Genomic DNA, 72089 nt, shown 5'->3' on the forward strand with positions numbered 1-72089 from the left:
TTCTCAGAAGACTGGAGTAAATTTATGGACTATTTGAAAAGTAATTGTGATGAACAGATTACGCTAGTAGGTTTGCAAGATGTTTTGTAAGGTGAATTATTTGAAATATTGCAAAAAAGACAATGAGGAGAATTATTAGCTAAAGATAATTAAAGGCAATATGAAATTAAGAAATGCATAATAAGTGATAAGAATGGAAAATCATCATAGGTGTTGACGGAAGTCCAAAATTTATTGTATAAGATGAGAAGTTTTGTTGTATGAATGATAAATAATGTGTTTAAAACTAATAAAAACGTATATATATATAAAACAACAAGAAATCCCCACTGGGTCATGAAACTCACTGGGTGACCTTGGGCCAGTCACTCACCTTCAGCCTCACCTAATGCACATGGTTGTTGTGGGGATTGCATTGTTATTGTTATTTGGCAAGGGGGAGATCTTGCAAGAGAAATCAGGATCAGAAGGGGCCAGTGATCAGAATAAAGAAAGGATAGGATACAGAAAGGAGAGAAAGTTGCCAGCCTTGTTTCCCAGACCCTGCTCCCATGCACTGAGTCTGGATCTGAAAGCATGAGCACTTCCACATCTTGATGGATTTCCCAATCTGTAAGAGCGGGGATGTAGTCAATTTGTTCCTCCTTTCCCATTACATTTCCAACAGCCTGGGGCTCAGGGTCACCATGGCTCAGTGGATGAGCACATGCTCTGAGTGCAGAAGGCACCAGATTCAATCCTGGACATTTCCAGGTAGTTTTGGAAGTCAGCTCCATCTGAAACCTTGGCAAGCTGTTGTGAGCCATTGTAGGGAATCTTGCATTAGATGGCTTGACTCCATATAAGGCCACCTTCCTGCTTAAGGCCCGCCTGGGATTTGTATCTGTCGTTTATTCAGAACTATGAGGATTGGAATATTAAACTACAGTGGTACCTTGGTTTAAGAACAGCTTAGTTTATGAACAACTTGGATTAAGAACGCTGCAAACCTGGAAGTAGGTGTTTTGGTTTGTGAACTTTGGCTTGGAATAAGAACATGTTTTGCTTCCTGTTGAGTGTGTTCCATTTGTAAATTGAGTTCCCCGCTGCTATGGGAAAGCACGCCTTGGTTTAAGAATGCTTTGGTTTAAGAACGGACTTCTGGAATGGATTAAGTTCGCAAACCAAGGTACCACTGTATTATTTTTAAGAGAAGTGCCATTGGTCTGAGATAGAGCATGTGTTCTGCATGCCGATGGTTCAGTCCCAAGGTAGTGCTGGGAGGGATCCCTATATGAAATCTGGAGACAGTTCATATAACTTTCTTACATAGCTCTTAGAATATATATACAGTCATACCTCATGTTATCTCCGCTTCATGTTACATTCTTTCAGGTTATGTTCTGTGGCGACCCAGAAGTACTGGAAACGGTTGCTTCCGGGTTTCGCCGCTTGCACATGCGCAGAAGCGCAAAATGATGTCACGCGCATGCACAGAAGCAGCGAATTGCAACCTGCACTTGTACAGACGTGCCGCTGCGGGTTCTGCTCTTTTCATGTTGTGAACGGGCCTCTGGAACGGATCCCGTTCGCAACCAGAGGTACCACTGTATATATATGAGGATACAGAAATAACTCAGCTCAACACCATCTGTTTACGTCAGTTAGTGAAAACGTCGTTTGTCTCATTGTCCTGTTTTTCTGTCCTTAAATTGTTTTGAAAGCCTCTTTTTCACTGTTCTGATAAATTTTAATGGTTGGCTCCAGTACATCACCTTTCACCAACCTGGGGCACTTAGATCTTTTGGACGCTGACTTCCAGTGTCTGGTGCTGGTGGGGGTTCAGATTGTCTGGAGAGCACTGGCTTGGGTGAAGGCAGAAATAGTGAATCAACCTATAGCAAAAAATCAGCAAAAAGGGGAAAAGGGAAGGGCTTGAACACAACAGCTCTTTCCCCACTTGTGATTTCATGCCTCCAAACATGGAGGAAGAAGGCTAGTAGTCATCAATAGCCTTGTCCTGCATGAATTTGTCCAGTCCTCTTTAAAGCCATCCAAGTTGGTGGCCATCACTACCTCTTGAATCTTCCAACATTCAGCTTCATTGTCCAAGTTCCTGTATTGTGTGAGAGGCAGAAATTTATCCAAGCCAACCACACTCTTGCTGTGATCCCCAACAACGTATTGGTGACCATTTCCTTCAGTTTAGTCCTAATCGCTCAGCACATCCAGTTTGTCTCGTAACAGCACCGTGGGCCATATTAAAAACTTATATCCTGCAATTTCTTCCATGACAGGAAACATATTTGATCCAATTCTATTACATTCCTGTCTAATATGTTTACAATCTGCTCAATCTTGCTTGCATCTCCAGCAGTAAGGTAGTTGGTCCCCCACCCTTCTTTTTGCTAACCCGAATATGGCGAGTTTAACGGAGAAGAAAGTATCATCATGATTAATTTTAACCTCTACTCAGGGGAGGAGAGAGAGGGGGGGAAAAACCCTCTGTGTGGCATCAAAAGACATCGACAAGGACATCAAAACCTCATTATAAGGTTGTAAGAATAGACACAGCAGCAAAATCTCATTTCTTTCAATCCTTGCTCAACGCTTTTCATATATTAATCTTTTAATCTTATTAGCATTGTTGGGAAGGACTGGAGTGACTTCAAATGTACAGAAATCATGTACAGAAACAACCCAATCCTAGATGAGCAATAGAAAAGAAAATGGAAGACACATTGGCCCCATTCCAGACATCGCAGCCAAACCATAGTTAGTTTAGTGAATGCCATCCCCACAACCTAGACTATCCCAACCTAGACTATCCCAACCTAGACTATCCCAACCTAAACTATTCTCTTTGCCTCTGCGTCTAACTTGGAGATGGTCAATCCATTGCCCACAGGCTGTCTAATTTTATGCAATGGCTAGAACCCCTCTCTTGTCAATGAGCTGAGAATTGGGGGAGGGGGAAAGTGTGTCTTCTTCACCCCAGTTCTTGGCAATCAGCTGAGCACCACTAGGAAAGGGATTGTGGGGAAGAGATTTAATGCTTTCCTCCCCATGCAATCCTGATGAAGATTGGTCCCTGACCTCAGGGCACTGCTGTTCAACCTAGGGAAAGGATTCAATAGCAATACAGCGGGATTGCCCTACATTGCAACTATGGAGGAGGGAGGGCTTATATTGTGCTGCTGCCCCCAAAATTGGCAGAGGGCAGCCAAGTCGCAAAAAAGGAAAATGAAAAAAGAAAAAAGACTGTTAGGCTGCAGATGGAATTAATCATTCTTTTGTAGCCATGCCCCCTTTCTCTCGCTTTCTGCTGTCCACCAAACAGTAGGACTCTGCAGCCACACCCCATTTTCTGCCAATGTGTAGCTAATTCAGAACCTGTTCATCTTTGTTGATGGATGCATAGCGTTGAGGGGTTGCATGTATATCCTTATGGGTGGGTTGAGAGAGAGAGAGACTGAAAAAAACCACCCACATTCTCTCTCTGTCTTCCTCATCCTGTCACCCCTCCATCCATTCATATACAGACACATTGTGTGTATGTGTGCGTGTATGCATGGAATATGTGAGCTTGAAAGAGAAGAGATAAACAAAATGTGTGTGTGTGGGTTATACCTCTTTCTCACCTCATCACACATCCATCCATCCGTGTGTGTGTGTGCGCGCACACATGCACAGAGAAAGTTTATGCATGGGTGGGTGGAGTGTGTGCATTTGCGATCCAATAAAAAATATCGAATTAAAGAGCAGCAAAATCCTATCTGCTGTTCATTTTGGAAAGTTGCTCACTTGCTGTGTATTTGGACACACTGCTTATAGTATCATAAACAAAATATGCTTGCTGGTTCTTGACATCAAGGAGCAGTTTTTTGTCTACGTTCAGATACAATTGGATGCCGCTTTGAATCAAGATGGCGGGTGGCACTCTCTGAACTGTGTTGATTTTAGCCACTATTTCAAAACCGTATTTTTTTCTTGTTTGCTTCTCAGAAATCCTGAGCAGTGCGAAGTACGAGGCTGCTAATAACCCATCAAGAGACCCAATAAAACAGCAGCCAACACATATAATCACTAAACAGCAAAATTATTTCATTTCACCAGATATCAGGGAGAAGATACAAGTTTGTACCAGGTGCTGAAAGGATGTTAATGATGATGCCAGGTGGACCTAACTGGAGAGAGTATTCCATGAGTGAGGAGCCACAACTGAGAAGGCCCCTCTCCCTTGTCCCCAGGCTCCACACCTGCCTTAGAGAGGGCACCTGGAGCAGGGCCTCAAATGAAGACTGAATGGTCCAGGTAGGTTCATGTTGGGAGAGGCATTCTGAAATACAGTGCCCAAAGAGAGCTTGCTTAAGCTATCTGTTGAAGACTTTCCCACAAAGTACACACTTTTTAGCAAGCTGCAAAGGCAGTGATGAGAGTGCTGGGGCGAAATCAGTCTTCTTCAGGGGGAATGTGAACGCTCTGAGAAATTGTTGGGTCTGATGTTGTGCAATTAGGGACGGCGGGGATTTTGCTGGATGGGCACAAGGCTCCTGATTAGCTTTGCCGAGGTAAGGCTGTGCCGTGCTTAATTATTTAAGGGAAGCTGCGTAATGGGCCTTTGGAAGTGCGTGACCTACAAAATCAATCCATCCCCTTCTGCATAATGTATGTGGCATCAATCTCATTTCATTTCAAGATCACTTAGGGGAAACAAAAAAGAAAAAAGTTTGACACGCTCACTCCAGCTCCTCTGTGGCGCAAACACAAGCACGCAGCTTGCTGCATCATTTGCTATCTGTCCTTAATGGCAGCTCAGCTGCAAAGATTCCCCACCGTTTACACTGCTGCCGCCACCGCCGCCTCTCTTTTCTCTCCCTCGCCCATTTCCCTACTTCTTCGCTTGACTTCAGGCACAAAGCATAAACTTTAGTTGCAGATGAAAATGGCCAGGCCTTCACTTTGCAGAGCTCTACAGCTGAAATGTGTGCTTGAACTGCGATATTGCCTCTTGAATGGCTGGGTGGAGGGTGGAGGTGTGTATATACACTGGCGGAGGAACAGGGGTGCGGGGCGAGGGCACCGAGCCCGGTGGGGTGCCATCATAGTTGCCCCCCTGTGCGGGGTGTTACGCCCCCGCAGGTGGCTCGCCACACCCCTGCGAGCAGTGCGCCATGCCCCCAGGATGCGTGCCATGCCCCTGGGCAGTGCGTCACGCCCCTGGGCAGTGTGCCATGCCCCCCGGGACGTGCACCAGCCATGCCCCCGCCTGCTCTCCGCCCTCCCCCGTCGGAGCTTGAAGCTCCACCACTGTGTATATAGAATAGAACAAAATTTATTATTTATACCCCGCCCATCTGGCTGGGTTTCCCCAGCCACTCTGGGCGGCTTCCAACAGAGTATTAAAATACAGTGGTCTGTTAAACATTAAAAGCTTCCCTAAACAGGGCTGCCTTCAGATGTCTTCTAAAAGTCTGGTAGTTGTTCTTCTCTTTGACATCTGGTGGGAGGGCGTTCCACAGGGCGGGTGCCACTACCAAGAAGGCCCTCTGCCTGGTTCCCTGTAACTTGGCTTCTTGCAGTGAGGGAACCACCAGAAGGCCCTCGGTGCTGGACCTCAGTGTCTGGGCAGAACGATGGGGGTGGAGACGCTCCTTCAGGTATACTGGACTGAGGCCATTTAGGGCTTTAAAGGTCAGCACCAACACTTTGAATTGTGCTCAGAAACGTACTGGAAGCCAATCTAGGTCTTTCAGGACTGGTGTTATATGGTCTCGGCGGCCACTCCCAGTCACCAGTCTAGCTGCCACATTCTGGATTAGTTGTAGTTTCCGGGTCACCTTCAAAGGTAGCCCCACGTAGAGCGCATTGCAGTATAGCAACCCCAGACATGGAATCATAGAATTGTAGAGTTGGAAAGGAACCCTGAGGATTATTTAGTCCAACCCCCTGCAATGCAGGAATATATGCAGCTGCCCCATACCGGGATCGAACCCTCAACCTTGGGGTTATCAGCACCGTGCTCGAACCAACTGAGCTATCTTTGTGACTGTTATGTAGCAAGTCACATCCTTTGCTCTGCCCACTTTCCCCTGTGTCCCTCTCCCAACTTGATGCATACAAACAGATGCATCTAAGTCATGATTTGTTGACGCCAAGGCATAAACTTGTGCTGTTTGCAAGTAGGAGAGTCTGGCTTCCTCCACTAGGTATTCACAGCTGCCTGAAGTTTCCAAAATCACACCCTAGCAAGAGCAGGTTTCTAAGTGGATGGCTTCTGTTCCTGCAATTAAAACATAGCTGGGGGTAATAGAAGCACTATTTCCTAGTGGGAAGCAAAACAGCAAGAAGGCTTTAGGTTGTTTTAGCCGCAGATTTGGTGGCTACCCCTCTGCAAATTTCCTAGAAGGCATCTGTAAATGTAACCTTGAAAAATGAGAATCTTTAGACGTACAAGGCAGATCATAGTGTGTGTGTGTGTGTGTGTGTGTGTGTGTGTGTGTATGAGAGAGAGAGACAGAGAGAGAGAGAGAGAGAGAGAGAGACTTTTTTGTTGTCTCTCAGGCATTAGAGTTTTGCATTAAAGATATTTCTGCTTGCTTTGAACTGATCGATGGAAAGAAAACTCCAAATCTGTGTCTTCAAGCAGATCTCACACCCTCTTGAGGAACAAGAACAGAAGGTTGTTTCTCCACCCACCCTGGCTCTGCCTTCCTCTCAGATATATGCAGAATCCCCATGCCAAATGCTAAAGAGAAGTCAAACTTTTGGGTCTTGACACGGGTTTGGGGGCACATTTCTAACTTCACGATCTTGGCACTATTATGCTATGTATATTTTGCCCCCCACATGTCATCATTTTACCTGCAATAGGGCAAGTTTGGCAAGAGAGGTACAGGTTGTAAGTTTTCAAAAGGGGCCCTGTAAGTATGTTTGTCCTTCTTAAGGGCTTTTATTTATTTATTTTAAAAAAGGAAGACCAATGACACAGCGAATCAAAACCTTCGCCTGCCAAGCTGCTGCCGCCGCCGCCTCCAGCAGCGGCTGAAGAAGGGGAACAGCCCACACTCCCGCCTCTTTTGCCAACCACACAGATTTTCTTAATGCCAAGGGGAAATGGTGGCAACTTTCTGACCCCTGCAATGATCCATTTGTATCTGGGAGCACTGCAGATTGATTTTCCTCTTTGAGCTTGCATAGCCGCAAATCATATTATTGTCTATTTGTTTGTTTTGCAAAAATAAAATCAAAAAAATAAAAATAAAAATACAGGGGGATGTGCAAAATGTGCATGCAGGGCTAGAGGCGGGAAAATAATTGGAACACAGCAGAAAATTAATATTTTTTCCAGAAACGTTGTCTACATCTAACAAAACAGGATCAGCACTTTATCCAGGGTAGGGTTTTATGTCATCAGCATTTGCTTGCGCCATCATGAAGCTGATCTTTAGTGTGGAATTACTGCTCAAATTATTATTTGCAGTGTTGTTACTGGCAGCAGAAGGAAGGGCTCAATCCTGTTCATTGCTGTGTCTGCAAGCTTCCCTTTACCCTCAGCAAATGCTGAAACCAAAGACCTTTCCACACTATCGCCCCATATTGAACTTCTTTAAGTATGCCATAAATCAGGACTGGGGAGACTTTTTCAGTCACATACTGTACCCTTACGAATAATGGACAAGATCCCGGAGATGAGAACATAAGAATGTTGGCTATTTGCAGTTTAGTAGCGCTGCAGATAGCTTGCTGGGGAGACCATGCATTAAAAAGGGATTCAAAAATAACTTAAACAAGGTTTTAATAAGAAAAACGAAAACAAAAACTCCTTATACACTAAATACATCAACAAACAAACATGCCCCAACCACCAACCCATCCCCCAGGGTAATGGGAGAGCTAGGTGCTGCTCCTTATATACTACACCCAATTGCCAACACAGCTTAATCAATACAACTCAGCAGCACCTGCTATGTTTCACAGCTGTAAAGCTGGGTCTCGTTATCTTGCTCTGGCCCTTGCTCTGGCCCCTTAAAGACATACACATCGGGTGCAACAATGATGAACCTTTACATTTAAAGAAACCATTCAGCAAAGAAGAGCCTGCTGGATCAGGCCAATGGCCCATTTAGTTCAGCAGCCTGCTCTCACAATGGCCACCCAGATGCCTGTGGGAAACCTGAAAGGATCTGAGCATGCTCCTATCCTGTGGTTTGCAGCAAATGCTATCTAGAAGCATTATGTTTCCTGATGGTGGAGGTAGAGACTATCCACCATAGCTAGTTGCCACGGATAGTCTTCTCCTCCATGAATTTGTCACATCCTCTTTTAGAGACATCTAAACTGGTGGCTGTCCCTACTACTGTGGTAAAGGTAAAGGTAAAGGGACCCCTGACCATAAGCTCCGGTTGCAGACAACTCTGGGGTTGCGCGCTCATCTCTCTCTATAGGCCGAGCAACAGCTTCCAGGTCATGTGGCCAGCATGACTAAGCTGCTTCTGGTGAACCAGAGCAGTGCACGGAAACGCCGTTTACCTTTTTGTTGGAGTGGTACCTATTTATCTACTTCCACTTTGACATGCTTTCAAACTGCTAGGTGGGCAGGAGCAGGGACAGAGCAACGGGAGCTCACCCCGCCACAGGGATTCGAACCGCCAACCTTCTGATTGGCAAGCACTAAGCTCTGTGGTTTAGACCACAGCACCACCCATCCCCACCTCCTGTGGTAGCAAGTTCTATAGTTTAACTATGCACTGTATGAAGAAGTACTTTCTTTTATCCCGAATCTTCCAACCATCAGTTTCATTGGATGTGCACAAGTTCTGGTGTTATGAATGAAGAATGTTTCTTTCTATCCACTTTCTCCATGCCTTGCATAATTTTATAAACTTCTATCATGTCACCTCTTGCTTGCCTTTTCTCTAAATTAAAAAGTCCCAAATGCAACAACCTTTCCTTACAAGGTGCCATCCAAACCTCTTGGGGACTCCACTCCAGATTTGTGTAGGGTTTACTCCTCGGCCTTTTCTTCTCCCAAAGGTGGTGGAGGTTTAGGATCAGAGTTTTCCTTCTCTTAGATGGGCTACCTCCTCAGGTTGACAAGCCCCATCTGCCTCTCACTTTCCTCTAAAGCCTGTGCAGAAACAGCCTTCTTGACCACTGGACCCAGAATTGGTCTCATCCACTCAATCCACCAGAGCCTGCCTTCGCATGCAGGGGAAGCCCATAACTCACTGAGGTTTGAGACCCATCAGCTACCCTCACCTGGTTTAGCCAGCCAGTTGAAGCCGTTCCTGGGGTGTGGCCACTGCTGCATGCTGGATGTCAGGGACTGGACTGAGGAGGAATGGTGGGGACTGCCCCACCTCTTCCTGAACCTTCCCGAGAAGAGGAGGACAGTATAGATTTAGAACAGTGGTTTGCAAAAGGTCATAGCTCAGAGGCTGAAGAGGGGAGAAGTTCGGAAATATTGGGAGAGCAGCAGGAAAAAGCAGCACCAGGGGAGAGACAGCTGGCAGACTCAGTGTCTTTAGAAAGCATTCCTGACCTCCCTTCTCCCAGGACCTGGCGTGCATTGAGAGTAGCAGAACAGAAAGCTCAGAGGCAGAAAGCACAGATCATCCGACGCAGGGATGTCGTATAATAGGAGAGGCAGAGGGGGTGGGACTTTACTCAGAGCAATGCCATTATCTAAGAGAGACTGCATTTCTACACACTCTCTTTCTCTCTGTGAATATTGAATAAAAGACTTGGTAAGAGCTCCTCTTGTTTATACGCTTCTTAGCTGCCACAGGCTTCAGGGATCGGATTCCCTGAAGCCTGATACTGACAGCTCATCGGAGCCACAGATGAGAGCTGAGTGCAGGGTGGGGGACCAAAGGTGGACAAGCTACCCCAGAAGGAGCACAGTGTGTGTGTCCCCCCCCTGAGGTACTATCCCTCCCCTAATACTCCATACTGCATCAGATACTGGAGGTGGTCCACAGCTGTCATAAATAGACAAGACGGTTATGTGATAGCAAATAATAATAATAATAATAATAATAATAATAATAATAATAATATATTTATACCCCGCCCATCTGGCTGAGTTTCCCCAGCCACTCTGGGCGGCTCCCAATCGAGTGTTAAAAACAATACAGCATTAAATATTAAAAACTTGCCTAAACAGGGCTGCCTTCAGGTGTCTTCTAAAACTTCTAAAAGTTGTTTATTTCCTTGATAGCTGATGTGAGGGCATTCTACAGGGCGGGTGCCACTACCGAGAAGGCCCTCTGTCTGGTTCCCTGTAACCTCACTTCTCGCAATGAGGGAACCGCCAGAAGGCCCTTGGAGCTGAATCTCAGTGTCTCGGCTGAACGATGGGGGTGGAGATGTCCCTTCAGGTATACAGGACCGAGGCCGTTTAGGACTTTAAAGGTCAGCACCAACACTTTGAATTGTGCTCAGAAACGTACTGGGAGCCAATCTCTCAGGACCGGTGTTATGTGGTCCCGGCAGCCAGTCCTAGTCACCAGTCTAGCTGCCGCATTCTGGATTAATTGCAGTTTCCGGGTCACCTTCAAAGGTAGCCCCACGGAGAGCGCATTGTAGTAGTCCACATTCCATAAACACCTGAGAAGAGTCCTACTGGATCCGGCCAAAGACCCATCTAGTCCAGCATCCTGTTCTCACATTAGTCAACCAGATGACCTCTGGGAAGCTCACAAGCAAAACCTGAATGCAACAAGGCTTTTCTCATTTGTAGTCCCCAGGAACCAGCATTCACAGGCACTCTGCCTCTGGCAGTAACTCTCTGGATCTGAAACGTCTTCCCCCCCCCCCCCACGACACCCCCGCTCTGTTTATTCTTTTAAACTTTCTAATTGTGAGCTATGTAAGTAGCATTAAAGACGAGGAGGAATGTAAAAATAGCTTAATAGGCAGTTTATCCGGAGCTTCATAAACGACTGACACTCATCTTCGTCAAAAGAAGAAAGCTACGTCCTATATCTCACTGCAAAGTATCAATTAAAAGTCCCACTTCCCAATAGCTATCGGCTTGGAATTATTTATAAATAGAGATTTGCTTTGAAAAGCAATGTGCAATTTTGCCGGTGCAACCCTGTAATCTTCCTTGATTGAAAGCCAGGATGAATACAGGTTTGGGAATGGATCTGCAACCAGAAGCAAAAGGAAGGAGGGTTACGAATGGATATAGCATTAACTCTAATAAACACTGACAGGCAATATGAATTAAGGTCCTGTCCCAGCCTTGTCATTAAGTTGCCAAAACCCCAACAAGGCATGAAAGAGGAAGAAAGAGGGTGGCTGAGTGGTAGAGCATCTGCTTTGCATACAGAAGGACCAAGTTTCAATATCTAATGGCATCTCCAGGTCAATAGCCTCCTGCCTGAAATCCTGAGTGGTCATTGCCAGTCCCTGTAGACCAGGGTTTCCCAAACTTAGGTCTCCAGCTGCTCTTGGACTTCAGGTCCCATCATCCCTGACTGCTGGTCCTGCTAGCTAGGGATGATGCGAGTTGTAGTCCAACAACAAGTTTGGGAAATCCTGGTGGAGACAGTACTAAACTAGATGGACTGATGATCTGATTCAGATAAGAGAGCTTCCTGTATTCCTTATAAACCATTGATGTTGGTCAAATGGTTCTGGAACCGTCAAGCAAAATCAGAGCTGTGGCAAGCACTTGCCATATTCCCCATGGCTTCAATGAGAGCTATCTAAAGTAGTGGCTTCCAGTCATTGCTGGATTCTAACTCCTAGCAGGCTCGGCAGGGTGAAAGGTCAGGGATGGTGGCAAGGGCAGACCATGATAATATAGCGCCCTGTGTGGGCCCACAATTCGACACTCCCTCCCCACCCCATCCTTATGGTGCCTTCCCAAATCCTGGTAAGGGAGGCACAGGGCTTGGGGAAGGAGATCCAAGTCTCTGGCAGGGTCGTAGAGCCCTCTTGCTGGGAAAGCTTTGGGAAGGATGCAGGAGGACTCTAGGACTCTGTCAGAGCCCAAAAGAAACACTTACAGTGGTATCTTGGGTTACAGATGCTTCAGGTTACAGATGCTTCAGGTTACAGACTCCGCTAACCCAGAAATAGTACCTCGGGTTAAGAACTTTGCTTCACGATGAAAACAGAAATCGCGCAGCGGCAGCGGGAGGCCTCATTAGCTAAAGCAGTACCTCAGGTTAAGAACAGTTTCAGGTTGAGAACGGACCTCCAGAACGAATTAAGTTCTTAACCCGAGGTACCACTGTACTAGGCTTTGGGAAGGAGGCTAACACAGCAGTTTGAGTTCATTCCCAGAGGCGTACACCATTGTCTCTCAAGACAGACAGATGCCAACAACAATTCCTTTGTGCTTGTATGGCAGGTCTGGAGAACCTGCAGCCCTGCAGACGTTGTTGAACACCAGCTCCCATCATCCCTGGCCAATGGTCAGGATGGCTGGGGCTGATGGGTGTTGGAGTCCAACAATACATGAAAGGTCACATTGCCCTGTGTATTGAGCATCCTGGATTCTAGTTTCACTGGGCAAAGGTCTAAGATTAGGAGCACAGGAAGATGCCATATAATGAGTCAGACCTTTAGTCCTTTGAGCCCTGTCTTGTCTTGTCTACATTGACTGTTTGTCCAATATTTGAGGCAGCGAACATTCCCAGTCTCATCAGGGCATCCTTCTTCATGCAAGACTCAGCTATGGCCCTTCTCCATACATTCAAAAACTGGACCATGCACAATGGGGATCACAATCGGGGAGATGTGCTGTTGTGCTCTAATTCTCCCTTTAGGTCCACAAGTGTCTGGTTGGACACTGTAAGATTTTGGACTAGATGGGCCATGGGCCTGATATGGCAGGCTCTTCTTCTTCTTCTTTTTTTTTATAAGATATTTATTAAGATTTTCAGATAATTACAATATAAAAATGAAAAAGAAAAAAAAGATACAAAGTTACAATATAAAAATGAAAAAGAAAATACAAAATAAAAATGATTAAAAACCACTCAATTTTTCCATTACTTATTTTTCCTTGGCTTGTTTCCTGGACCTCCTCATACCTCTCTTCTTATGGTTTTTATATTCTCAATTGTTTTCTCCCCCTTCCGGCTCAGAATAATCCAATGGGGAGTCGGGGTGGGAGGAGTCAGTCCAGGAAGTTGCCGCATGCAGAAGGCTGCCAAACTGCAGTTCAGTGGTTGTCCACACGGGGCAGCCACAGACAGATCCTAGCAGCTCCCAACGAAGCCATAGAGGGGGAGTGACAAATCTACATCTGAGTTACTACAGATCAGGGATTTTAACAGCCTACCACCTTGCAAATAAATCAGCAGTTGTTACAGATAGCTAATGGACATTAAGTGCCCGGGATTTAAATTAAGCAGGTTTCAAGCGCAAGGTTGGCTTTGCTTCTGACATATCGCATTTGCCTGGGAAGCGAGACCCTTTTGCTAGTTCTCAAAATTGGCAGACACGCCCTTGTGGTTTAATGGCAGACATGATGGCATCACCTCCTTCCGAAGAACAAAGGTTGTTTTTGCCTTCTCGTGTTTCTTTATATTGACAATGGTTCTTGTTAATTAGCCTTCGGAGGATATTTCCCAACTCAAATGATGCTTGACCCTTCCCAGCTCTCTTCTGCCGGAGGCCGTCAAGAGGACCGACACCGCAGCCCTGCGTTAAAGCATATTCATAGCTAGAGAGCTTTGCTTCATCACTTGAGAGCCAGTTCTGGGTTTTAAGGGGCCTGAACAGAGCAGCTGCCCTCTTTGGATGGGCCCTGGGAGGCTTAATTGGCAATCAGCTGTATTGGGTTTCTGAGAGCTGCTTTGTTAATTTCCCATAATGCTTCAGAGCGATGTTACATGAGGGGATTGTGGAATTATTACTATTATTATTATTTTAAAAAGGACAGCTAACACCTCCTGTTGTTGTCCTGAGCACTAGCAGACCCTCCAAGTGTCCCTATTTTCCAGGGACAGCCCCGGATTTACAGAAGCTGTCCCAGTTTCTGATTTGATCCTGGAATGTCCCGCTTTTCCTTAGGGACATCCCTATTTCCATTGGTGAAATGTATGTGACCCCCGAGCCAAGGAGATAAGTAACAATACAACCTTTAGAAGACATCTGAAGGCGGCCCTGTATAGGTAAGCTTTTAAAAAAAATGTTTAATGTTTTATTATGCTTTAATATATGTTGGAAGCCGTCCAGAGTGGCTGAGGCAACCCAGTCAGATGGACAAGGTATAATAATAATAATAATAATAATAATAATACAACAGGATGTCCCTATTTTCATCGGAGAAATGTTGGAAGGTATGCACCAGGTATGGGCAGGGGGGCTACAACTGTACCATAACTATACGATGATGGTTTAAATTAGGATATTACCTGTCAGGCTTGAGGAATTCTCTCCCTCCCCTGACGGCACCAAGAAGCAGGGAGGAAACAAGAAAGTTCTTACTAGGATTTATTCAGACATCACGGTGAAAGACAAATAATTCCGGCCATTCCTCCATAATGGAGCTGCTCACACTGAGCTCCCGCCCCCCCAGCAACAACACCTGCTTCCACGGCGTCTGTCTGTGGACAATTGTCTCTGTGCTCTTTGTCCTTGCACCCTTAATGAATGCCACATTTTGGGAGAAGGGGGGTTGGGTATGTTGTCCAGTGACATGTCAGCTATCTGCTCTGCCTCCCCTCCTCCTTCTCCTGACACTGTATAGCTCTGCTGTTTGCCTGTCTCTGAGCTGCAATCTTCCTCAAAGCCCTGCTGTAACTCGAGATTGCCTTCCTTCTCTCTGGAAGCTACAGGAGAAGATGGGGAAGACCTCCACCATTCTTCCTCCTCTTCAGTCCAGTCCCTGACATTACCTATTCCCTCCACTTTTTGGAGATAGTGTGATTCTGAATGTCTGTTGTTTAAGGATGACAAGTGGGGAGACTGCTGTTGTACTCAGGTCCTGCTCACACACTCCCCAGAGGCATCTGGTTGGCCACCATGAGAACAGGATCCTGCACTCGATGGCCACTGGCCTGATCCTGCAGGCTCATCTTATTTTCTTACACTGGGTTTCCCTATCCTATAAGCACTTATTGGAAATGCAGGCTTGTCTTGGAGATGGACAGATCAGACTCTTTCTGGTTTGTGCCACTTTTGGAAGTGTTCATTCTGGAGTCCATTCTGACCCATCTCTGCATTAATGTGTATTTTTAAGAAAATTATTGTTTTTATTTTAATCCTCAAAAAATGTATCCCGCCCTCCCTCCAATAATGCATTCCTCTCAAAACACATCCAGTGCATTTTGGCATGTCCTGCATCACTACTTTCGGGAGATCTGGAAGCTCCCACCTTTGCTCTGTCTAGCTCAGTAGGGTCTACACTGCCTGGTAGCAGCTCTTCAGGGTTTCAGGCCAGGAGTCTTTCCCCAGCGCTGCCTGGAGATGCTGGGGATTGAACCTGGGACCTTCTACATGCAAAGCAGAAGCTTTACTTGGAAGTGCAAAATGGATAGCTATGTTCAGAGCCTCCCATTAGTGTAGGAGTAGCGTATCAAGTCAGCTTATGAAGTGATGGCATGAGACAGGAGTTGGTAAGGCAGGTGAGCTGTGCAGGAGCAAGCTGGCAAGCATGTTCCAAGCAAGCTGCCGGCTAGCTCTGCAGAGGCTCCTTTTATTAGCAGAAGTCAACAATTGGAAACAGTAGTGAAACCATCCTGAACTTAACATATTTCCATCTATGCACATTTCCGGCGTTAGCAAATACACCTATCAGGAGGTGCTTCCCTCGAATGTTTTCCCCGATACTTGATTACATCTGTGTTCCCCGCCATGCTCCAGCCAAGCGATATGTCTAGCAAACAGATTGTGAAAGGACAAAAAGTCAGGGGGAAAACCCTGTTTTCTAGCCAAGAAGGCAAAAGGTCAGGGAAAGCAAGTATAACGCTCCTTGACATACTGTTGCACGTCTGGTGCGAAGTTTGCCTTCTACAAGTTTGCGTTACCTCTATAAGCTTAGGTCAAAATTCACAAAGATCCAGTTTCTAGGTTGTGCAGCCCCTCAGATGCTGGCATTTGCCCACCCACTCCAGCAGGGCTGTTTCATACAGGTAGTCCTCTGCACCACCTATGGGATTCTGAACAGTGACTGCCTCTTGCTTAAGCACTGGGGAAGACGCCATGCAGACAAACGCCGTCATATGCTCAGAATGCCCACATCCACTGTATACATTTAACACACAGGGATTCTCCCAAAGAATCTGCAGAACTGTAGTTTACACCTTAAAAGGTAAAGGGACCCCTGACCATTAGGTCCAGTCGTGACCGACTCTGGGGTTGTGGTGCTCAACTCGCTTTACTGGCCGAGGGAGCCGGCGTACAGCTTCCGGGTCATGTGGCCAGCATGACTAAGCCACTTCTGGCGAACCAGAGCAGTGCACGGAAACACCGTTTACCTTCCCGCCAGAGCAGTACCTATTTATCTACTTGCACTTTGACATGCTTTCGAACTGCTAGGTTGGCAGGAGCTGGGACCGAGCAATGGGAGCTCACCCCATCGTGGGGATTTGAACTGCTGACCTTCTGATCGGCGAGTCCTAGGCTCTGTGGTTTAACCCACAGCGCCACCCACATCCCTAGTTTACACCTTACAGAACTACAATTCGCAGCACCCTTAACAAACTGCAGTTCCCAGGATTCTTTGAGTGGGGTGTCATTATGTATGTTGCAGGTGTGACCACTCTTTCTCAATACTGAAATGAAGCGGGCAGTGCTTGGTTCTGTGCATTTTGGGTGTGTGCACCTGGCATTGGATCACATCCTTTGGGCTGAGAAGACTGCTTGTTTTTGTGTGCGTCAAAAACATGGTACTGAATGGAGTCATTTGATGCCAAAAGTCTTGCATCTCGATGTGGAGCTGATGTATCGCTCTGCCTGCTGGATTCCAAAGCTCTGGCATATTTTCTTTGTTGAACAGTGCAGAAACCCTCATGCAAAACAAAGACAGACTTCGTCCAAACATCAGATTGTGCGAGGATCCCCTAAGGACTGGATAACTCTTCCCCCACCTCCTTCCTTTTTTCAAAAGATCAGTGAGTGCTTTGTTGAACTTCTGCCAAACAATCCCCTGGTGGCTTATATAAAAATGTTTGCTAACACCACCATTTATCTACTAGACCCATAACCAAATTACAGCTCAGACAGTACAATTCCTCGTGCACAGGTAGGGTGGGATGAATCTGTTTTGGTTTCTCTCAGTTTCTCATCTCTCTAATCTTACATCCCTGCAGCAATTCTCATTTTAAAAAAATCCAAAAGATTCACCAGCATTTTAATGCAAATTTCTCCAAATATACATATTTGACTAATATACACGCAGGTCCTGCTTAACGAACACAAGGCGTTCCCAGGAAATCCTTTGGAACCCACAATTTCCATTGTTTTGTATGGGAACACCTCCTATATGGCATTTGTCCTGTCTTTTTCCCTCCCTCCATGGCTTCTTTCCAAAATTGCTGCAATCCAGTTGAGAACTATCTACTTTCCATCACATGAGAGGACTGGAAAGTTCCTTGGAGGTCCAACCCATTGGTCAGTGAAGGATTTGCAAAAGGGTTGTTCACTGAATTTAGCTGAATCCTGGGTAATGAGCTGGACTGAGCCAATTTGGGTCACCCTGGGATTCAGCTGGATTGGGCTAAGGAAGACCCAGGTCACCCCAGGTCAGATCAGGGACAACCTGGTGGCGGTCACACCCCACATTTAACTGGGGCATGAAATTCTGATTGAACATAAATTTGGGGTGGAGGAGTGGGGGAGAGTAGGAGAGGTACATCTCTGTTGAATTCCACCTTGTTGATTTCAACCCAGTGCTATGAAATGGAGGTGTTCAGTTTTGATGGTGCACTTGCCTTCTTCAGGGAACCTCAAAGCAGTCTTTTCTCACCTGCCAGTGATCTGTCTGGCACGGGAAGAATTAGAACGGCTTGCATTATATGGAAGTATCTTTTGCTGGTGTCTTTTCTGTGTGGAGCACAGGATCTGTGTTGCTATCTAAAGAGTTATTCATAATCTTTTAGTGCCCTAGGTCATGCTCAAATTAAAAAAGTCACTCTTAGTTCATGATGGGGAATTTTCATTGGGACATACAGTGGCACCTAAGGTTAAGAACTTAATTTGTTCCGGAGGTCCGTTCTTAACCTGAAACTGTTCTTAACCTGAAGCACCACTATAGCTAATGGGGCCTCCCGCAGCCGCAGTGCCACCAGTACACGATTTCTGTTCTCATCCTGAGGCAACGTTCTTAACCCAAGGTACTATTTCTGGGTTAGCGGAGTCTGTAGCCTGAAGCATATGTAACCTGAAGCGTCTGTAACCTGAGGTACCACTGTAGATACTTGGCTTAAGAAATTAACCACTCTGCCTGTCACGAGACTGCAGCTTCTTCTGACTCCTTTGCGTTAGTCAATTATTATCTCTCCCTCTCCCGCCAGCTGCTGTGATGGCCTCTCGCTGCTCTCACAGTGAGCTGGCAGACTTGGGAGTGTCAACTTGCTTTCATGTTCTCTATTAGGAGAGATAATTGGGAAGAAGGAGATCTAACCTCACACTAGTCTTCTGCGCAATCCCGCGGCCATCCTCCGAAGTGAAATAAGACAGGAGGCAGGTCTGTCAAAACTTTGACTTCCTAATTCCCGAACAGCCGCTAATTCGCGTGGTTGCCTGATCGACTCGGAGCCGGGATGGAACTTCTCTCGCGTGACCTCTGGTGTCAATCATCACACGAACCATCTGCATTTATATTGTCAAGGCCCAAACTTACATTACTTCCTGAAGCATGAAATCACCTTTCAGAGGATGTGAGAAATATAATCCCACCTCTCCTCAACGAGAGGTGAGCCATGTTGGCTGAAAGCTAAAGTTACACAGAGATGCCATTCAGGTCCTGAAGTGAGACTGGCTGTAACTCCAGGGACCCACCAACATGATTTGGTTATCTCTTTGAAGCACTTTTGGTCCTGCTCATCAGGCTGAAAAGGGGCTCTGAGAGAGACTTGAGGAGAGCAGGAACAAGAGAGTCCTTGCTCTCGAGCTTGCAATCTAAAATATATGACACAAAAAGGGGGGAAAGATCTGGAGGGAGGAAGAGGTGGGGAAACCCCACCAAATGCAGGCATTCCAGTTGGAATGGAATGGAAAGAGTTCAAGGGGAAGATGAGCCAAAAGTTGCTTATGTCTCAGCTGAGCCAATGGAATGGCTGTTTCCTTCTCTTCTTTTCTTCTGAGGTAACATGAAAAAAACTAAGATCATGGCCACTGGTCCAATCACCTCCTGGCAAATAGAAGGGGAAGAAATGGAGGCAGTGAGAGATTTTACTTTCTTGGGCTCCATGATCACTGCAGATGGTGACAGCAGCCACGAAATAAAAAGACGCCTGCTTCTTGGAAGAAAAGCAATGACAAACCTAGACAGCATCTTAAAAAGTAGAGACAACAACTTGCCCACAAAGGTCTGTATATAGTAAAAGCTATGGTTTTCCCAGTAGTGATGTATGGAAGTGAGAGCTGGACCATAAAGAAGTCTGATCGCTGAAAAATTGATGCTTATGAATTATGGCGCTGGAGGAGACTCTTGAGAGTCCCATGGACTGCAAGAAGATCAAACCTATCCATTCTGAAGGAAATCAGCCCTGAGTGCTCACTGGAAGGACAGATCCTGAAGCTGAGGCTCCAATACCTTGGCCACCTCATGAGAAGAGAAGACTCCCTGGAAAAGACCCTGATGCTGGGAAAGATGGAGGGCACAAGGAGAAGGGGACGACAGAGGACGAGATGGTTGGACAGTGTTCTCGAAGCTACCAGCATGAGTTTGACCAAACTGCGGGAGGCAGTGGAAGATAGGAGTGCCTGGTGTGCTCTGGTCCATGGGGTCAGGAAGAGTCGGACACGACTAAACAACAACAAACATGGTGGAATGGCTGCTTCAAAGAAGGGAGGGAGGGGTGGATCTGTCAATTTCACTTTCACTCAGTTTCTCATTCTCCACCCCAGCCCAATCTTAGGTTCTCCACAGTTCCACACCAGTTTCTAATTTTTCCTTTGAAAAAGCCCTTGTGAAAATTTATCAGTATTTTAGTGCGGATTTCTTCTAAGCTACAGATTTTTGCAAGCCCTGTTGCAAGGAAAAATCAGGAGGGCATTCCAAGCCATGCACCACCAATTGTCTCCTGAGAGCAGGCCTTGCTTTTGGCACTGTTTAAATTTAGTGTGGACTTCTTTTGGCAGGGAGTGGCTTCACTTCCTCGGTTCGCATCCAATTAAATCCTGCTCAGAGTGGACCGATAGAAATTAATGGGTCTAAATGAGTTACATTCATCAGTTTCGATGGTTCTGTTCTAAGCTGTACTAACACTGGATTCAACCCTTTCTCTTTAACCAGACTTGGACAGGCCAGTTCTTCAAAAAGAGGACTCTCCTCCGTAAAGGAGGCCACCCTAAGGAAGACTGTTTTTGTTTTCTTCTGGATTGAGCTGGGAATAGCCTGGGCTACACACACACACACACACACACACACACAGTGGTACCTCAGGTTAAGAACTTAATTCATTCTGGAGGTTCGTTCTTAACCTGAAACTGTTCTTAACCTGAGGTACCACTTTAGCTAATGGGGCCTCCCACTGCCATGCGATTTCTGTTCTCATCCTGAGGTAAAGTTCTTAACCTGAGGTACTATTTCTGGGTTATCGGAGTCTGTAACCTGAAGCGTCTGTAACCCGAGGTACCACTGTATATATATCCCCCCCCTCTCTCAGGTAGAACAACAAAAGAAGAAAAGCAAACCTTTCATTTCGTGTTAGAGCACAAATGGTCTTTGTGGACCAGTCCTGTCCCGCCTTCCCCCCTCCTCGTGTGCTCCGTTATTCTGTGGTCATGTAATTCAGCAATACATTTTAAGAAGGGGGAGGGGGGCAAGGAAGGGAGAAGAACCTTCCCAGGATTCATTAAAAGCACTGAAATGGAACCACCACATCAGATCCAGTTCATAAGTTTCACAGTCATCTCAAATTTTCTGGGGAGTCACTGTTTCAGTCAACACACACAGGACCCAGGGGCTGTTCAGGAAGAAATTTGTGAAAACAGTGTGCGCACTATTTTAAGCATTTCTCCCCAAAGGGCCTGCATGATAGAGGGGAGAAGGAGCTGCGGTTTATATCTAATGTATCCATCTTCATTTTTTTGGATTATATATAAGAACAGTACCTGCAACAAGATGCTGCAGTGTGAAATGCGGTGTTCTAGCCAGCCAGCCATGCCTCTTCTAGGCACTCCATTCCATTCCCCCTCCTTGTTTTCCCTTCTCCCGCTTTTCAGATGTCAGTATTCTATTATCCCCGAGCATGCTCAGATCTCGCTGGTATGCCCCTCATATTTTCTTAAAATGGTTTTTTTGTGGTACTTCTAAAATTGAAAGTTGTTGTTGTTGTTGTTTGTGTGTGTGTGTGTGTGTGTGTGTGTGTGTGTGGCTGGGGGTACTTCTGCCATTCTGGCTTCATCCACACTCAGAACATGAGTCTGCTAGTAGTATATAGGATGTATGATTTTGTGGTTCATGCTGTGGCCACAGACATGATATGTGATTTGACAGTGAGTTTGGGGTAGCCCAAGCAAAAATCCTGAGAATCCATGTGGATCCATGCTTTGTAACCACATTTTTGTGCCATTGTGGCTCCACGAAACAGTGGATGTGTGAATTTTTTGGGTGCAGGCTGTACCCATGGACATGCTATGTGATCTGATGGTGAATTTGGGGTGACCCAATGCAAAAATCCTGAGGATCCATGTGCTTTTACCTCCCCCTCCCAAGCAGCCTCCTTTATTGCTAGCGTCCCTTATCTCCCTCCTGATCGCTTGCTGATCAGCTGCTCAGCGGCTACGTTTCAACACCGCCTTCCCTCTTTCTAAAAAAAAAGCACGATCTGCTTTTCGGCCCTGGGCAATTTGGCTCCAGGGACCGCGCATTCGCTCCATAAGACGCACAGAGTGTCTTCACTGCCACTGGGGAAAAGTCCTACCCATCCTCAAATGTGTCACAAATAGGGTAATGAGAACAGATCACGTTTTGTAGACATTCCCACCAGGCAAAAACACTTGAAGAGGATGGCCACTGATGGGTGTGGCTATGGAAAAGAGGGTGTGGCCTGGGAGAGCCCCAAGGGATTGTGTTGAGCCTCTGGGCCTGGGGTACCTCACCCCTGGTTTCTACCTAGAAGGAAAGTGCCAACACTTTGAATTAGTCTCTGTAGTGAATTGGGAGCCATTGTAGAAGGATGGGGAACCTTTGACCCACCAGATGTTCCTGATCTGCAACTCTGTTCAGACCTAGTGTGCATGGCTGATGACCAGAGATGATGGGAGTTGTAGTTCAGCAACATCTGGAGGGCCAAAGCTTCCCCACACCTGCTTCAGGACTGATGTAACATGAGCCCCTCTAGGTAAGCAAGCCAAAAGTCTATCATCCTTATTCTGAACTAGCTGATACTCCCAAGCCATTTTCAAGGGTGCTCTGTTGGTGTTACCCAATCTGAAGGTTACCAGAGCACAGATCTCTGAGGTTGGGCTATCACAAATAGGCATGTGTAGTTTTTGATTTTTCTTTAAGCCAGATGAGCTGCTTTGCTTTCAAAATATGGCTTGTTGTGAGAGAGGCTGTCTCTGAGCAATTGCAATGCTCTTGGTGGCGTGACGAGTTTCCATGGAGATGGCAGCTATCCTTTGCGACTGCCAAGCGCATGTGTGTGTTTTATGAGTGCTTCAGATGCTATTATAATTAGAAGAATTGTGTCTGCAGATATACCTAATTTCCAAACATTTATTTACCACTGCGGTATAGTGAGCGGACTTATGATGGTGAAGGCTGGGAGGAGGAATCTTGCATTGAAAAAGAAAGCAGATCTCAAAATCAGTAGTTGCCTTCTTCCGGTTATTAAACTGGGGCTGAACTTCAATTAGTTTGAATGTTCGGCCTGATTTTTTTGCTGAGGTGTGTGAGAAGCTGGGGGAAGAAGCAAGGCAAACCCCATCTCCCCTCTTTTTGGAATGGGGGCATCCTACAGAAAGAAAATGGTGGCCAGTGGTTGATTGGACTTGTGAGCCATCCTACCAATTGCCAAAATTGGCTCCCATGTTGTGGCCTGCAAATTGGACTTTAAAACTGGAAAATATCATTTCTACAAAGCCCAACCACTCATGGCTCCTCCCATGATCTGCTTATTGCATAGCCATCCTGACTTGCTAGCCCAAAGCTTACATGGAGGTTAGATTACATCTGGTCTTCGTTGAACTTGTTTACAGCGTGATTATACAACAATGAGCATTGATCCTGCATTCATTCTGCTTCACTTGTGAGGTGTTCATACATTTTTTTTCCATTAGCCATTCATTCATTCCCCAAACTTTCCAATAAGTCCATTTTTTTCTTAAAGTCACTAGGGCACTAGGGCAACAATCCATCCACTTTAATCCTGCATATGCAAAGTTCCAACCCAAGCTCAAATCCCTCCTGCAAAATTGCAAGCTGATGACGAAATGTAGAGAATTGAGTTTAAGATCTGAAAAATGAGAGAAACTGAAACTTAAAAGATTTGCCTACTGCTACCCTCCATACATACAGGGGTGTGCGCTGGATTCTCTCGGTCTGCTGGGATTGGCTCCACTCCAATGTGCTAATTGGGAGAAATTTGCACTAAAATGCTAATGAATTTTCATGAGGAATTCGTTTTTTAAAAGCAAGCAAGCAAGCAAGCAAGCAAACAACAAACACGTTGCAAACTAATGTGGAAATGCAGAACTGGATTTAGATTGGAAAAAATGAGAAACCGAGAATAGCCGAAATTGATGGAAGTATCAGACCCTGGTCTGGACACCCCCTTACCATTTTACACTTGCTCGCCACATTCTCCCTAGCAGACCATTAGACTTGCCACTGCCTCCTTGCGTGCATAGCATCCCTTCCCTGCATCTCATGCGTGCACATTTTATTGTGATTTGGAGCATGACTATATGTTGCAGATGCTGGAGGAACTGATTAACTGATCTCCATTGCTTTTTCATCCCTCCAGTTCCAAAGCCAATTTGTAGGGAAAGAATCCTGTCACTGGCAGTGGCTGTCGGGCGGGGGGCTTTTTTGAGGGTTGACAAGTTCGGGCCATCGGGGAGCAGAAACAAAGAAAACAGAGACATCAGCAAAATAGAGTTATCTTAACCTTGAATATTTCCCCCATCTGAACCATGCGCTTCAGTCAAACTCTCCAAGGATGTTGTTTCTCGGTAGATGAAGCAATGTGCATTAGTTGAATAATGAGGATGTATTATCCATATATATAAAAAATCAAAATCTCTCCCTTTCAGCTACCCACAAAGACATATTGCTTTCTGGAACTTGGCTAACAGGCCTAGTTTTGTCCATAAGAAGTCATTTGTTATTCTATAATAATAGTAATAATATTGATTTACAAAGCTTCAATGCACCATCATCTGTAGGGTGTACTTAAAATATTTAAATACTATAGCTTTCTTTTTCTAAAAAAATGCATTAGTGTGTCAAGCAACTACAGATACTTGACGAACCTTCTATCATCTCCCTTCTCTCCAAGAGTCTGTGTGAAAGGACAGTCTTACTCTTGAGGAGACCTTTACTCCCGAGAAATCTTTGCCAGGGACTTTTGTGGATGGATCATATTTCCATCTGGAGTTTAAGGTGATGCGCTTACCTTGATCTTGGGTCTCATTCAGTCTTAATGTCAAAGGCTAAACTCTCCTAAGGTGCAGATAGCCCCACCTTGGTCTTCTTGTAGGATCCTGGCTCCTACCTGCCACATGCAGCCTGACCTAGAGCTTGGTGTAAGACTGAGGCATTCTGATCCTCCTCTGATAAGGAGTCCCATGACTGAGACATGTCATTCCAGATGTCATTGGACTTCATCTCCCATCAACTCCAGCAAGCATGGTCAATGCTCAGGGATGGTGAAAGCAGAGGTCCAACAATTTCAGGAAGGCCTTAGTTTCATTGTTCCTGATATAGTGGAATGGCAGTCTCAAACTTTGAATTTTATTTTTGGCATATTCCTCAAAAAATCAGCTGCCTTTGGATTATTGCTTAGCCTGTCAGCATTTCAGTTGGGGTTTTATTTTAGTGGGGTGGGGGGAACCAAGCCCTATGCAAATATTAGATCTCTAGTTCTTCGGCCTCTTAATTTTGTTTAACCACTATTTGTTTAGGCAATATGTCAAACTAATCTAAAAATAATGTGATTATGATTAGCTGGTGGAAGTGTGTGCCTGTTGAGTTATGGATCACATCAGTTTCTTGGCATCTGCTCCACACTGTCACGGCGGAATAAACTCAGTGAACCTCTGAAATGTCAGCTGAGAATAAGGGGGCATTATGAAGGTCCTCGCCACATATGTGTTGAGGGTGTCAAAGATACCATTACTTCTGAATTTCATGTTTGCGGCATTCTAGCATGGCTGCTGCAAAGAAGAGGAAATAGCAGGAACATGTATAGACTCGTTATACGAGTCATGTGCTTTGAACATGTGCTGTGTGCATGTATCAGCTTTTTCACAGGTTATGCTGAACCAGTGCTTGGAATAAATCAGTTTGCTTTTACAAAGTTCACTCAATTAGTTCAAAAATCTGCAAAGTACATATGAAAGTAGTTCCTGTGATTGCTGGCTGAGCTGGGCATGAATTAAGTTCCTCTTGGAGTGGTACTCGGAACAATTTATAGTTAAGGTTACAATTTTTTAAGCTTTATAGTCTCTGGGCTTTTAAGCTTAGAGATCATAATGGTTGGGGGAAATGAATTAAACAATTCTCATTCCACTCAGTGTGTGTTTTGATGCTTCCTTAGTCTTAAGTACCTCTTACAGTTCAGCATAGCCGGTTGTAACATTCTGAATGGGGGGGGGGGGAGGAAATTGCCAAGATAATTTGGGAGTACTTGAATTGAACTGTGAACCTGAACCAAACTAGCTCGTTTTGTAAAGGGATGGATGTGAACTGGAATTAGTTCCTTTTTGGAGATCATGACTTGGAATTAGTTCCCTCTAAAAATGATCTTTCTGCACTGAATTTGCACAAGTGCTGGGGCCCAGGTGTGCCAACTTTAAGGGACTGAGGTGTTTTCGGCCCCCTCCATATTTGTTTGAAAGAGGAAGAGGCAGTGGAAGGCTGCACCGACATGCGTAGTGCCAGGAGATGCCACAGGGAGCAACGCGGCCTACCACAAGGTCACACTTGCCTGCGCAGTGTCAGGAGACATCTATGGCATCACACACACTCAACGTGCCTGGGGCCCCCTCAGTCTCGGGAGCAATCTGGCACTCTTCTGGGGTCTGTGGAATCACTGCCCCTCCAGCCTTCATGGAGGAGTTCTGTGAATGTGCTTCAGCACATACATAGGGCTCTTCACTCCTCAGTTGAATGTTTGGGTCATGGTGGGCTAGCCTGTGCAGCTCTGTGACTCCTTCCTATTCATTTTCAAAACACAGGTGGAGTCATATTCTCTGAACCTCCCAGCTTTGAACATGCACATTTGTTTAAACAATTTATGCTCTTGTTTTGCTGGGTTAGCAGGAGGAAGCAGGCCCTCTTAAACACAACTGTCCTTGTTTTTGCTGGGGGAAAAATGATGCGAACTACAAGAGCTCAAGAGGTCCAAAAAGCATTGCATCGAAACAGAACGACCCCGGCATTCATAACAGCTATCCTGCAAAACAGCTTGCAAAGAAAAAAATAAAGCATAGGATGAGCAAAACTTAAAGCACAGTCTTAAATGTCAGGAAATTTGTGATGCAAAGACCTTGTGAAATCAAACTACTGATCTGAGGTCTGAAAGTTTGTAGGACACTGCCTACCTGGTTTCTGCTGGAAGGGGGTTCCATAGAGTTGAGCCCACTATGCTGAAGGCATGACTCCTGATTGACATGAGTCTTGCTGAGCCCTCAGTTTAAGGCAGGGATGCAGAACCAGTGGCCCTTCAGATGTCGAACTGCAACTCTCATCATCTCTGACCAATAGCCATGCTGTCTCGGGTGGAAGGGAATTGGAGTCCGATAACATCTGGAGGGCCACAGGTGAGAGCTCCATCTAAAGCAACTCTTTGATCCTCAGAAGACCCCCAAGTTAATCCTAAATGGAATGGTTTGAGTTAACCGATTGTTATGGACCATGTGTTACTTTAATCTAGAATGCTTTGGTGTGCACAATTAGTATTCATTTCACAAAGAAGAATTACTGAATGCTTAAATTAAAGGTGACAGAGGTTTCAAGGAAACCGATCTTTGTTATCCCCTACCCAATCTTTCTCGCTAAAGGTTTCTGGCTCTTTTACATTAGTGAATCTCCTACATATTGACATTTTATTCTAATGAAGAGCCGGTGGTATTTCCAGAACATTCTCCTTACAAGCGCTCCCTTGCTAGTGGATTCCTAACTTGCGTTCCTGTGATAAAGTAAGAAGTCAACAAATAACTTCCTTTACAGGTTATCTGTCTGCCTGTCGGATCAAGACAAAGTCATGGTTTTAGTCTCATTGAAATCAATGGGAACGTTAGTCATGAGTAGCTTGTCCCTTTATCCAGGACGAGTGGAAGCTGGTTGCTTAGGGCAAAGGGGGCACAGCTCCACCAACAGTGCAGTCCTTAGCATATGCACCGCGGGGGTGCAAAGATCCACCCAGCACCCCCAAATTTAGTTTAGCCCCCAAATTAACTTTTATTATGCTTATGTCAGACACCACGCTTACGCCTTATCTCTTGTTTAGGAATGAAGGGAGGAAAAAGAAACTTTTTAATTTGCTCGTTTATTTACAATCCACTGATACTTAAGTATACAACAGTACCACACTTAAACTTATAAGTATTGTTTAGGCACCTACTTAGGAGGAACATCAGTCGTGTCAAAGGTGCCGCTGACCCCACTGCTGCAAAGCAGTGCAGCTCAGTACAATACAATACAATACAATACAATACAATACAATACAATACAATACAATACATAACATAATATTTTGATGTAAGAGTTAATTTTGCGTGCATGGCGCCGTTGAGAATGACAAGCGCCGTCGTTGAGTCTGACAAGCACGGCCGTTGTGAATGACCAGCTCTGCCGCTGGCGCGGTGCGTCTTTGGTAAATGAGTGCACAAAGTTCTTTAGTGAAACAGCAGGTATACATTTCGGCAATATCTAGGTATATATGTATTTTGTTTTCCTAGCTTGTTCAAAATTATTTATTATTTCATAACAGGTAGATAGTTAAGAGCTTAGGCAGCTTCAGTGGCGGGCACCCGGCGCCCCCCAGAACCTGGCGCCCGGGTGCCCCGCACCTCTTGCACCCCCGGGTAAAGATGGCCCTGTCCACCAACCTCGGCCACCACTCCACCCACCTGCCTACCTTCTTAAAGGTAAAGGTAAAGGGACCCCTGACCATTAGGTCCAGTCGTGGCCGACCCTGAGGTTGTGGCGCTCATCTCGCTTTATTGGCCGAGGGAGCCAGCGTAGAGCTTTCGGGTCATGTGGCCAGCATGACTAAGCCACTTCGGGTGAACCAGAGCAGCGCATGGAAACGCCGTTTACCTTCCCGCCAGAGCAGTACCTATTTATCTACTTGCACTTTGACGTGCTTTCGAACTGCTAGGTTGGCAGGAGCAGGGACCGAGCAACAGGAGCTCACCCCATCGCGGGGATTCGAACCGCTGACCTTCTGATCAGCAAGTCCTAGGCTCTGTGGTTTAACCCACAGTGCCACCTGCGTCCCTTTTGCCTACCTTCTTACTTACAACCAATTCAGAGGATTGCACTGGCTGTCAGCTTCCTTCTCCTTAGACTCAGTGTCATCTTTGTAGAACTCAAGAGGGAGACTTAGTTGGCTCTGTATATCATTGGCTCTGGCTCCGCATACTGTTGGTCTTCCTAACTTCTGTCCTATCCATCCCAACAGGTGCCAGACACCACTGATTAGAGCCAACAAAAGTGTCACAAAATAGCAAATAATATTTTTTTTTGGATGACAGTTTGGTTGGACATAATAAGTGTACTGTCCAACTCTGTATTTTGGATTGCCCCCTTCTTTAAATTCTTAGCATTTTTTAAAAGTCCTGTTGATTTCAATAACACTAAATTCTCTTTAACACACTGACTGAAGTAGTCAATTCAAGAGTTTTGACCTTCACAGAGCAGCTACCTTAAGCATCTTGCACTTTGCTGAGGGATGAACCGGGATCTGTTGCCTTTAGCTCTCCATACATTTATCAGACAAAGGAGAACAAATGCTAAGGGCAGCATCAATCTCAGTGCTTTGTGAGATGAAGTTCCTGATTTCTCCCCCCTGAAAGTCCTGGTGAACTCATCAGCATTCAGCCATAGCTGGCATGTCAAGAACTTGCTGAAATTAACAGGGAGATGAGTTTGCTATGTGGTCTAGTTCCCAGTGAGATGGTCAGTCTGCTGCCGTCTGGGCTGTAGCACCACAGAGGCCTCATACACTGGGGTTAATTGTACAGTTGAAAGGAACACCATTCAGTCCAACCCCCTGGAATGCAGGAATCACAGCTAAAGAATCCCTGACAGAGGACCATCGAAACGCTGCTTCAAAACCTTCAATGCAGCCCACCACCTTCTGAGCTAGTGCATTCTGCTGTTGAACAGCTCTTTTTTTTTTTTTAAGAAAAAAGATATTTATTGAGATTTTCAGAATGTTACAAAAAAAAAAAAAGAAGCAGAAGAGAATACAAAGAATAAAAATAGTTATAAGAAAAAATTCCAAATGAGAAAAAAATGACAGGAAAAAAGAAAAAAAGAATGCAAAAATCACAGAACTTTAAAAACATTTAAAAACAAATTCATTATTTTCAAATCCTTAACTGTCATTACCTTCTTTCTTAGACCTCCTCCTCCTCCCTTTCTTTGTATCCTAGTTATTAATTATCCCAGCAAATCCTTGACCTTATCTTTCTATAATAAAATAAACCTTAACACTTAAAACTTAAATCTTATCCTTACCAACTTCTCATAATCATAATATTCTTTCATAATTCTTTAAACATCTTTGCTAAAGCCAAGTATTTTCATTCCAACATTTTCCTATCATTCATCAATTTTATAAAACAGTTCTAATAGTAGAAAAAAGAGGTATAAACAGATCCAATCTTCATCCAGCGTCCCTTCCTCCTGGTTCCGGGTTTTGTCAGTCCTTATTCCCATCAATCTAGCCCATTAACCTGGCAACCTTATGTCCGAGGCCCTCAAGTCTCTTCCATGACCCTTCCGCGGCTCTTCTTCATATTTGTAACTGTATTTTCCCTTGTCTCTTGCTCGTGGTAACTCCAGCTTGACAATGTTTTTAATCCTTCTCAACAGATCAGCCCCTTTTCCATGTTCAACAATGAATTCCATGTAGTATTTAAAAGCATGTTTCAAAGGCCCTCCAAAATTGAGAGCCCCCACAGTCCCAAACATCTCACAGCCCGTTGCCATATTTGAAAAGTCCAAACATCCCAGCATAGGGGGGTCAATCCAGCCCCCCATTTCCAAACCAAGCCAAACTTTTCCTTTCCAGATATGGCTTTTTCCAAGTTCATTTGTCAAATCCAAAAAATCATATTCCTGTTGGGCCTGTTCTGTCAAAACACACTCCTGATTTAAATCCTGAGTGGGCTCCACATATTTTCCCACTGTCTGTTCAAAGTTTCCCACTGTCTGTTCAAAGTTTCCCACTGCCTGTTCAAAATTTCTAGTCGAAGTCGCCATCCAATTCACCTTCTTGTGTAATTGTTCCAGTAGATCGTTTGTTTTATAGAGAGCATACAACAAGGCTTCTGAATACATTGTCCCACAAGGTCAGATACTTGTTCCCACGGTTGTAATCTGTAACAGCTCTCGACTCCCTGGAGTTAGTTACATTTTCACAGTTAGAATTTCACAGACTCCCCCTGGGGGAAGACTTCTATTTATTCTTGCAACAAAGTTTCCTTTTTTAAGATACTTTGTCCATATATAATCCTTTAAAATGCGAAAGGGAACAGTGGAATCACTAGGTTTCTCTTCTTTTAGCCATCTGTCAAAAACACTTGTCTTTGGTTAATGAACTTCACACGTCAGTCCTGACAGCCCGCTCCAGGATCAGGACGGAGGAAAGTTACTTCACTTTAAAGTCACTTTAAACAGTCCAAAAAGATCCCCCCCTTCTCCTGGTGTCGAAGGGGGGTTCCACAATTTTAAATGGTGAAATCCAATCTTTTAAAAGCGATTTTCTGAGCTCTAGTTTAAGTTGCCTTTGCTTTATTCTGTTTACAAAAGAACGGAAGGATGACTTCCTGTTTAGACCTTCCCGTTCCGTACCAAATTCAAGTAAATTTTTAAAGTCCAGTTCTTTTCTACTTGCAAGTCCTTATTTGATGTCCAATTGTTCAAAGTCTAAGTACTCACGGGTGCTTATTTTAAAGTCCATATTGTCCCAGGAAAAAGGCAACGCTCTCCGGCAACAGCTATGCGGCTTCGCTCCACGGAAATAGCAGTTGACTCACAGCACCGCGCCACTTCCCCCTCTTCACTTCGGAGCCCGTTAGTGGGTTCCTTAGCGGGTTGGGGGGGCGCTAAAGGTGCCCGCCGAGTCCCATGGTCACAGGCTTCATCCGCCTGTGATTTTTAAGTGGGTCCCTGCTTCGCCGTAGTGGAGAAGACCCGTTTTCCGCGGAGCTAGTCCCTCCAGTTCAGAGGGAGTCCGCCATTGCCGGTGGCGCCACCCCGGAAGTCTCTGCTGTTGAACAGCTCCTACCACCAGGAAGTTCTTCTGATGGTAAAAGCTGTTCAGACAGCCAATCGGATTTGGTTCCATGGTGACATCACTAAGAGTAAAAACTAGTTCAGAGGGAGTGCAGTGACAATTCAGGAAGCACTGCCTGAACTCTGAACTATACCTTCATTCGCCCTCAGTAGCATTAATCCTGTTCTCACAAGCCATCCACATGTTCTCAGAATGCATAGTCATTTGACCCCCCATGCCTGAGATTCTCTGCCCTGTATTGCCACAACTGCATACACCCCAACCTCAGCTCCCCACAAACATAACAGCTCTCTGGATTTGCTGTTAGTGACCACACACACACACACACACACACACACACACACCCCACCCAGCTCCCCACATCTTAAAATTCCTGGCAACTTCACAGGCAGGACTAGATTACCAATGCAAGACAAGTCAAATCTTCTGGGTAATTTGGAGAGCAAACAATGTTGCCTATAATAAAAAGTGTCATGCTAGTCCTATATTTGGAAGGGAGGAGGGGGAAAGAGAAAAGAATATAGCCAGCACTGTTCTGGCAAATTACTGTAGCATTCTGCTTCCATTGATCAATACCACAGATGTGTCCTGCAGCATTTCCACAGTTGGAAAGCAAACATTGCTAAATGAGATTTGGCACAGCGCAGAAAATGGCAAGCATCTATTCTGGAGCAGAAGTTGAAAAAGTTTCCTTTCTCTGCACAGAATTGAAGAGCTCGGAAAAACAGCTGGATTGCCACCCCCAGAAGGCAGTGCAATGAACCATGTTGGGGGGGGTTCTGTTTGGAGGGGAGAAGGTAACCTGGGAGCATGGGATGTTAAAGCAAATGGGAAGGGGCATCTAGAGAAGCAGGAGATGGCAAGTTGGGCCACTGGGGCCAGAGAGTTGAGCCACCGGCTAAAGTCAGGAGCAGGGAGTTTGAACCTGTTATGTCTCTTATGATGCAAACATTGGACAGGGCTCAGGCCAGATCCTATAAAAGAGCAGCACCGAAATGATGCTTCAACAACAGTCAACCTTAGACTGGGCTTAATAAAGGAGCAGCAGCTTTTTCTGAATGAAAAGCTCCAACTTCAGTTAAAGGGGCTCCACCCACAACAGCTGTATTTTACTCTAAAGGCATGGGGGAGATAATACTTGGACTGGGGCTTCTGTGATGGAGTCCTCTAAGTCAAGGGCAAAGGAACACAGGAAGTTACCTTATACTGAATGAGACCATTGGTCTATCCAGTATTGTCCATACTGGCTGGCAGCGGCTCTCCAGGGTTTCAGGCAGGGCTCTTTCCCAGCCCAACCTTGAGATGGCAGGCATTGGACCTGAGATCATCTGCATGCAAAGGAGATGCTCTACCAGTGAGCTATGACCCATCTCCCATTCAATCAATCATCATAGGCCAGGGGTGAGGAACATTTTTGAAGCCCACTGCCCTTCTCACTAGTATAGGCACTAGGTCTGATACTCATCTTGCAGATGTACTTCTGGGACTGGTCCTGAATGCACTTTGCCCCTTGAAGGAGAATCTGATTCCAGGGTCATGGCTCAATCAGGATCAGAAGGCAAACTGGATAGCAGGAGAGTAGAACATGTCAGGACTCAGGGCCCATATCATGAGCATTCAAGATCAGCAGATGATTCAAGACCAAAGAGCAGGACTAGATCTCAGGTTGTCCTTGCAACTCGAGCACCACTGAGACAGCAAATCCTCTTATCCTCCTTCCTGCTCAGCAGCCAATGGCCAACCTGGGCAGATGAAGCCAATCTACATCCCGCAGAAGATTCCTGAAAGGCGTTTCTTCACTCAGTGGGTGCAGTTACGCATCTCACCAAGGGGGGCAGCAGTTCCTGAACAGTGGTGAGAATTCTCTTGGTTGATGGCTGAAAGAGGGAGAAGGAAGAACAGATTATCTAAGTGGAAGAGTTTTTTGCTAATTGCATTCACCTCAGACTTCAGTTTACTGTGGATTTGTTTTAATTGTTCCCCAGATAAACGCTCTGTTGTTCATCCTGGGTAATTGCCAGGGAAACCCACACTTAAAGGGTTGCAACGCCTACTCCTGTGCAGTGCCGTCAGCACATCAGGACGTGCAAAGCAGAGCTTGTTGTCAGCCACTAATCAACAACAGGCAGTTAGTGATACCGAAATATCCTGACCTTTCATCAAATAATGGTCAAGCTTTTGAGAGTGCCTGACTCAACTGTTCAAAATGCCACCACCTCCATCCATCACCAGTCCCCAGCCTAAGGACTCAGCTACACAGCTGCAAATAAAACTTTTAAGTGCGTTGTAAAGTGCAATATCGGGACGCGGGTGGCGCTGTGGGTAAAACCTCGGTGCCTAGGACTTGCCGATTGCATGGTCGGCGGTTCAAATCCCCGCGGCGGGGTGAGCTCCCGTCTTTCGGTCCCAGCTCCTGCCCACCTAGCAGTTCGAAAGCACCCCCAAGTGCAAGTAGATAAATAGGTACTGCTTTATAGCGGGAAGGTAAACGGCGTTTCCGTGTGCTGCGCTGGTGCTGGCTCGCCAGAGCAGCTTCGTCACGTTGGCCACGTGACCCGGAAGTGTCTCCAGACAGCGCTGGCGCCCGGCCTCTTAAGTGAGATGGGCGCACAACCCTAGAGTCGGACATGACTGGCCTGTACGGGCAGGGGTACCTTTACCTTAAAGTGCAATATACAAATGTGACACTAGATGGCGAAAGTGAGCTATAGCAAATTCATTGTGTTTTTCAAAACTTTTTAGAAAAGCATTTTCACAGCATGCTTTTTTAATATGTGTGTAGATTCCACCTAAATGTCCCACAGGGATCTTATATTTGTTCCATTTCTATGTGAGCTAAAGCTTTTAGCAGAGTTGTCTCAGTACCTTAGAATGCTCTTCCTATCAAATCCAGACAGGTCCCTACAATGTCAATATTGCAACACTGAAAACATTTCCATTTTACCAAGTGTTTTGAGGAAATTAATTGGATCCAATGGAGAGGGGGGCATTTGTTCAGGGCTTTATTATATGATGTTTCAATGGGGTGTATCCAATCTTAGTCCAACGCAGAGGAAACCCATTGAAATTAGTGGATGTGATTAACTTAGGTCCATTAACTTCAGTGGGACTACTCTGCACAGAGGGCGACAGAGTGGGGCTGGGTCTGTCATGGTTGCAGTCCTGAGCAGGAGCTTGGACCCAGTTACCAAGGGAGAGAAGCCAGCTAAGTGTGGCTCACCTGTATTTCTAGCAGAGAAGTGAGATTGAGCTGGATCATGAGAATGGGGACTAGAACTCAAGGCTCCTGAACCAGGATCTCTGGGAACATCTCCTGATGAGCCAGACATTCCTACTCCTCACTGGAGCAAACAGCTTCCACCTCCCAATACCTGCTCACTGGTGCAATGAAAATAGATCATTAAAAAAACAACACCAGATATAAAATCCTGGGGCCTGTGCATACTGCTGTTGCCTACCACCCACAATAAGAATAAACTGGAAGGTTTTTCATCCCCCATGAATTTAAGTGGAATGGGGAAATAGTTGTATCTAGTGAGATAAACTGTGTTGTTCTAGATGACTCAGAGATCCCAGCCCTGCAAATCTATGATTCCAGAGATAGCAACGCCTTAATGAAGAACCCCACAGGGAAAGATGTCTACTTTCCAGCCATTGGAGAGGGACTTTTTTTTGCCACCAAGCTCATTTTATATCTGTTTTGAGATCCTGCAGTTCTTCCAGCTGTTGCACTTCCCCTAGTGCACAGAGCGTAGGTACAGGTCTTTGGAGTGTGTGTCATGGCTATGATTTAATCTTGCAGAGCCCCAAACAAGATTAGATTTCATCAGCATATTTAAATATAGCCTTCGTGTCTCCCTCCTGGGTTCAACTCAAGCAGTGGTGATATATCAAGAATGTCATTTATTATTGGCTGCTTATTTTTTACAAATATATATGCTTGGCTGTGGTCAAAAATTGGGGGATGGATGGATGGAAAGAACCCACTCTTCCTCCCTCTTGGTACAATACTGCTTTAAATGTGCAGGCATCCTCTCCCCGTGTGTGTTCTACTTGTGCACAACCGTGCATACATGTGGCACTGGGAAATAAATAAATAAAAATAGAGAATAGAACAGAATAGAATAGAATAGAATAGAATAGAATAGAATAGAATCGAATCATACCAGGAAATGGTAGGAGAGAGCTGGAGAGTCCTTGTGGCTTGCAAGGAGACCATCCCTGGGGCCTGAAGAGGATGTCAGTGAGGATAAAGGAAGCCCCAAAGAGATCTGAGGTGTAGCAGTACCTTGCTTCGGCTGCTCAGCTGCCCCACCTAACAGCTGGTGCGCAGGGTAGCACAGCAGCAGCAGCTGCATTCCCACATGTCCTCCAGCTTCTAGCTGGCCTCAAGGCTTCAACTCTAGTTGAAGAGAGAGTTGTTCAGAAAGAGAGCAGGAGCAAGAGCTGGAGAGCAGGGGGGAATAGGCATTTAGAGGCTTTTAAGAAGCTTTTTTTTTAAAGGGATGCGGGTGGCGCTGTGGGTTAAACCACTGAGCCTAGGACCTGCCAATCGGAAGGTCGGCGGTTCGAATCCCCGCGACGGGGTGAGCTCCTGTTGCTCGGTCTCTGCTCCTGCCAACCTAGCAGTTTGAAAGCACGTCAAAGTGCAAGTAGATAAATAGGTACCGCTCCGGCGGGAAGGTAAATGGCGTTTCCGTGCGCTGGTCTGGTTCATCAGAAGCGGCTTAGTCATGCTGACCACATGACCCGGAAGCTGTACACTGGCTCCCTTGGCCAATAAAGCAAGATGAGCACCACAACCCCAGAGTCGGCCACAACTGGACCTAATGGTCAGGGGTCCCTTTACCTTTACCTAAGAAGCTTTTTAGAGGGCGTTCCCCACTTTACACGATTTCACACAGGGCCCTAGAACATAAACCCCGGTTAAGTGTGTGTGTGTGTGTGTTTTGGGGGAAAACACCTGTATAGTGGACATGGGGCCCCTTGCTGATGCAGAAAATGTGCTCCAAGAGCATCTTCGAAAGCTATCCTGTTCCTGCTTAAATGGATATGAAGACGGAAACTCTATCGCCATCCTGGGGAAACCATCCCACTGTGATATGGCTGGTACCACTAGGAAATTCTTCCCAATGTTCAGTCTAAACCAGGGTTCCTCAACCTCAGCCCTCCAGATGTTTTTGAGACTACAATTCCCATCACCACTGGTCCTGCTAGCTAGGGATCATGGGAGTTGTAGGCCAAAAACATCTGGAGGGCCGAGGTTGAGGAAGCCTGGTCTAAATCCTTTTCTTTGCAGTTCGAACCCATTGATCTGAGTCCGGAACTTGCCTCTGTAGCAGATTTAGTGTGGCCAAAGACCTCTCGTGGTGCACATATTTTTCTTAGGGATAGCAAAGAGGAGTCTAGGAAGTGTTTCTGTTGCATCAGCAAAGGAATGGGCAGAGATGAGACCCAGGTGACCTGTTGTCTCCTAGCAACTCTCAGCATGCTTAACACATGACAGTTCCCAGGATTCTTTGGGGGAAGCCATGTCTGTTTAAAACAGTATAATACTGCTTTAAATGCATAGTGCAGGTGGGGGTCAGAGAAAGAGACAAGCAGGAAGAAAACACCGGAAAGGTGGTGGCAATAATATTATTTCACCTGTTCCCCAGAACTGCCTGTTGCTTGACATTAACCCCTAGGTTATAGATCTGAGCCTTGGTTTAAATTAAGACCTATGCATGTTGGATGCCATAAATTGTCTGTTTGGAATTGCACAAATGTCCTGCAGCCCCATCGGAGCCTTTTTCTTTGGTTGAGAGCCAGCTCCAGTATTTTATGCTGGGAAGATGTGCATATACCTTGTTCTAAGCCTGCCACAAAGAGCGCATTTGGGGGAAATGAATGTATTAAAGTCTTGCAGCCTGGGAGGCTCCAGGGTCAAAACAGCTTGCCTCGTAAAATCTATTTTGGCAGTTTACAAATGCTTTAAGTTCTTGTAGTAAATAAGTACTGAAGCAAGGACTCTTCCAAATAAGGAGCCCAAATGCAAAGCTTTGCTGGCTCTGTCACGTAGTCGACAGCTCCTGGAAGGGACGTGGAATTTTCAGGTACAGTGAACGCTTGGGTTGCAAACGTGATCTGTGTGGGATGCACATTCGCAACCCGCAGCATTCCCAACTTGCAGCGGCGCATCTACGCATGCTCGGGTTGCGATTCGGTGCTTCTGCACATGCGCGACCGCCGAAACCCGGAAGTAACCCGTTCCAGTACTTCCAGGTTTTGGCAGGTCCGTAACCCTAAAAAATGCAACCTGAAGCGTCTGTAACCTGAGGTATGACTGTACATGTGTTATGATTCCACTGATATCAAGGGGCTCCTCCAAGAGAATCAAAGAATCATAGAGTTGGAAGGGACCCGAAGGGTTATCTAGTCCAGGGTTTCCCAAACTTGGGTCACCAGCTGGCTTTGGACTACAGTTCCCATGATCCCTGGTCCTGCTAGCTTGGGATGATGGGAGCTGTAGTCAAACAACATTTGGAGACCAAGTTTGGGAAACCCTGATCTAGTTCAACACCCTGCAATGCAGGAATCTCAGCTGAAGCATCCGTGACCGATGGCCATCCAACCTCTGCTTAAAAACCTTCAAGGAAAGGGAGTCCACCACCTTCTGAGGGAGACCGTGAAACTGTCAAACAGCTCTTACTGTCAGAAATGTTTCATTGGGATCTCTTTTCTTGTACAGTGGTACCTCAGGTTACATACGCTTCAAGTTAAAGACTCCGCTAACTCAGAAATAGTACCTCGGGTTAAGAACTTTGCTTCAGGATGAGAACAGAAATCGTGCAGCAGCAGCAGGAGGCCCCATTAGCTAAAGTGGTGCTTCAGGTTAAGAACAGTTTCAGGTTAAGAACAGACCTCCGGAAGGAATTAAATTCTTAACCTGAGGTACCACTGTAACTTGAAGCCATTGGTTCGAGTTCTATCCTTATAAAAATTATTACAATTTATTATTTGCCCTTCACTTGAAGGTGGCAGGGCAGGTTATGACAGTGGAGACACAACATGAAAACACAATGCTAAAAACAGTCAACCCCACTGAAGCCAATGGGACTTAATCCTGTGTGTGTGTGTGTGTGTGTGTGTGAGAGAGAGAGAGAGAGAGAGAGAGAGAATTTGTTTTTTTTAAATTTGTTTATTGGTTTTTCAGATTAAATTTTTACAGTCATATATAAAACATTTGTTGTTGTTGTTGTTTAGTCATTTAGTCGTGTCCGACTCTTCGTGACCCCATGGACCAGAGCACGCCAGGCACTCCTGTCTTCCACTGCCTCCCGCAGTTTGGTCAAACTCATGCTGGTAGCTTCAAGAACACTATCCAACCATCTCGTCCTCTGTCGTCCCCTTCTCCTTGTGCCCTCCATCTTTCCCAACATCAGGGTTGGGAGTCTTTTCCAGGGAGTCTTCTCTTCTCATGAGGTGGCCAAAGTATTGGAGCCTCAGCTTCAGGATCTGTCCTTCCAGTGAGCACTCAGGGCTGATTTCCTTCAGAATGGATAGGTTTGATCTTCTTGCAGTCCATGGGACTCTCAAGAGTCTCCTCCAGCACCATAATTCAAACTTATCAAACATAGATCATAAAAACAAGATTCCAAGGAATCTCCTGGACTTTCATCTTCCCCTTTGCGGGTCCTATTATTAATTATTTCCTCCTGCATCTTTTATGATGATCCAAATCTTTTACATCTCCATTGTGTCCAGAATTCACCATTAAACTACAAGTGATATTCCAGTCCTACTAACGATTTTAACTGTTTACAATGGTCTTTAAGATAAGTTATAAAATTTTCCCCATTCTTTATTTAAATTTTGGTCTTCCTGATTTTCTGATTCTTCCGGTCATTTTAGCCATTTCGGCATAGTCCGTCAACTTCATCTGCCAATCTTCTCTGTTAGGGACTTTATCTTCTTTCCATCTTCGGGCCAATGACATCCGCACAGCTGTGGTTGCATACATAAATACTTTTCTGCTCCCTTGGGATTTTGGCACCTAGAATTCTGAAAAGGAAAGGAGTTAATGGGGTTATTACTGCTTGCGGGATTGCATCTAAGTAAGTTCTACTCAGCATAAGCCATTGAAATTTGTGACCCTCAGTTAGTCACATCCATTAAATCTAATGGGTCTACTCTTGAGTGTGACTATCATTGGACACTAAATAAGGAAACCTGAAGTGGAATAAAAATGTTACAACTGGTGATCTTTATAGACATTTGAGTAAATAAAGAAAAATGGGACACATTACTATCCTAGCTGGTATATCAAATAGATAGTTGAAATAGACTCTTAGCAGGGGCTTCTGTAAGAGAAAAGAGGGAAAGAACTTTTTTTTTTAATAACTTAAGGAAAAGTCTGGATGTGTTGTATCAAAAAGTGCTATAGTATCAATAACAGTTAATGAGCAATTCCTACAGCCCCTGGCTGTGAGAATAAATCATCTGTCACTTCCAGCAATGTTGCTAAAGTTCAGGCTTCGAGAAAAGGCAGGAAGAAAAAAAAATCTATGGAAAAGCTAACTTGAATTGCTAATAAAGTCCTGTTAGGGTAGAGGGAGGAAATTGCTGTGTGAAGCTCACTAATGAAATATTTATCTGTTCTTTGGTGCTCAGGTTTGATCTCCGGGCTGTTTTGGGTGGGGTGGGGGAGGATATTAAGTGAAATATGGTAATTTGCAAGATGATTACCAGATTTATGTAGATGTATGAATGGGTTTGGGGCATTGTGTTAGTAATTAACAAATTAAGCAGTGCCTAATTCTGCCTTTCTTTGATAACAAGATCAGACTATCACTGTCTCCGTCTCTCTTAAAGAAAAAAATCAATTGGACTTGCTCAAATGACTAAGAATGAGCAGGATTTGACCAAGAGAGACCAGAGACCATCTGAAATAATTGGAGTTATTTCCCATCGACTAGGAGCACGCGATTGTTTAACTGCTTATACGTAAAGGCCGTTGAGGAAATGGGAACATCAAGGTGGAGGCTGCGCTGTAATAACATGTTTTCAGTTAGTTAAGACGGCAGCATTGCACACTCAGCAGAATTGGTGAAGGTTTTTCTGAAGGGGTTTCAAACCTTCCCATGCACTGATGACCATCAGGATCCTTGCCAAGCCATGAAGATGGCCTTGGATAAGTGGGTGAAAAGATCTCAGCCTTAGAAGTTCATTTTCTACTGTTTTAAAACCGTCTCTTGATGATACGAACTGGAATCATATTTGGGATAAGCCTCTCCTGATTATCCTCTACAGAAGCGCCACCAGGGTTCAAATCCTTGCTCAGCCATGGAGTTCCCTGGGTCACCTTGTGCCAGACACTCCCTCTCTCAGCCTAGTCTACCTCACAGGGTTATTGTGGGGAATAATCGAAGAGGTGGGAGAACCACAAACGCTACCTTTATTTCATAATTTATTTTAGAAAATCCATACACCTTTTGATTGTAAAAACAAAAAACAAAAAAACCCAAAACCTTAAAGCTGTGTACAAAAGGACCTTGAACTTCTTGGAGGGAAAGGTGGAGTATAAAGGCAATCAATCAATCAATCAATCAATCAATCAATCCTATAATCCAACCATTAAACCACACTGCTCTATCTTCCATGCAGGCAAGCAAGAGGCATTATCAGAGTTCAATGAGACATTGAAAACTAGCAGAGACACTCAAGGAAGATGCCAAGTCCAACTCTATGATTCTGAGGGGTGTGGCCTGCAGAGAGTGGGTGTGTCTTAAGGGAGAGTTCTGAGGGCCAGATGGAGACACCTGGAGGGCCACATTCATCCCCAGGGCCCAAAGTCCCCCACCCCCACTTTAAATGCTGGGGAATGAATTTAGGCTCTTCTGGGTGCGAAGAGTGTGCTGTGCCACTCGGCTCCTCCAGCCTTTCCTCCTGCAGCCCATGGAAAAGGATTTCCCTCTGAACTGCTGGTATAATGTATCCCCCAGTGCTCACGCCTCCCTCTGCATTTCCCCCAACAACGTTGTCCTAATAAAAGATGCTATCTCCACGATCCTCCACCTCACCTTTGCTATCTGATGCAGATCATAATTGCTCTCCCGACAGCTTATTTACAGCCTGAGTAACTCATCGCATTGGAGAGCTCAAGGATTTCCAAGCCCTTCCAGTGAAAGAGAGCCGGCAGGCTGGATGTTCGTTCTTTTAGTTTCCAGCCACGTCGGCAGCTTCTCTACCCCCCCACCCTCCGTCTCTTGACAAAAGAACTGGTGAGACAGGGAAGCCCACACAGCAGCGCAGCAGGAGGGCTCTCCTCCTTGCTGAGCAAATTTTAAGGTTGATGTGCACCGAGCGAAGGTTTTGCCTTCCGTCGCTGAATGCATTCATCTTCCCCAGCGTCCAGAAAGTGCGTTTTAACTGGGGAATGGAGGTTAATTCTCAGGTAGTACCTTGTCATTTTCTCCCACAATTGTTTATGCCCAGGTAAATACCCAGTTTGGCACCACCAAATGGCAGTTTCCGTGAGAGACTGAGTGCAATAATTCAACTTGAGGAGCAAAGGGGACTGAGGGCCAGTAGCTGCACCCAACAGACATGAGCCACTGCTAGTAGGGGGTCCTTGCTGCTCTTTGGCTGCAGCAGTGGCATAGCTGTGGGGGGCTGTGCAAAATTGCTAGGGGTGCAAAATTTCAACACCTGGTGCTGCCTCAATACAGTTGTGTGTTTCTGGCGCAGGGCTCTGTTGAAAACCGTTTCTCCATGTGAACCAGGAAGTGACCCCCGCAAGACAACAGAATGACTCTTCTTTTCTTATCTCTGTGGCTGCAATCTCCTGGATGATGCGGACGCCATTGGCATGTGTACTCCCTCCATTTCCCTCCCTCCCCACCTTTGGCACGGCCCCGGGCACTGGCAAACCATGATACGCCACTGGGCTGCAGGATTATGGGGCTGGCACCTGGCAAGCTGCCTGTCACTTGGATGCCCTCAGTGTGTGTATGTACAGAAACAACAACTCCACATAGCAGCTAGGACTTAGTACACGGGCCGCACTAAGGTCACATCCACACCATACATTTAAAGTACTACCATAGCACTTTAAAAAGTCATGGGGTCCCCCAAAGGATCCTGGGAGTTGCAGTTTCTTTAGGGCCTGGGGACTTGTTAAAGGTGAAGGTAAAGGGACCCCTGGCCATTAGGTCCAGTCGTGACCGACTCTGGGGTTGCGGCGCTCATCTCGCTTTATTGGCCGAGGAAGCCAGTGTACAGCTTCCGGGTCATGTGGCCAGCATGACTAAGCCACTTCTGGCAAACCAGAGCATCACACGGAAATGCCATTTACCTTCCTGCCAGAGCGGTACCTATTTATCTACTTGCACTTTGATGTGCTTTCGAACTGCTAGGTTGGCAGAAGCTGGGACTGAGCAACGGGAGCTCACCCCATCGTGGGGATTCGAACCGCCGACCTTCTGATCAGCAAGTCCTAGGCTCTGTGGTTTAACCCACAGCGCCACCTGCGTCCCACCTGGGAGTTGTTAGGAGATCCCCTATTCCCCTCACAGAGCTGCAGTTCTCAAAGATAACCAGCCTCTCTTCACAGGGAATCACATGGCTCTCCCAGCTTTTGCCTATGGCCCATCTCCCTCAGCCGGCAGCCCCTGGAAGGTTGCTATCTACAGGGAATTCTAGGTCTTAGGTTGAGAAACCCAGCTATCAACACACATTTACACTTTCACATTTTATTGAAATCTGTTTTCTCGTCTGGCTTATTTCATGTCCATGCATTTCTCTCTCTCATTTGGGGCAATGTTTATGTGACCAACCTTAGGCAGGCCAGCAAACAGGGGGTCCCTCTGGCATGGGTGGGAATTCCAGGGTGCTTTACCAGGACCCCATCTAACCTGAAGTGTGTGAACTAGGTAAAGCCCATTCTAAGCATGATAGTAACTAGCAAATGTTTCATACCTACGATGGTTTGGTTCTTCCTTTAACGAGCTGCATATCAAAGTTGCAAGGGATTTGGCCTTGTGGTCTAAATTTAGAGATGAAAAGATTTCCCCCTGTTGCATTCCTCAACTGACTTGGCTCGGCATTGCTTTTTCCCTGTTCTTGAATGGTGGCATAACTAGGGAAATGTGCAGAAGCAAAGCAAGCATAGTTTGACCCAGCTTCCCTTTGAAAGTTCAGCTAGAACAACTGTGGCCAAAATATGTAATGGAGTTGTATTTTGGGAAGGACAGATGTACTGTGGTAGAACATTGGCTTTGCTTGAAGGGGAGCCAAGGTTCAAACCTTCAGGTAGGAGGTGACATTCCAGAGAGCCACTTTCAGTCATTGTAGACAATATTGAGCTAGAGGAACCAGTGGATCTGACTTAATATAAGGCAACTGCCTATGTAAGCATAGGAAGCTGCCTTATTGTCAGAGGCTGGGCAGAAGAGGAATGGTGGAGACTGCCTCCCCAGCCTGACCCTTCCAGAGAAGAAGGAGACAGTTCAGAATTACAACAGGAGTTGGAGGGAGGTCATAGCTCAGAGGCAGATGAGGGGGAAAGCTGGGAAGTAATGGGAGAGGAGGAAGGGGACAAGGAACCACCAAGAGGGCAACAGCTGATGGACGCAGTGTCTTTAGAAAGCATACCAGACCCCCCTCTACCAGAACCGGGTGAGCCTTGAAAGTAGGAGATATTATGGGCTGTCCCATGAATCCACTGGATGAAATAGCGGAAGAACGTTGCCTCAAGAGAGTGAGGGAAATTCTCAGGGATGATTCACACCCTGGCTGGCACTTTCTTGATATCCTGCCCTCAGGCAGAAGATATAGAAGCATGATTAGTTGCACCAGCAGGGTAAAGAACAGCTTCTATCCGTGGGCCGTTAGGCTGCTGAATGAAAAGATAACAACAGGGCAACTGACTTTCGGGTTTGGTGGGTGTGCGTCAGTAAACCAGGGGAATTAAGACTAAGAGAGCTGAGTGGGGGGTGCTCGTGTAATCTCACTGTATACAAGTTGTACAAGTGACAATAAAGTATTTCAATTTCAATTTTTCAATTTCAAAGGGCTCAGAAGCAAAGGGCCCTCAGCGCCACCCACAGGAGAGATGATGACTGAGGAAGTGGGAGAAAAAGGGGGTGGAGAGTCACTCGGGACAACGCCATTATTCTGAGAGGATGCAGTCCCAAGACTCCCTCTGTGAATATTGAATAAAAGCAGAGGGTAAGGACTTTTCCTTGCCTTGTCAGTTCCTGGCAACCTGCCGTGGGGGTTGGTTTCTCTGCCACCTGACCCTTATACTGGATCAGACCATTGATCCATCTAGCTCAGTCTATACTGACTGACGGCAGTTTTCAGGTGGCAGTTTCTCCCTGCCTTACCTGAAGATGCCAGAGATGGATGCTAGATGCTCTAGCATTGGGCTACTTCCCTTCCCTGTGTTCCTAATGGAAGAATTTTCTGAATAGGGCTTTTATCATTCTCTTCTACATGTATACCACTTGTACATAGAACTGTAGAGTTGGAAGGTGTCCCAAGGTCATCTAGTCCAACCCCCTGCAATGCAGGAATCTCAACTAAAAGCATCCATGACAGATAGCCTTCCAACCTCTGCTTAAAAACATCCAATGAATGAGAGCCTTTCACTTTCTGAGGGTGTTTGTTCCACTGTTGAACAACCTTTCCCTTTTTAAAGTAACCTTCTAAACGTATAAATAGCCACTTCCTTCCCTAAATATTCGGATTTGATGCAGAGGTGATAAACGTCATTTTTAAATGTGTTGTTCTTGTGCTCCTGGCTTCTCAGAGCATTCATTATGTGCGGGGCTGAGCTATTTATACACGGTGGCTTCTATCTTTGTCATTCCATATTAAATAAATCAATACAACTGGCAGGCTAGACTTCATAAACATGAGGCCAATCCCCCCACCTCCAAAATATGACACAGGATGTGAGCTTAGGCCCCATCTGCACTGTACATTTAAAGCCGTGTCATACTACTTTAAACAGTGATGGCTCCCCCCCCCCAAGAATTCTGGGAAGTGCAGTTTGTTAAGGGGGCTGAGAGTTGTTAAGAGACTCCTGTTCCCCTCGTAGAGCTATGATTCCCAGAGTTCCCTGGGAGGGAGGAGGTTGATCGTTTAACCTAACAGTTCCTTGGGAGTGGATATTTCCATAAGAAGTGGCACAGTTGGGGGGCGGGACACACACCCCGTGTTGTCAGCCTGGCTACCATTTTGCATTCTCCCCAATGTCTGGATCAAACATATTTCTAGGGCATTGCAGATGGGTGGGTGGGTGAGCGGGGGGGGGGAATAAATGGCAGCCACCAGGAAAGAAAATGGTGAAGACTATTCAAAGAAAACCCTGCAAAGTGGCCATTTTCTAGGGGAATGAGTGAAAGAAAAACCTCAGGGGAATGCATACCTTATAATAATCCATCTCAACTGGAGACCTATTAGGACATACAGACTGCCTGTATAAATCTATGCATTTAAGTCAGGATCAGTGGAATATTTTTATTGTTAATTTCAGCTAACAACCTTTTAAAATCTTTTTTTTTTTTTAAAAAAAAGCCTTCCGACAGACTTTGGTTCAGCTCTGCAGCAAATGGCTCATTTCAAGGCCATCCTATCTACTGAGCTGCTTTGAAAGCTATTCCTTTGACTTTCCCATTAACTCTGTCCCATTTGCCTGTGGTGCTACACAAGTGCGCCATTTTTAGACGCTAGCGGGGGGAGTGGAGGGCAATCTACCAATCAGATCGCTTTTCAACCACCATGATGAAGATCTCTTTTATCGCAAGTCAAAGACAGGCTTGCGACCTCGACATCGCTCCCCTTCACAGCTGTGGCTTGGGCTCAGGAGGACTAAAACAACCTCAACCTCATCTGATAGCCTCAGAAACTGTGCTAACTTGGCAAAAACAGATGACCGCTGTGTGTGACCTCTGACCCTCACCTCTCAGCAGGGGAAATTAATTGTAATTTGCCTCCACACATGAAAACTAATGGCCTTTACTTTCTTGCCCCAAGCACAATACTCTCTGGTGAGCTTTGGAGAGGAGCGAAGGAAGAAACCATTAAGGTCCTTTTGATTTATGAGGCCAACGGTTTGGTAAAATATTGTTTCAGCACAGCTATCCTTTCACCTCACCCTTGTTGATCTCTTTAGCAGCAGAAATACTTGTGTGCAATTGTGACAGGGGGGTGCGTGATGATGATGGAGAGTTTCTAATCAATGGTCCTTTCCCATTCTCAAGATGAAGAACGATGGGGGAAGGAGTAAAAATGAGACCATCCTTTCAACAGATAGCATTCTGTCATAACACAATAGGACTCTGTAAACTGTGGGATGAGGGATCTAAATCATGGGCAGGGAACCTCAGTCCTGGAGGCTCAATGTGGCTCCCTTCTTCTTCTTCTTCTTCTTCTTCTTCTTCTTCTTCTTCTTCTTCTTCTTCTTCTTCTTCTTCTTCTGGCCTGTGGGCACACTCTCTCCCTCACTACATTCTTTACTGGCCCTGCTTTGATTTGCACCCTCCTTGGGTGTTTTTGCCTGGCTTGATTTTACCTTCATCTCTGACAATGCTTCTTGTTTAGGTAAAGGTAAAGGTACCCCCTGACCATTAGGTCCAGTCGCGGCCGACTCTGGGGTTGTGGTGCTCATCTCGCTTTATTGGCCGAGGGATCCAGCGTACAGCTTCCAGGTCATGTGGCCAGCATGACTAAGCTGCTTCTGGCAAAGCAGAGCAGCACATGGAAACGCCATTTACCTTCCCGCCAGAGCGGTACCTATTTATCTACTTGCACTTTGATGTGCTTTCGAACTGCTAGGTTGGCAGCAGCAGGGACCAAGCAACAGGAGGTCACCCCGTCGTGGGGATTTGAACCGCCGACCTTCTGATCGGCAAGTCCTAGGCTCTGTGGTTTAACCCACAGCACCACCCGCGTCCCCGCTTCTTGTTTAGCTGGGTGGAAATAAGGTGCGGTGTAGTGAAGCTAAACTATTGTACAAAAGTAAAAGCTGTGGCACTGAGCTTACTTTCTCCTCAGGAGATGCAGCCACCTGCCAGGTAGGCCTCAACCTTTTTGTGCAGTTTTTGTGTCCTGACTGCCTCCGCTTCCTGACTGATGCTCCACCCACCGACAACCATGTATTGCTCTGAGCCAATCCAACCCAATTTGCAGTGATCCATGGCTGCACAACCTTACTAAATAAAGGAGTAGAAAAGACTCCCTTCCGCAGTTCAGCCACCAACATGTGGGCAGATGCAGGAGTAGTGATGCCCCAGGAGCAGCATGCCCTCTTACAAGATGGGGGTTGCATGTGCACATAGAGAGCAAAGAAGAGGACGAGGAAGAGGAAGAGGAAGAAGAATCCGATATGTAGTGCAGATGATGCTGATGTGTCACAATTTCACTGGATGGTGGTGCCATCTTCTTGGAAGTAGTGAGAACAGCCATTGCAATCCTTGCCAGTATCATTCGCTCTGGGAGAGCAGTGGCAGTTTGGAGCCACGCCACTAAGATTGGCCTATGAGTGACACTTAAATATCCGGGGGCTCAGAGCTGCACCCGCAAGTGTCTGACTGCTGCCACAAGGCTTGCCAAGATTGACAGCATGAGCACCTAATGCAAGTTTACAGTTCTGAATCTTAGGCCACATCTTGTATGCTCTTATTTTGGTGCTGAAATGAGAGGGGGAACTCCTTTAAAAACCTGACTGTGATATTTGTTGCTCGCAAATGGATCCAGGCTCCACATTGCCAGGTTGACTCGGTTTATTTTGCTCATATTTCAACCCTCTAAATAGAGCTTATTTCTGAAAATATATACTCTGTTTACATGGTGTACTTTCCTGTTTTTATTTTTTATTTTTGCATGCAATGCGGATGCCAACATAAACTGCTGATTTCATCTGCGCACCAGTCACCTTGTGGCCCACGTCCTTTGACCCATTGACCTCCACGTCCCCCTGCTTTTGTTCCCATCTCTGTTTTTGCAAACAGTTTGGGAGTAAATAGGAAGCAAAACATTCTGTTCAGGGGAACCTCTTGCTGTGCTGTGAGCAATTATGCAACCGGCTGACGTTACGCTATCTCTCTCTTTCTCCTCTTCATGACAACCTTTCTATTACTGCAGGCATTTAAAGTAATTTGTGCCATGTCTATCTTTTGTTTTTAACTGTGGCTCTTGCTTGTTTTAAACACCATACTGTTTGCTTGTTGAAACATTTTACTAATAATTCTGTAAACTGCGGTGGTGCCTGCACTGCCCACCAATCCAAAATTTGGATCAGCCCTTACTTGACCTTGAACGATCTGATTATGATCTGACCTGGATCTTGGGGTGTAGGAAGGGAGGGGGCGGATCGCCCTGGGTGCCGTCACTGAGGGGGGGTGGGGTGACGATTGGCTCGCCGCATGCCCACAACTCCCAAGCCTACCCTGAGCTGTCAAGGTAAGGGCGGAGCTGCGCTGCTTTGCATTCGCCCCTTCCCCCTTCATTTTGACAGCTTGGTGGAGGCTTGGGAGTCATAGGTGGGTGGTGTGCCGAATGTCTGCCATGGATGGCTCACTCTGCCCCTGGCTGCAGGGTGCACATACTGCTCCGGGCACCTGGGCAGCTATCCTCACCTGGGAGGGCATCCTCCGCACCATGCCCCCCCCTCAGGAGCACACCCGCCCTGGGCAGCACGGGCATATGTTCCGCTGCTGCCTGGATCCATGCCTAAATCAATTCAGGGGCCAGCCCTAATGTTTAATGAGGATTACAAACCTAAATCAAACATTTTATCTGGAAGGGGGCAGGGGAAGAAGGAGACATTGCATTCAGCCCTCCTGGGTGCCACTCTGCCAGAACATCCCCTGCAGGGAAAATACAGGTGAAACAGAGCCCTGCAGAGAGAATGACTGAACCCTCCACTCACCAGCTGAGAAACACAGAGTTCAATTCTGCTGGGTGCTTATTCAGGAACACCCAGGAGGATTCCCCTGCTCAGTGCCTGATGGCCCCAGTCCTGCCACTCAGCAGCTGGCCCAGGGCGGGGCCTGATGGGCTCTATAAAGGACTGCTGCCACTGCTGCTGCTGCTGGACAGAGAGGGCTCTGTTTTGTTTGGTTTTTTTGTTTAAATTGCTGTTATTTTTTAACCTATGTCATTTTAAACTGTGATATTAATGCTGTATTCTTAGTTTTATATTTTGATTTATGTGGAAATTGTTTCCCATTTGGTTGAGTATTTTTTTGATGTGGTTTATTTATTGTTTATGACTTTTGTAATTACAGTGGTACCTTGGGTTACATACGCTTCAGGTTACATATGCTTCGGGTTACAGACTCCGCTAACCCAGAAATAGTACCTCGGGTTAAGAACTTTGCTTCAGGATGAGAACAGAAATTGTGCTCTGGCGGCACGGCAGCAGCAGGAGGCCCTATTAGCTAAAGTGGTGCTTCAGGTTAAGAACAGTTTCAGGTTAAGAACAGACCTCCAGAACGAATTAAGTTCTTAACCCAAGGTACCACTGTATGTAAATCTTGTTATGCTGTAAGCAGCCTTGAGCATTGTTTTTTTAACTGTGGAAAGGCAGCATAAAATAAATAAATGATGATGATGATTATCAGGCTGTTCCCTGCAGGAAATGCATTGGCCAAGCAGACCTCCCTGAGGCTGTCCACCTCTCCTTTATTTCTCCCTGCCACACAACCACCCCACCTTTGGGCAGTTTCAGGTGTGCTAACCCAACCCAGGGTGATTGAGGCTGTTCCAGTCCAATCCATCCAGATCCCAGGTTCACCTGATTTACTGTGTTACCCAGGATCCAGCCGGATCCAGTGTACAGCCATGCTGTCAACCTCTTTGTGACTATCTGCGATGAAAAGTAGTCTATAAATACTGGACATGAATGAATAAATGTTATTTTAATATATGTTGCTCTTTGCATGTGAAGAACTGAACAAAAACATTTCCCCCAAAAAGTTACGAGAGGGAAGACTCAGCCTTGCGGTTGATTTTGTACCATTGCTAGAGTCCAAGCCTTAATCTCCAGTCCTGGCTTTGAGTCCACAAGCTTTATTTAATGGCCTTGATCAAACAGAGTTCCTCCCAGGACCTGAACGGTACAAGAAATTAATCTTGGCTGAGCAGCCAAGATGGAGCTGGCTGAGCCACCAAGGAAGGTAAGCATTGTCCTCTCAAGAGGGCAGATAAATTCCTTTCCATCTCCCCAGACTGCTTTGATTGTGCTGCTTTTATCGTTCAGGGCAATTGTCTGCAAAAGCTTAGGAAAGGATCTAAAACCTGCTGAATAGAAAGATTTCCACTCCCTTGCATCAGTTTTGAACCGGGTCCTTAGAAAAGCTTTGTGTGCTGTTGGAAACCAATCCTTCCTCTAAGAGATTTTCTTCCACAAAGGATTTTTCTTTTAGAACAGGGAGGGAAATCCTACATTTTCTCCACACAATGCTGTTTTATTTTGTTTTGTTTTTTTGCAGAAATGGTAGAAATGAACAAGCCAGGCCTTCTTTGGGCCTGCTGTGTAAAGTATAAAATAATGGACAGGGAAAGGTGCAAGGAGATCCCTGGTCATGTTGCAGCTGCCGCAGGGTTGCAAATCTTGATTGTTGCACAGGTAGGGAGAATCAACAGGGGTGGGTGGGAGACTGAAACAAAAATGAAATGAAAACTTGACAGGTGCCACTAACAGATTTTGTTGTAGTACAGTGGTACCTTGGGTTAAGTACTTAATTCGTTCTGGACGTCCGTTCTTAACCTGAAACTGTTCTTAACCTGAAGCACCACTTTAGCTAATGGGGCCTCCCGCTGCCGCTGTGCCACTGGAGCACGATTTCTGTTCTCATCCTGAAGCAAAGTTCTTAACCTGAAGCACTATTTCTGGGTTAGCAGAGTCTGTAAGCTGAAGTGTATGTAACCTGAAGCGTATGTAACCCGAGGTACCACTGTACAGTCATACTTACATGTCTTCAAGTCTCCTACAGAGATAGAATCTACAAAACCATTCCTGTGTCGTGTGGTCTTTACTGCAAACAAATAAATCCTAGTTCTGTATTGTCTTCTAAATGTGGAACAGCTCTTCTTGGCAAAGCCTAGGTAGTACTAGTGATATAGAAAAATCCACCTTTCCAAAACTGACCACCCCATTTATAAGAACATAAGTAGAGCCCTGATAGATTGGCCTCAGCCCAGTATACCTGAAGGAGCATCTCCACCCCCATCGTTCAGCCAGGACACTGAGGTCCAGCTCCAAGGGCCTTTTGGTGGTTCCCTCACTGCGAGAAGTGAAGCTACAGGGAACCAGGCAGAGGACCTTCTCGGTAGTGGTGCCCGCCCTGTGGAACGCCCTCCCATCAGATGTCAACGAGAACAACAACTACCAGACTTTTAGAAGACATCTGAAGGCAGTCCTGTTTAGGGAAGCTTTTAATGTTTTATCACTTTATTATTATTACTGTTATTATTAATAGTAATAATATTTTGTTGAGAGCTGGGCAGAGTGGCTGGGGAAACCCAGCCAGATGGGTGGGGTATAAATAATAAAATATTATTAAATTATAATTAGATCAGACTACAGGCCCACATCATTTACCATCCTCTTTCTCACAGTGGGAAACCAGATACCTCTGGGAAGTCCACAAGCAGAACCTGAGGGCGATAGCCCTCTCCTGCTGTTATTCTGCAGGAACTGCTATTCAGAGACATACTGCCCCTGATTTTGGATATAGTTATCATGACTAGCAGTCATGGATAGCCTTATTGTCAATGAATTTGTCTCATCTCCTTTTAAGGCCACGTAAGGCTGCGGGTGGCGCTGTGGGTTAAACCACAGAGCCTAAGACTTGCCGATCAGAAGGTCGGCGGTTTGAATCCCCGTGACGGGGTGAGCTCCTGTTGCTCGGTCCCTGCTCCTGCCAACCTAGCAGTTTGAAAGCACGTCAAAGTGCAAGTAGATAAATAGGTACCGCAAGTAGATAAATAGGTACCGCTCCGGCGGGAAGGTAAACGGCGTTTCTGTATGCTGCTCTGGTTCACCAGAAGCGGCTTAGTCATGCTGGCCACATGACCCGGAAGCTGTCTGCGGACAAACACCGGCTCCCTCGGCCTATAGAGCGAGATGAGCACGCAACCCCAGAGTCGGTCACGACTGGACCTAATGGTCAGGGGTCCCTTTACCTTTAGCTTTAAGGCTGCATTCAGATGGTGGTTTATTTCTTTCCCTTCATGTTTCCCTCCATTAATTTCCACATTGCATTTGAGCTCTCACATGGCATAAAAGCCACTTCTGGGAATCTAGCGTAATATAATAGAAGTTTAGCACTTGTTTCTGTGTTAATTGGTTCCAGGAATAATATGTATGCAGCCCTATCAACCCAGAAAATTGCTGTAGTGAAGTGACAAAATTTGGGACAGTGTATCGGCACACAGTGCTTTCCTGTCATCTTCATGGGCAAATCATTGGGGAACAGAAGCAGGCAAGTGCAGAAAGAGTGGGGAAACAGCGGCATTGTTTAATGAAGTTCGTTGTTGTGCCATATCCGTGGTGTGAATGAACTCTGGTGAGACACGCTGGTATATCTGTCAAGAAACCATAGTTCCATGGCGCTACAGTTACTTCAGTGTGAAAGGAAAGTTAGAAAACGGGACAGACGTGTTAGCATTATAATCAGGAAAAGGAATGCAATATTCAGCACAGCTGAATTTCTCCCCCTCAGTTGGTGACCATCTGTACATATAGTTAAGGAAATTCCATCATTTTAACCATGTGGCATGAGAAGTGCTTTCTCTAATATTCATTCTATACCAGGCATAGGCAAACTCGCCCCTCCAGATGTTTTGGGACTGCAACTCCCATGATCCCTAGCTAACAGGACCAGTAATCAGGGATGATGGGAATTGTAGTCCCCAAACACCTGGAGGGCCGAGTTTGCCTATGCCTGTCCTATACCCTTTTAAAATGTGGCTCTTTTGGGGTGGGTGTTACTAGGTTGTTGCTTTTATTCTGATTATTTATGTTGTGATCTTTTCTGTGAACCGTCCTGAGACTGCCAGATTTCGGTCAGTATATAAACTCCAATACAGTGGTACCTCGGGTTACATACGCTTCAGGTGACAGACTCCGCTAACCCAGAAATAGTACCTCGGGTTAAGAACTTTGCTTCAGGATGAGAACAGAAATCGTGCTCCAGTGGCACGGCGGCAGCAGGAGGCCCCATTGGCTAAAGTGGTTAAGAACAGTTTCAGGTTAAGAACAGACCTCTGGAACGAATTAAGTACTTAACCCGGGGTACCACAATAATAATAATAATAATAATAATAATAATAACCTGAATGTCCCACCGTACAACTTGGATAACCCCAGGTTCTAGTATTATGAGGGAGGGAGAAAAATTTATCTCTATCCACTTTCTCCACCCATGCATACTTTTATAAACCCCAGCCTTGCTGTCCCCTCTTACTTATCTTTTCTCTAAACAACTCCCCCCCCCTCAAACACACACATTAGACTTTTCCTTGCAGGGGAGTTGTTCCAGCCCCGCCGCCTTTTGCTTGCCCTTTTCTATGCATTCCCCAGCTCTACAATATGGTTTTTTGAGGAGTGGCGAACCAGAACTATACACAGTATTCCAAGTGGATTTGTATTCAAGGCAATGCAGTGCTTGCCGTTTTTATATTCTATCCCTTCTTTAATGATCCCTAACGTGGAATGTACCTTTTTGTCACAGCGGCTGCACACTGGGTTGATTCCATCCCCCATTCAGCTATTCACTGTGGCTTCCAAAACTCTTTCCTGTTCAATCGCTGCCAGCACAAACCACATTGGTTTTTCACGTAGTTGTATACCCACTCTGAAGACCCACTGCTGGGCATCACAAACAAGAGGCAATATCCGAGTTCATTTTTTTTTTAAATGATATTTATTAAAGTTTCAAAAGAAGGATACATAAATAAGAAAAATAGAAAAAATAAAAATACAAAATACAAAAAACAGAAAACAATTAAAAACAATTCCATCTTTTCATCACTTCTCTTTCATTTGCTTGTTTCCCGGACCTCCTCATACCTCCCTTTTTTGTATTCCAGTTCAATTTATTAGTTCAGCAATTCCTTTCCCTCCTTTTTAAACCTGATCTTTAATCTTAATATATTATAGCATTAGGTTTTTACGTATTGAAAATCTAATTTTTCCATATTCTTTTATACCATTACAGATAGAAACCACTTAACTTCAATCCAACATCATTCTAACATTCATTAATTTTGCAATATTTCTGTAAATAGTCTTTAAATTTCTTCCAATCTTCTTCCACCGACTCTTCTCCCTGGTCTCGGATTCTGCCAGTCATTTCCGCCAATTCCATGTAGTCCATCATTTTCATCTGCCATTTCTCCAGTGTGGGTAGGTCTTGTGTCTTCCAGTGCTTTGCAATAAGTATTCTTGCTGCTGTTGTAGCATACATAAAGAAAGTTCTGTCCTTCTTTAACACCGATTGGCCGACTATGCCCAGCAATATCCGAGTTCAAGGGCACATACCATCCAGGCAAAACACATTTCATGAATGAAGCAAGACCTGTGAGGGGTGTGGTCTGGGAAGGGTGGTATGGTTTGGAGAGAGTTTGAGGGCTAGACAAAGAGGCTTGGAAAGCTACATTCAGCCCCTAGGCCTGATGTTCCCCACCCAGGAAATGCAGTGATGATGTAGCCCTTGAGCTTGTATGAATGTGTACATGGTCAAGACCTACATTTGAAATTGCATGTAACTAACGAAGGTTTCATGGAAGAATGGGAGCCTTTTCCGGATTATTTTAAGAAATATTATTATATGATGAAGTCGTGAGCAGGATTTGAACTACAGTGGTACCTCGGGTTACAGACGCTTCAGGTTACAGACTCTGCTAACCCAGAAATAGTACCTCGGGTTAAGAACTTTGCTTCAGGATGAGAACAGAAATCACGCAGCGGCGGCGCGGCAGCAGCAGGAGGCCCCATTAGCTAAAGTGGTACCTCAGGTTAAGAACAGTTTCAGGTTGAGAACGGACCTCCAGAATGAATTAAATTCTCAACCCAAGGTACCACTGTATGAGCAACAGAAGAACTCAAAGATTGGTAAAAAGGTAATAGGTAAAGGACCCCTGGACAGTTAGATCTGGTCAAACGAGACTATGGGGTTGCTCATCTCACTTTCAGGCTGAGGGAGCTGGCGTTTGTCCACAGACAGCTTTCCGGGTCATGTGGCCAGCATGACTAAACCGCTTCTGGCACAACAGAAACACCGTGATGGATACCAGAGCGCACTGAAACACTGTTTACCTTCCTGCTGTAACGGTACCTATTCATCTACTTGCACTGGTGTGCTTTTGAACTGCTAGGTTGGCAGGAGCTGGGACAGAGCAATGGGAGCTCACCCCGCTGTGGGGATTTGAACTGACGATCTTCCAATCAGCAAGCCCAAGAGGCTCAGTGGTTATAGTGTTGTTAAGATATAAAAGATACAAGACAGGGTGCCTCAGAGATCCATTTGGGGCCACCAAATTTTGGCCTTGCACAGGGTGCTATATTGTGAAATATTACCGAAATCTGCCCCTGAGGCCACAAGCAGGACCTGACTACAGCAGCACCCTCCCCACTTGTGAATCCCAGCCGCTGGCATTCGGGGCCTCAGTGCCTCCACCAGTGATGGAGAGCCCAGCTAGGAGCTACTGATAGCCGTATCTGCCATATTTTCTTCTGAAATTCTTCAAAAGCCATCCAAGTTGGTGGCCATCAGTGCCTCTAGTTCAACCTTTCTCAACCTGTGGGTCCCCAGATGTTGTTGAACTACAACTCCCATCACCCCTAGCTAGCAAGTCCAGAGCTCAGGGATGATGGGAATTGTAGTCCAACAACATCTGGGGACCTACAGGTTGAGAACTGCTACTCTAGTTGGAGCAAGTTCCATACTTTAACCATGCACTGGGTGGAAAAAAGTGCTTCTGATATTCTTCAAAAGCCATCCAAGTTGGTGGCCATCAGTGCCTCTAGTTCAACCTTTCTCAACCTGTGGGTCCCCAGATGTTGTTGAACTACAACTCCCATCACCCCTAGCTAGCAAGTCCAGAGCTCAGGGATGATGGGAATTGTAGTCCAACAACATCTGGGGACCTACAGGTTGAGAACTGCTACTCTAGTTGGAGCAAGTTCCATACTTTAACCATGCACTGGGTGGAAAAAAGTGCTTCTTTTTGTCTGCCCTGAACCTTCCAATATGTCCAGAACTTTCTTCTTCTGTCTGTCCTGAATGTTCTAGACATGACAAAAACATGAAAAAAAAGTCAGTGGGATGGTGGAGAGGAAAGGGTGCTCAGCTCTTGCCTCTTCAGTCAGTTCTGTGTTCAAATTCCTCCCCCCATCCACCCAGACTGGCTCTTTTTCATCTGTGAGAGTATAAAAAATTGCATGTATAAAAAATTGCAAGCTTTTTGGGTGGAGAGGCATGCTGACCCACACCTGCAAGACTTAAGAACGCCTTCCCCTCCCACCATTCTTCCCATCAAACATGCTGCCTCCCGGGTCGTCTTTTCCTTTAAAACAAACACAGCTGGAAACTCTTGAATGGATGTGGAATAAAACATCCCGCTTGGCTCTGCAAACTCCACCATCCAAGTAGCTTTCCTATGCCCCTTCACCTTTTCCTGCCCTAGATGCCAGCGAAGGGTGGGTATTTGGCACTGATAACTAGATATGGGCTGCAACATAATTACCCATGACTAGGAGTCCTTCCTATTAACTTCAAAAGCTTAGCCATAACATTTACCTAGCTATTAAAGAAATCCCAATCCATTTGACTTAATAACGGCCTAGCTCATCAACCCAGTTAAAGATATCTGACCTCTCTTTTATGCAAGGTCAACTCTCATTTTTGACTTCTTTCAGTTTCTTTCGGCTGCCTGAATTTCTTTTGATCCATTCAGTGATTTCCCTCCTTCCTACATCACTGTTCTTAGTCCTCCCTCCGTCCTAACCAAGGAAACTGAAGGCGATACATGCTCCCAGCATTTAAACCTAAGACCCAAGACCCCCACTTGCAGGGAGCAGAGACTATGATGAATCAGATGGACCTATGGCCTGACTGAGGACAAGGTGGTTTTATGTCAGGGGTGGGGAACATCAGCCTGGGGGCCAAATATGGCCCTCCAGGCCTTTGTGTCTGGCCCTTGTGACTTTCCCCAGGGCAAATCCCCTACACAGTCACACCCGCTTCCCTCGCCACGCCCCCTCTCCTCCCCATGCTTCATACCCTCTTTGAGTGTCTTTGCCTGTGCTTGTGGTCCTTTGTTACCAGGGCCGTCTTATCCATAGGTGCTGGGGTGCGGGGCACCCGGGCGCTGGGCACTCAGGGGCAACAGGCCGAGAGTCTGGGACTGAGAGTTGAGTCTGGGGAAGAGCCCGCCTGTTAGTCGGAGCGCCGCGGTGGGCTCTTCTGCTGTGGGAGGCTCTGCGCCGCGAGTTCCACCCTCCTGCGCGCCTGGGATTGGGCAACCTTGGGGGGCGGGCGCGCCAGGCGATCTTTGCACCCCGGCAGTGCATATGCTTAAGACAGCCCTGTTTGGTACCACACTTTGGCAGCTGCCCAAAGCCAGGATTCCTTGGGGGCTGCATAGCACTTTCAGTGTCCCAGGATCCAAACAAAGAGGAGCCCCCGGGCACTGTTCTCCTCAAGGTGTCTCCCATCAATAGGAACAGAATATGCCCACCATCCCTGAGTAAATGTAAAACAAGGGAACTGATTTTCATTCGACAAAGGCCAGAAGAATATATGCCTCAGAACAAATTTCACAGGAACCACGAACTATTACACACCAGGAGAGAATCAGCATTGTGCTTATTAAGTGGATTCAGGAGAAGGCAGAAACAGAAGAATCAACCACTTATTCTCTGGACACCACTGTGCCACCTTTTTTCTTTTTTTCCTAGCTATGGAATTAATTGTATGCAGTACAGTTCTCAGGATGCTTTATGCTTTTTCTCTTTGGAACAATTTGCTAGAGACATCTTTTGAACTCCAGATACAAAGCAAGGGAACAGGACTGTCTCTCTGGCTGTGCCATTCTTCATTTTAATGAGGCAAAAGTGTCACATCGAACAGTGTGAATTTGAAATATTATAATATGCTTCAGTTTTATGCCACAGTAAGTCTGTTCCTTAAAAAGACCCCAATGATTCTAAATTCTAAACCTTGTTGACAAGACATCTGTTTGCTTGGCTTGTAATCTGCCCCCCTCCCCGCCCTGCCTTTTTTGTGTGTGTGGGCTCATTATCATATATATTAAAAGGATCCTATTGAAGTATTTTGCATAATGCTAAAAAGGGCAATTTTTAACAAATATAAAGAATAACATTTTTGTCGTTGTGCAAAACACAACGGCTTAAAGAGGCAATAATCCTCCCAACTCGTGTTTTTTTTTTTTTTAAATTCCTGTAAACCTCCCTTTTTAACATTCAAGCAAACCGTATAATTAGTTTCTTTCCTCCTTAAAGCTAAATGCTTTTTTAAAAAAATGTATTTGATGTAAATAATAATATGTACTCAAAGCAGAACCCACAATGTGCTATTTCTCCTCCTGTCACACACATGATAAGAAAACCTAGGGATGGAAGGATATGCCAATTGCAGTTTTATTCATTTCTCTTTTTTCCAATCTTAATTCAGTCCCCCACATTCCTGCAGCAATTTGCGATTTCTTTTTTAAATCCTCATGGAAACTTCAGAATTTTGGTGTGGATTTTTCTTAATAAATGAGCTTTTGTATGGTTTTGATGAATGTACACATTTCTGTAAGCAGTTTCTCTTAATATAATGCATTTTAATAAGTTATTTTCACTAATTTATTCATTTTTATGCATATGTTCTCCAATATATGCATTTTTGTGAACAGTGGCTGGAGAACTGCATCACAAAATTCAGATACTGTCAGTGTGAATTTTGAAGGATGGCTGTGTTTCGGTTCTCATATTGTTTCAGAAAGTTCAAATTTGATAACTTGGCTTCAAATGCGAATAGCATCAAATTCTCGCCCATCCCTAGACTTTATGAAGGAGAAAACCCCAATGTTCCTAGCTGGTACCTCATTGGACAATTGGTGTGTAGGAATCCAGATGAATGAAAAGGAAGTACAACATATCACTGACGCAAATATCACATTTTCTTTTAGGTTGTTGTTGTTTAGTCGTTTAGTCGTGTCCGACTCTTCGTGACCCCATGGACCAGAGCACGCCAGGCACTTCTGTCCTCCACTGCCTCCCGCAGTTTGGTCAAACTCATGCTGGTAGCTTCGAGAACACCATCCAACCATCTCGTCCTCTGTCGTCCCCTTCTCCTTGTGCCCTCCATCTTTCCCAACATCAGGGTCTTTTTTCTTCTCTTCTCATGAGGTGGCCAAAGTATTGGAGCCTCAGCTTCAGGATCTGTCCTTCCAGTGAGCACTCAGGGCTGATTTCCTTCAGAATGGATAGGTTTGATCTTCTTGCAGTCCATGGGACTCTCAAGAGTTTCCTCCAGCACCATAATTCAAAAGCATCAATTATTCGGCGATCAGCCTTCTTTATGCTCCAGCTTTTCTTTTTCTTTTAGGTAGACTGCAGCATCTTTGCCTAGCCTGATATTTCCCACATTACTCCATAGGTGGGTGAGAGAATTGGGATGTGTTGGATTGAAATGGACAATCATCCTAGAGAACATGTCCAAGCCTAGTGTTCTCGACTGAAAGTTTGACTTGCCCACTGAATTCTGTTTGCTCCTGTTTGGCCTGTTGCCCTTCTTTCTCTAACACTATCCATGGATAATTTCACACATAGTTGCACTTCAAAGCTACAAATCCCATGCTGTAGTGAGACTATGAGTATAACACTCATGTGCAACAGCATCTGGCGACTCCAACTATATAATGGTAAAGATGGGAAGCAGGTCAATGCAAACAGGACTGTAGTTATAATCTATAAGATCAATGTGAACATCTGTTTCCAAAAGCCAGTGTTCTGGGGATACATGATAAGTAAACAGCTGCCATTCTATGCTACCATTCTTGAGTATGTGTGCTTTTCTTTCTTATTAGTTGCATGGCGAGCTCCCGCCTCCCCCCATGGAAATAAAGACACAGGACACAAGAATTCAGGTTAATGGGTTGAATTAGGCCACAACTTTATTGATTACAGGAATTGAGCGGTATTGGCTTAGGCATTGGTTCTAACAACTCACCGGCTTGAGGGCCATTAAGGGTTAACCACCAGTGGGAGGAGTCCTGCTGAGGCACGTCAACTAGGACCTCCCCCCGGGGTCACTGCGTTGGGGTATGCCGTGGGCCCACACCTCCTTAGGCTTAGGACAAGGCCAGGCCCCCGGAATCCTTTACCAGACTACCCTTTGTTTGGGGGAAGGTGATGGCGCTCCTTCCCCCCCTCATCTGCATAACAATAAACAATACCCCCACCAATGCCTAACCGCCAATACCGAGGAGTTGTGACGGTTTGCTACGAGGTAGGCGAAAACCAAATGGCTGGTGCCAATCTGCCAATTGGAAACAATTCCTACCAGGCCCCTTGACGGCGACCAACCAAAGTTCATAGCAATGTCAAAGACCTAGCCTAGAGGGTGGGAAGGGAGGGAAAACTGGGTCAGCTGCAGCGAGGGAAAGAGGGGGAGGCTCGGCCGCGGCAGACCTAAGTAGGTGAGGCCACACCCCCGGAGCCAGCCGATTGGCTGACCCGGGGTATGACGTGGCCAAGGATTCCCTCAGCTATCGCGTGGGCTGGAGCCAGTCCCCGCAAGTGTGGGGGAGGGGCATGAAGCCCGCAACCCCACCTCCTGCTTATCTCGGAAGTGGCTTTTTCATCCATTAGATGTCTAATCTCAACTCAAATGAAGGCTTCTATATTTCAAAACCACTGGAAAAGAGGTAAAGCGCGAACCCATAAAGGTCACAGAGATGTTTTGCGGGTTGAGCTTCTCACATAGTAATGGAGTGATCAGAGAGGCTTTCCTTCTCAAACATCTTCTAGCAATTAAGAGTACAAGATAACCTTTCCATACCAGACCTCTGCCATCGCTCCTGTTGCCCCCTTCTCCTCTCTCCTCCCTCCTTCTTTTGTTTTCTGTTATTTCGTCTTCCTGCCTGCCTCTAGCTGTGCATCGAATAGCTCAGCTGACATCTGAAGTCAAGCTGAGGGTTGTTGACTTAAGCATTTGGTGCTTGGGGTGGGGTGTGTGGGGGGGAAGCAGATGGCTGCTTTACAGAGTTTTAGCTTGGAGCAGGAATGAGGGTCTCCAAAAGACTCAGAAGTTAATGAAGCTGGTCGTGTGGATTGTACAGATAGCAAGTTTATCTTGGCTCCTTGATGGAGCAGCTGGGAGTGTGGTGGCAGCAAGAGGTGGCCGTGGAAGGGGAGATCCCTGCATTTGGCTCGGCTGCCTGACAGACCAACAAAGGGTATCATTTTGCTCTCAGTTCTCTGGATGGACAGATGCACATACTTCAGCTGAAATTCTCAGCTGAATTCAGCTTCTGTTCAGCACATAGACAGCAGATGATGAGAGGCTAAGCGTGACTTTGTGCCAGCCCCGATGTGGAAGGCGACTTAAGGCCTCTTTTCATTTGAGACAGGGATGGCCAACTTAATCTCTAGGGTTGGCCTTTGTTTTAGCATAGTTTGGACTAGATCCAGGATTTTATTGTGTTTCCTAACATCAAGCTACAAGCTGAGATAGATCAGTGCTCTTCAACCTTGGGTTCCTAGTAGCTGTTGGGCTATAGCTCTCATAGCAGAAATATGGGGCCTAGCAGAACAAGCAGGAGGGCTCCCAAATGTGGCTTCACCACATTTTGGCCACACAAAGCTTGGTCACATGGTGCACTGAACACAGGTACAAATTGTTCCCACATGCGTACCATTGTTTGTGTGAAAGAGAGTACACTTGTTAACTTGTACAGCTCAATATCTGTACACAGACTGCACACTCATTGCGCATTCCATGCTGTATGAATGTACAGGTTAACCCTTTATGTGCCCAGGTACACAGATTGTACACTTGTTGATTGTAACATGTGAACACGCTTACACACGGCTATCTAAAGGTGACCTGTGGCCCTTCAGAAGTGGTTGGACTCTTGACACCCATCATCCCAAGGCAGGTGAGCCAATAGTCAGGGATGAAGGAAGTCGGAACCCAACAACATCTGGGGGACCCACGCTTGAAAGAATGCTGAGAAAGACCTTTGGTATCATCGAGGAAGGTTCTGCTAATATAGAATCATACAATCACATAGTTGAATGGAACCTTGTATACCATCTGGTCCAGACCCTGTGCAATGCAGGCAATTTAGGGCTAGAGCATCCCTAAGCGATGGTGCTCAAGACCTTAAGTGAGGTAGAGCTTACCTTCTCTCCCATATAATTGGTCCCAATTTTGAATTGCTGTTACCTTCACAAAAGAGGCTTCTTCTTTTGTTGTTTAGTCGTTTAGTCGTGTCCGACTCTTCATGACCCCATGGACCAGAGCATGCCAGGCACTCCTGTCTTCCACTGCCACCCGTAGTTTGGTCAAACTCATGCTGGTAGCTTTGAGAACACTGTCCAACCATCTCGTCCTCTGTCGTCCCCTTCTCCTTGTGCCCTCAATCTTTCCCAACATCAGGGTCTTTTCCAGGGGGTCTTCTCATGAGGTGGCCAAAGTACTGGAGCCTCAGCTTCAGGATCTGTCCTTCCAGTGAGCACCCAGGGCTGATTTCCTTAAAAATGGATAGGTTTGATCTTCTTGCAGTCCATGGGACTCTCAGGGGCTTGAATAACTCAGAGAAGCTATGAGCTATGCCGTGCGAGGCCACCCAAGATGGACAGGTCATAGTGGAGAGTTTTGACCAAACGTGATCCACCTGGAGCAGGAACCGGCAAGCCACTCCAGTATCCCTGCCAAGAAAACTCCATGAACAAAGACAACAAACAAAATGTACTCTTATACAATTGTATTTTCAACATTGACTGGCAACGGTTCTTCAAGGTTTCAGGCAGGGTTCTCTCCCATCCCTACCTGTAGATGCTGGCGATTGGACCTGGGACCATCTGCAGGCCAAGCAGATGATCTACCCACTGAGCCACAACCTTTCTCTTCCTCATCTCCTGGCTGAACATACCTAATTCCTTCTACTGGAGCTGGCCAGTGGTGCCTTCCAAGTATTTCCTCGCCCTCCACCGTTCCTCACTTCATCCTTAGTCTTCTTTTTAAGTATGGCATCCAACAGTGGAGGCTGGTCCATTAGGATGACTGTGGCACTGGTCCAGCAACCCCAAACTGCCTGTAGCCAGTCCCCACCCATGTGTGTGCCATTTTACTTACAACCACTAGATGGCCTGACTACCAGCTCCCTCCTCCTAAGTCTCAATGTTGCCTTTGTAGAACTCACAAGGGAGGAGGATGGGGACACAACCAGAATGAGTTGGCTCTGCCTGTCATTGACTCTGGCGCCACCTACTGTTGGTCTCCCTGCCTTCCACCCCACTAGTCCCGATGGGCACCAGCCACCATTGACACCCAGACAGCCTTGGAATGCCAGATGCTGTCATATATGCCAGGTCACATAATTTATTCATCTGACAGCATTGTCTTCCCTCGTTGTCAAAGGCTTTCTGGGGTCTCAAGCAGAGAAGGGTCTTTCCCATTTGCTTGCTACTTAAGCCTTTTAAGAGGAGATGCCAGAGACTGAGCTGGGACCTTCGTCGTGCAAAACATGTCCTCTGTTGATGACCCTGAATCCCTCCCCAGTCCAACACAACGTTCTCTGTGCTCTTTTCAGCTGTTTGAGTCATTTTGGTGCAGAGCAAGGCAGCTGAGAAGGGGGAGTAATAAACAGCCCCTGCTGCTTCTGGAAAATAGTATGTATAACATTCCCAGCTGGAAATCACATGCTCTGTGAACCTGATTCATCCCCTCTGCGGTGGGGTATAAATGTTCAGTTTGCTCGCAGCTTTATAGGCAGACAGACTGCCCCTAGGAGCAGAGCCCTGCAAAGTTCTGAGAACATGGAGATAATGACTGGATTTCATGTGAATGCAAAGACTGCTCTAAGGAGTCTCAAGTCTTGCTTCGTGGACTCTGAAGGGTCTGTACTAAGCTAAACAGCAGCTAGAGAGGAATAGGTTGTACAACAGGATTCCCCCCCCCAACGATTTCTGTGAGAAAGCCACTAGGCCCAAGGACTGTCTGCTTCAGGCCGACTTGCTCATGCTGCTTTCGGTGTTTTGGATTCTCCACATGAGGGGAGGAGGAGGAAAGGAGGCAAAAGGCACGTGGAAACAAATGCAAGGACCAGATGCGCTCTTCTTGAAGGCTCCCCGAGAAATCTCATAAAGACCAAGCTAATTCCGAATTAAGTCTGTCGGGTTTTGTTCATTACCGCCGACATACGCACCATACTTTTAGAGCCCCATGGTGCCACTTCAGCCGTCGTGGCTTCCCTCAAAGGATCCTGGGAACTGTAGTTTATAAAGGGTGCAGACATATGTCAAGAGACACCTCCTCGTTCCCCTTACATAGCGATGTTTCTCAGGATGGTTTAATAATTATAAGTTCAGTTCTTAAGTTCAGTTTTCCACATGACCACATCAGTTTGTTTGTTTGTTTTAAAAGAAAGTCCTTGTGAAATTTCACCAGCATTTTGGTGCAAATTTATTCTACTACACACTTTCTTATGCAATTTTACCTAATATGCACATGCCTGCAAAACAACTTCCCCTAATATAATGCATGTTTGTATGCTATTTTTTCGCTGAGATATGCATTTCAAACACAGTTTATTCCAGCATATGCATTTTTGGACTGAGTAACTGAATTGCAAAATTCGGAGAATGCCAAAGGATGGCTGTGTTTCGATTCGCCTAATCTTTAAGAAAGTGAAGATTAAGTAAGTTCACATTTGAGCTGAATTTCTCAGCAAAAAAAAAGGGGGGGGGCTTGGAATGTGTGGTTCCTGCCATGATGTGTTCCACCATTAGTATGATTTTACTATTTCTACCCACATTTGCCATGTCATGTCATGTGGTAGGGGGAGAGGCCCCATGGCCTGAACTGCCTGATCTTGAATACATTCTTCATAGCAGATATCTCAGTTTGGCTGTGGCCCCAGTTCTACAGCCCCTAAAACCACCTGCATAATTTGGCCTGGGCTCAATGTGGAGCACCAATACCAAAAAATGTCTCTATAGTATAATACTTTGTAGTATGCAATAAGATTGGATTTGGGGCTTTTTGTTTTTTTTAAATAATATTTTTTATTAATTTTTAGCGTATAAAAATTGTTAAGACATACCACACAAATTATTATACATATGTCCTTGTTTGGACTTCCTTCAGCATTTCTGATAGTCTTCCGTCTTGATTACCGTATTTCTCCTGCAATTCTTAACTTAATATTGCCTTTACATTTTCTAACAAATCATTTCTCCCTTTCCATTTTTACAATATTTCTTAAATTACTCCTCACAGAACTTCTTGTGGATCTGGGGCTTTGGTTCCAAGGGTCCTGTGTATACATGAAACCTTCCTGTACGTGAAGCCTTGGGGCTATTTCTGAAGCTAGTGGGAGGGGGACAGAATCCCCAATACTCACAGAGCTCAGATGTGCAGCAGGCCTTGCCCAGCAAGCAAGGAGGAGAGATTGAAGTTATTTTCATCTTGGGTTACCTAAGCAGACATGGCACAAAACAGAGCATTGTTGGGGGGAGAGGGGCAAAGACCACTCAGTGCACCAACTCTGAGAGGCTACGTTTGCTTGTGCGAGATCTCACAGGAACCCGGATTGCCTGGCAAGATCTCATGAGAGTATCTCAGAGTTGGTGCACTGGGTGGGCCTTGACCCCTGAGCCCAGCAAGACAGAGAGCTTAAAAGCTCTATTTTTGCGCTGGGTAGACCTAACATGTTTATCTCGTGCAGTTTCAACCAGCCTGCCTTCAACTGCATGTGGTTGAAATTGTGCAAGTTAATGGCGTGTAAGATGCAACCATATTGTATTTTCCATCTTTGATCAGTTGTAAAGAATGGATAAACCTATCCATTCTTAAGTAAATCAGCCCTGAGTGCTCACTGGAAGGACAGATCGTGAAGCTGAGGCTCCAGTACTTTGGCCACCTCATGAGAAGAGAAGACTCCCTGGAAAAGACCCTGATGTTGGGAAAGATGGAGGGCACAAGGAGAATGGGACGACAGAGGATGAGATGGTTGGACAGTGTTCTCGAAGCTACCAGCATGAGTTTGATCAAACTGCTGGAGGCAGTGGAAGACAGGAGTGCCTGGCGTGCTCTGGTCCATGGGGTCACGAAGAGTTGGACACGACTAAACAACAACAAAGGGGTCAGGGGTATGGAAGAAGGGTGGTGACAGGCCCTATTTTTTTCTTAACCAAAAAACAAAAACTGTTTCCATTGTGGATGCAGAGCATTTTTGGAACATCTGTCTCCAGATAAACTGAAGACAGGTTTTTTATTTTATTTTAAGGGACGCATACCGGGCAAAAATCAAACCCGTTTCTAAGTTGTCACCTTAACTGCGACAGCAAAAGCAAGAGGTGTATATGATAGAGACACTAGCGATAACGGCTGCCTCCCAAACATTGATTTTAAAGCAACTATCTTGGGGCCTCTTTCATGCCTGTCAAGGCGTGTCCTTCCCCTTTGGCAACAGCATGTGAAAGAGCAGGATCCCACCGATACCGGCATGTCCTCGCTAATGACAAACTCAGCCAAGCATGCGCTCGTTTTTCCTCTCGCCCTCTGTCGTGGTTATCTCCAGAATGAAATGGGAATAGAAAGAGAAAGTTTAATCTTTAAAGGCGGGAGGGGTTGTGTGGAAATAAGGCTTAGCAAGATTACTTCAACACCCTCCCTCCTTCCCCAGCTGGGCTTTTTTGCTTAAATCTAAAAAGAGTATAAATAAAATAGCCTTTGTTTCAAAGACGAACTTGAACGGTAGTGTGTTTTGGTGGAGGCTGGAGTAAAAGGCAGCCAAAACTAGCAAGGGAAGGAGATTTGCACATAAAACAGAGAACGGGTTTCTTGTTGTACAAAGGAACGGGGGGAGAAAACTTTTGTGAGCCGTAGCAGAACGGCGGGGGGAAACTGAAGGTCAATTTCAAAGGAGGCCTCCGTCTTAAATGTGCCTTTACCGCAAAGCCGCTGACTCTCAGTTCTCGTCTCCTGTGAATATGGGGCTGACTAACACCATTTAGTTGAGTGGAAGCCCCGTCTGATTTTGCGCTGCGGTTGTTTAACGACCACAATCTCTGTAACAGAAGCGGACATGAACAGCTTCCAGTTCAAGCGGATGAGGGCCAGTGATGGGTTTCAGTAGAATGGGGCTCTTAAGAAGACTGCCAGCATTGCCTTGCTAGAGCAGAGCAAAGGACTGTCTTGTCCAGGATGCTCTTTCATGCAGATGTTTATGGGATGCTTGCAGGCAGGACACGAGGGCACCAGCAGAGTTCTCCTCACCTGCGATTCCCAGAAACTGATCATTAGAGACAGGATGCCTCTGGAGATAATAATCAGTGGTACTTCTGGTTACGTACTTAATTCATTCTGGAGGTCTGTTCTTAACCTGAAACTCTTCTTAACCTGAGGTACCACTTTAGCTAATGGGGCCTCCCGCTGCTGCCACATGATCTTTGTTCTCATCCTGAAGCAAAGTTCTTAACCTGAGGTAATATTTCTGGGTTAGCGGAGTCTGTAACCTGAAGCATATGTAACCTGAAGCGTATGTAACACGAGGTACCACTGTACAATCTTTGTGACTATTTGCCATGGATGAGCTTTGTTGTTGTTTAGTCGTTTAGTCATGTCCGACTCTTCATGACCCCATGGACCAGAGCACATCTGGCACTCCTGTCTTCCACTGCCTCCCGCAGTTTGCCCAAACTCATGCTGGTAGCCTCGAGAACACTATCCAACCATCTCGTCCTCTGTCGTCCCCTTCTCCTTGTGCCCTCCATCTTTCCCAATATCAGGGTCTTTTCGAGGGAGTCCTCTCTTCTCATGAGGTGGCCAAAGTATTGGAGCCTCAACTTCACCATCTGTCCTTCCAGTGAGCACTCAGGGCTGATTTCCTTCAGAATGGATACGTTTGATCTTCTTGCAGTCCGTGGGACTCTCAAGAGTCTCCTCCAGCACCATAATTCAAAAGCATCAATTCTTCAGCAATCAGCCTTCTTGATGGTCCAGCTCTCACTTCCATACATCACTACTGGGAAAACCATGGCTTTAACTATACGGACCTTTGTTGGCAAGGTGATGTCTCTGCTTTTTAAATGGATGAGCTTATCGTCCATTAATTTGTCTAATCTCTTTTAAATCTATGTTGGCGACTATCACCAAATCTTGGGCAAGCAAATTTCACATAGTTTAATTGCTTGCTGCATGAAAAAGGACTGTCCTGACTCTCTCACCATTCACCTTCATTGGATAATTTCTGAACGCAGTCCCTAACCCCACCCCCATCATCAATTGATGGCAAGTGCATGGGGAATTTTCAGTACAGCACCAAGTAAAAGAGTTGTGATGTGAAAAATGGATGGATTACTGCCTTGCAGTTGCAGGCAAGTCAGTTCAGGCATCGTAGCTGATTCAACGCTAGAGTTCACTTTCGGACTGGGTTTTTGGAGCTCTGTTCCACCCGCCCTGGTGACAGGAATAATGTTTGGACGCCATGTGGATGAAAGAGGGTCAGAAGTCTTTTCCCTTTCTGTGTCTTCCCAATTTAATAATAAAAGAAGCAAATGCCAAGCCAGCTGTAAGGTTATCATCCGCCGAGCTAAATTATTCAGAACCAATTTCACTCTCAAAAGCGCTCTCTCTCTCTTTCTCTCATGTAACTTTCAGAAATAGAATGCATTTAAATGAAAGAGAAAATCTGGTTCCCAATCTATACAGGGGGTCAGTACTTCTGTTTCCAAGAGCTGGTTTTGAATTTCTGCCGAGGAAGCTCTACCTTGCTTCTGAGGCAGACCTTTGTCTGACAATGTCGTCGTTTTCTGAAAGACAATCTGGTGTTCCAGTCCACCAATTTAGGCATTCCTATAGCATGCTATGAGGAATAGGATGCGTTGAAATACAGTTCAGCTCTTGAGAATTACCTGCGTTCGAAACCCCGTGCCATTGGACCATCCTTCTAGCTGCTGAATAATAACAATTTCCTTTTCAAACAGACCTCTTGCCGGCTTTTTGTCATCTGTTCAGAAATCTTCCTGACGTCTTGAGAATGCGAGCAAGGAGTATTTGAAGAGCTGACATTCCCTGACCCCCCAGAAAACAATCAAAGACTGACGGGGGCCGGGGGGGGGGGGAGAGAAAGAATGTCTACCAGTATTTTAAACAATGGTAATAAGATAACAGCCTATATTCATTCAAGGCCTACTTGCGCTATATGTTTAAAGCAGTATTCCAGCACTTCAAACATGTCATGGCTCTGTTGGCAGAGGAGCTAAACTGCAGCTAGGAAGCCAAATCGTGTGTCATTCTGACTCTTTCTTGAAATTAAAACAATGGCCAAACACTTGTTAAAACATTCAAAAGCTTTGACTTGCAGGACATATAGCTGAAGAAGAATATATGCAAAGTATTTGCATTCATATGCTTATACAAGCATGGCCTTTGTTTTTCTTAGTTGAAGATTACAGTTTCTTCCGTAAACATTCACACAAGCATTCTCTCTTTCCAGTGCTTGAACTCAGCCTCATGTAGATTATTCAGCTGGGCCATACAGTTCCTTCTGCATGGTTTCCACTTCTTTTGACTGCTTCTTTGGGAGAACATCAACTTCTGTACTCCCTTCTGTCACATTGGTCCACATAGAAACATCAGAACCCCTCTCCTCTATTGCTTTTAGAGAGAGAGTTACCTAAGCCCGTCTCTTCTTCAGTGTTCATGGAGATGCACCCATTACAATCTAGTCGCGCCCGCGCAAAACAAAATGGAGAATCTCATGCGATACCTCCCATGTGACCAAAGTTAACCAATTACTGGAGAACATTCCAGAATTAAACGCACAGTAATGTGTTTAAGCGTACCCAATTGCAGTAAATTAAATCACTATACAGTGATACCTCAGGTTAAGTACTTCATTCGTTCCGGAGGTCCGTACTTAACCTGAAACTGTTCTTAACCTGAAGCACCACTTTAGCTAATGGGGCCTCCTGCTGCTGCCGTGCCGCCGGAGCACGATTTCTGTTCTCATCCTGAAGCAAAGTTCTTAACCTGAAGCACTATTTCTGGGCTAGCGGAGTCTGTAACCTGAAGCGTATGTAACCTGAGGTACCACTGTACTTAACAGGCTCCCCCCTTCAACAAAACCTGGGAACTGTAGCTTGTTATGGGTGATAAGAGTTGTTAGGAGATCCCTATTTCCCCCAGAGAGCTGTAATTCCCAGGGTGGTTTAATGATCAGTCCTTCCTCGGAAACTCTGGGCATTGTAACTGCGCGAGAGGAATAGAGGTTATTCTAACAGTCCTCAGAACCCTTAACAAACTGAAGTTGCCAGGATTCCTGGGGGGAAGCCATGGCAGTTTAAAGTATGATACTTTAAATGTTTCAGGAATAATAATAATAATAATAATAATAATAATAATAATATTTGTACCCCACCCATCTGAGTTAGGTTGCCCCAGCACTCCGAGCGGCTTCCAGCATATACGAAAACATAACAAAACATTAAACATTAAAAACTTCCCTATACAGGGCTGCCTTCAGATGTCTTCTAAAGGCTGTATCTCCTTGAGATCTGATGGGAGGGCGTTCCACAGGGCGGGCGCCACTACTGAGAAGGGAGAATTGGGTAGATTTGCCTTTAAATGCAAACTGAATGGAATCTCTCCCCTATCCTTAACATGGGCTCTTGGAAAACATGAGTTAAATTCGCAGTGGCTCTATTATCTCAGCCTCCCAGTGCACCAGTGATGTTGCTTTCCTAGAAATGGCACTCACAGTCCCTTGCTTTGAGTCTTTTAAAGGGAAGCAGTCGGTGGCGATCGTGGACGTGCCTTCCTGGTCTCACGTTGCTTTGCCTTGCGGACGCCTCCGATAATGGTTGCCTCGTATGCATTTTGCTAAATGCTTCCCTTTTTATTTAAATGAATGCATTTATTGCCATAAAATATCAATGATGTTTTAATTAAGGGCTTTAATTTTTGATACGGCGTGGCATAAATATTTATGAGGGAGCACGTTGGAGGCGGCATATTAAAACAGGTGTTTTAGGGG

The sequence above is a fragment of the Podarcis pityusensis genome (genome assembly GCF_964106645.2).
Source record: "Podarcis pityusensis genome assembly, chromosome: 14".
Lineage (NCBI taxonomy): Eukaryota > Metazoa > Chordata > Lepidosauria > Squamata > Lacertidae > Podarcis > Podarcis pityusensis.